The sequence below is a fragment of the Benincasa hispida genome, chromosome 5 (assembly GCF_027475165.1).
Source record: "Benincasa hispida cultivar pf3 chromosome 5, pf3_genome.v1.1, whole genome shotgun sequence".
Classification (NCBI taxonomy): domain Eukaryota; kingdom Viridiplantae; phylum Streptophyta; class Magnoliopsida; order Cucurbitales; family Cucurbitaceae; genus Benincasa; species Benincasa hispida.
The window spans coordinates 49,835,833-49,907,921 of NC_143482.1; the positions used below are offsets into that span (position 1 = coordinate 49,835,833).

The 72,089-nt window shown below is 32.3% G+C and overlaps 3 protein-coding genes across 5 annotated transcripts; 2 read left to right on the plus strand and 1 right to left on the minus strand.

Moving 5' to 3' along the window:
* Positions 1–16,389: 16,389 nt before the first annotated feature.
* On the plus strand, positions 16,390–18,727 carry LOC120078215 (protein RADIALIS-like 1). The gene is made up of 2 exons (XM_039032441.2): positions 16,390–16,873; positions 18,588–18,727. Exon 1 carries the CDS (start codon positions 16,630–16,632, stop codon positions 16,870–16,872), a length of 243 nt encoding a protein of 80 aa, XP_038888369.1. The 5' UTR covers positions 16,390–16,629; the 3' UTR covers position 16,873; positions 18,588–18,727.
* An 18,346-nt stretch (positions 18,728–37,073) lies between these two features.
* Positions 37,074–38,911, plus strand: LOC120078441 (3-ketoacyl-CoA synthase 4-like). The gene is made up of 2 exons (XM_090314034.1): positions 37,074–37,933; positions 38,163–38,911. Exons 1-2 carry the CDS (start codon positions 37,094–37,096, stop codon positions 38,685–38,687), a joined length of 1,365 nt encoding a protein of 454 aa, XP_090170160.1. The 5' UTR covers positions 37,074–37,093; the 3' UTR covers positions 38,688–38,911.
* Positions 38,912–48,428: 9,517 nt separating this feature from the next.
* LOC120078760 (protein RADIALIS-like 3) lies at positions 48,429–59,907 on the minus strand. Of its 3 annotated transcripts, none has more exons than XM_039033068.2 (2): positions 59,554–59,904; positions 48,429–48,657 (listed from the first exon to the last, which is right to left on the minus strand). In XM_039033068.2, the coding sequence occupies exons 1-2, from the start codon at positions 59,814–59,816 to the stop codon at positions 48,654–48,656; spliced, it is 267 nt and encodes an 88-aa protein (XP_038888996.1). In that variant the 5' UTR covers positions 59,817–59,904; the 3' UTR covers positions 48,429–48,653. The 3 variants fall into 3 exon arrangements, with proteins under 3 accessions (XP_038888996.1, XP_038888997.1, XP_038888995.1); XM_039033069.2 differs by lacking the exon at positions 48,429–48,657 and adding an exon at positions 53,037–53,636 and having other exon boundaries at positions 59,554–59,907; XM_039033067.2 differs by lacking the exon at positions 48,429–48,657 and adding an exon at positions 57,757–57,969 and having other exon boundaries at positions 59,554–59,899.
* Between the last annotated feature and the right edge of the window lie 12,182 nt (positions 59,908–72,089).

Genomic DNA, 72,089 nt, shown 5'->3' on the forward strand with positions numbered 1-72,089 from the left:
TAGTTGTTCTAAAAAATTCTCCCTTGTTCAAAACTTGGAGTTTACAAGGAACTAGTTTCCTTGTCTTGCTTTCTCAGCTTTTTTCTCCGTAAGGTATTGTGGGCAGTTTCTCTTGTAATGCCCTTCTTTGCTGTAGTGGAAGCATTTTCCTTTATCTGCATCATTTACCTTGCCCTTTCTGCCAGTAGGTTTCTTTTTTCCTTTCCGTTTGTTCTTCTTTACTGAAATACTCTTATTCTTTGAAGAAAAAGCAATATCATGCTTTTTAGAGGATGATCCTCTTTTCTCAGCAGTAGTAACATTTACTTCTGGTTCCAATCCTTTAGTTCTAATCATGGTTTTCTAAGCCCAAAGCTCATTGAGAAGCGTAGTCAAGTTATACTCTATTTTATTCATTAGTGTGTTCATATAGAACTGCAATAAACTGTTTGGAAGAGATTCAGGAATAAAACCAACTTGGCTCTTCTCATCAACGACAACACCGTTTACTTCTGCCACGTTGAAATGGACCATCATGTCCAGGACATGTTATCTAATAGAGGCCCCTTCTTTCATACGGCGGTTGTAAACATATTTGATTGCATCATGCCTCAAGGAGAATGACGGTTGTCCAAATATCCCACACAGAGATTCCATAATCTCTTTAGCAGTACTCATACTCTCATGTTTCTTAGCCAATACATTAGATATGCTGGCAAGAATATGGATGTGGGCATTCTCGTTAGCCCTGATCCATCTATCGTATGCATCCCGAACATTTCGATTTGCATTTGAGCTAGGTACGGGAGGACACTCCTCTGCTAAAATGAATCGTAGGTCATCTATCACCAGTATTGTATTTAGATTTGATTTCCACGTAGCATAGTTATCCTTGGTAAGTTTATCAAAAGCCAATAGTTGTACGAAAGAACTCGTCTTTCTGAAAATATAAACAAATTTTATTAGTGAATTGCTTTTAAACACAATCAAGTTCTAGCAAAGTATAAAGTACCCAAAATTTCATTATTTTTTGCAACGATAATATAGTGAGTTAGAATAAGTGCTACCGAGGAGTAGTTAAATACTCCACTAAAGCAAGACATTATTAACTAAATACTATCTCCAGAATAACTCATATTCCGATAGTCATTTAACTACCATTTTTTGTCAGAACTTTAGTAATTCCGTAAGGTAACCCTCTATTTTCAAACCTTAGAGGTCGGCCTCAACAATGCTATTGAATTAAAAAGTGAAAGTTAGAAAATGACCTAAGAAATCCTATCCATTTTTGGAGTTTGAGTTGTTCCAAATCCTATGTTACAACCCTCTCAGGGGATAGTCGTGGTTAAATGACTAGGCGAGGCCGACTTAAAGACGACAAGCAGGTGCAACATAGGAATCTCACGGTCCAACAAACGAAAAAGACCACAGGACACATTGATATATATCTTTCACCCACTTACTATGAACTACTTCTCCATTCACCTTTATCTTGAATTATACAAATACTTTTCGAATGGAGCAGTCGAGGTTCATAATCGACATGAAGCGTTGTATGGACCTCATTGTGTGAATTTTTTAGGGATGTGAGAGTTGAAATCAATATATGATATATTTGATTTTACATTGAACAACTTCCTTTCATTCACCTAATATTGATTCATGCTAACACTTTCCGAATGGAGCAGTCAAGGTTCGTAATCGATAGTAAGCTAAGCATGAATCTTGATGTGAACTCTTAGGATGTGAGATTTAAAATCAAATCATCTCTTTTTATTTTACTGTGAACAACTTCCCCCATTCACCTGATCTTGATTCATGCCAACACTTTCAGAATGGAGCAGTCGAGGTTTATAATCAACACGAAGTGAAGCATGAATCTCGATGTGAACTCTTAGGGATGCGAGGGCTAAAAATAACATATCATATACGTTATTAATCTCTCATTGAAGTGTTCTTAAATTCTCACTGAAGTGTTTTAATAACATATGATATATGCTATTAAACTCCCACTAGAGTGTCCTAATATTTGTTTGGGTATATCTTTACTCAGGTTTCTTCCGGCTAATTAAACAACCTGAGTCTAGGTTTTTATCCAAGTATAAATTTTATATTAGGATTTAACCTACGATGTCTAGGTGATAAACAAGTTTTAACACCTCACACCGCTCACGTATTGCTCATAAAATTGGTTAACAACGCTCAGTTTTTCAGCAATAATCCCTAAGTAGGAGGTGTTCCGTAGACCGTCAACTTAAGAACCCCTAACCTTTGACAGGATTATATATTGGTTTTGTATGTAACCATATTTTACAAGATGTCGACCTATTTTAACTATTAAAACAAGTGATTAACCTACGTGAGCATGCAACTTATCTTTATTGTGGATTTTAAATGTCTAACAAAATTTTATAACAACTTACAAAAATTTTTTACATGCTAAGCATCCATAACATACATCAAAGGCATTCAACATTTCATATAACATTTATATTAAAATATTTGACCCCTATGTAGGCATATTATATATTATAACACTTTATTACATACTTTCAATGCATGTAACATGCTTCCTATGGTGGGATTTTAAATCTACATGGTATATTTCTAGTACATACAAGATTTATTTTATTATAACATACATCACATGCATAAATAATTAAACACGAACTGATATGGTTTTAGTTTTTGCATTTTCAAGCAAGCAAAGGCCTAATCGTTACAAAAATCAACAAAAATCGTCTCCAAAACACTTTTAGATTGCTCGAACCGTCTTGAATCGGACCCGAACCTCTCGAACCGGACCTCCAACGCTCAAAGCTGTGATGAACCGGGAAAAAATCATCGAGTACCATCAAGGATCGAGTGTGCCATTGATCATCGAGTATGCCCTTAAGCACCATCGTACATAGAGTATTTCACCAAACACCAACGAATATGCCATCGAGTACCATCGAGTATTTCACAAAATACCATCCAGTATGACATCGTGCATCGAATATTTCACAAAATACCATCGAGTATGGAATCGTGCATCGAGTTTTTCACAAAAAACCATCGAGTATAGGGCATTGAGCATTGAGTATTGGGCAGTGGCTGAAAATCCATGCTGCTCGACCTTCTTCACTTCTTTCTTCAGTTAATTCTTAATTGCGACTATAATAATTCCAATCGAATTAAAAATACTTAAACACACATTAAGACCCATCAAACAAGAGCCAATTACAAGAGTTACAACATAATTGAAGAGAAAACAATGCCAGAACTTAGAAAACTCATATCAGTTCATCCTTTTCATACAACTTATTAAAAAACACCCATAAAACCAAAGTTAAAACAAATTGAATGCTTAAATGATGCTTTGATACAAATTGGTCGATTAAGGAAGCATGAAGCGGAACCAAAACAGGATCATTAAGCATTCTAATTCATTATTTTTGGCTTTAAACTCAGCATGCTCATAAACTAAAAACAGAGTTTCAACAGTAACCTTTGAAGTACCTTTGAATCACGAATTCCAGCTGCGATCTTCTTAATTTCTGTTCATGAACCATCACAAGACCTTCCCTATTATCCTCTAGGTGTCTTAGATTGAGTTGTGGGACTCAAAATAAGCTTGGATTAAATGAATAAGGAGAGGAGTCCAATGATTTTCAGCAAAATTTTGAAGAACAACTTCTTCAAGTTTTTTTCTCAGCAATTCAGCAAATCATCATCAAATTCTACTCCCATTTTGTTTATTTGTAGCATGACTATCATGCAAATGAATTCCCTACATGAATCACAGATCATGCTTGTGAATTTGAGCTTAAAAGCTTGGTGGTTTAGTGACTAAGGTGCTTGCACCTAAAATGGGAAAACCCCACTTTTTTCATTTCCAATTTTCTTCTTTTTCTTTTTAATATCAAATTAATTTTCAAATTCAAACTTATTTTTAGTTTTGAAATGAAAAAGAAACACTGAAATTTTATTTATTTTACAAAAATTATTTCAAAATTAATTTCTCAAATAAAATGAATTGTATTTCCAATCCTAACAGGAAAGGGAGGGAAACAAATACTTGATTATATCCCAATTGGTTGGACCGTAGGTGTGATGATTTACTTTACGGGCGAGGTCTTTGGTTCAAGTCCAGAAATTTAATATTTAGATCATATTTAAATATTAGTTAATTCTCCAATTCCTTTTAATTCTAAAATTAAATGTGTAATTATAACACATATAATTACTAATTTCCTTAATTCTAATTTGAACGTTTCAAACCAACTTATCGCACTACTTTAAGGCTAATCTGTTTGTGATCTAGTAAGGGGACCTCGTGGACCTACAGATCATGGGCTTCAACGATCCAAGATTAATTGGCTAAACTCTTTACACCAAATTAACCCCCATTCGTTAACTATTGAGCCATTTCATTAAAGTTCATAGTTGCACTCTCCTTACTGTAGATATATTGTGTCCACTCGATATAACCATGATTAGTATATTAACCCTTCATAGGTTATTCGTAATAACAGTTGGGTCAAAAAGTTGTTTTACCCCCGAGATTTCCTCTTATTTCTTGAGTCCTACTGATCCTCTAATGAACAAGTGGTTTGTGATGTGATCATCAAACTGAGTCCATCTTGGGTCAATGAGAGGGTGGGGGGCCCCTTGTTCAAAATCTAGAGTCAACACTTAAAGGAATAACCTCTCTACTACCTCTGAAAGCGAATAGAAGTGAATTCTATCTTGCACCCTATGTCTACAGCTACCTACCCGATGTTACCCCTAAAATGGGAGGCTTATTGATCTGGTGCTGCTGAGTCAACCCTCACCTATGCAAATCTAAGGATAATCTCGAATAAACAGAAGTTCATAGTTAGCTCAGGATTAAGGTCACATTACCGAGGTCATCGTTGTGAAATAGTCAGTCTTAAACAGTAACCAACGTTATAAAGTAAGAATGACTTATTTTGTGGTCCGATCTTTACAAACTCATTGCATAAGATGCCCCTACTTCTCATTTCACTACATGTCCAAATTGGGATCACTTCGTCTGTAGCACTTTACAACTTCTTACAATAACTACAGAGTGAGCCGCATCCGATAGTGTTACTAGAATAAGGCACCCAACCTTATTCATATACTATAGATCATTTAAACTATTTATTCGAACCCGATCCACTCTTATATCTCCACATAAAGTTCAAGTACTCATGTAATAGCCATGGATCTTTTAGTTTATTGGATTTATTTCTAGAAATGAAATAAGCAATTCATATATTTAATATAACTTTATTGAATCAAACTTCAAAAACAACTTTATTGATTTACAGAATGAGTTTATTGTTTACAAACCATGAGTTTAGTACATAAAACCCAACAAGTTATGTGTTTACATTTACAAGAGAGCCATCTCATGGAAATCTAAACTAAAAAAAAAAGCGTAGCATTGTCCACAATTGAGGCAGAGTATATTGTAGCATTGGAAGCAATCAAGGAGATGTTATGGTTTCAAGGTTCCTTTAACATTTAGGTTTGAAGCAAGAGGAGTATGTAATATTTTGTGATAGTCAAAGTGCTATGTATTTGAGCAAGAATTCAATGTATCATGGTCGTACCAGACACATTGGCATTAGGTATCATTGGCTACAAGATATAATTAAAGAGAAGAGATTGAATCTGAAGAAAGTCCACTTCATCAAGAACTGTGCAGATATGTTAACTAAGGTATTTCTCGGAAGCAAGATTGAGCTTTGTAATAAGCTTGCTAGGATAAGGTTCAAGTGATCATGGATGTGATTGTGTCTTTCCCGCATTGAACTGGAGGGGCAAATTGTTGTGGGTGTCCAACCCACTTGTTACATAAGCAATACTTTATTTTCAATTTATGTTTTGTGAGCCCAATTTGGGCGAACTTTTTGGGTTGGCTCATCTTAAAAGCCTAAGGTTTTCATTTTATATGATATAGGTATGACCAACGGAGAAAGAGAGTGAAAAAGAAGATGAAAATCGGAGAGAAAGACAACAGTTCGATTTTTCAATGACAACTTCTACAAAGTTTTCGATTGCTGAAGTTTGAACCGTTGGGTCATATTGAAATTTTGTCAGCCTATTCAAGACACATAGAATTTTGTTTTGAACGGTGGGATTGTTGTTTGAACTGTAGTTTGTCTATAATCATTATCGAATAGATTTTGTAAAATGGGGTGATTTTCATTTATTTTTCCTCTCAAATGTTGATCTTTTATTTATGATAGTATTGGTGGGTAGTGAATCTTTGTATGAATGATTTGGATTCTTATTCCCTCATTTTTTTTACAATAAGAAAAGTTGACAAGGATAGACTCTTCACAAGTCCTGTGTTTTTTACTATTCATGTCAAAGGGGCTTTCCACGTATAATTCATGTGTGTTATTTGCTTTTAGTGGTTTATTGTTGTCTATTGTTCGTTGATTGCTTGGTAATTATTTGGTGATTAATTTATAGTGTTCTGGAGTGCAATTGTTGGTTTGATTATCTTAGAAGAGATCCTAGTGGGTTGTTGATATATTGTTTGGGTCTTATAACATCTTTTATAATGATTTGAGTACATCACTTCTTTGAATCTTTCTAATTTAGTACAACTATTCTGCTAATATTTTGTCATAATCCTACAATATTATGCGTGAGAGTGTTGTTAAGTAACTAAGCAATTATGCTAGATATGTAATGAGCAAAAAGAATGTTCATGGTCCATTAAAACAAATAGTAAACAAAGTTTCCCAAATTTGACTTTCCTAGCTAATGTTTTTTATTTTCTTCAATTTGACATGGTAACCAAATCAATTACTTATGGTATTAAGTTGTTTAGTAGCTAACATATTATTGAAGTTGTTTAAGTGTTGTTGAATATTAGATATTATATATTGTTCTATTTCAAATTTAACTAGTTTGAAAATAAAATCTATCTGTTATTTAAGATAGTATATCATTGGGCATTTAGTTTTGAGATAGAACTCTATGTTATCTAATATGGTATCACAGCCTATAAAATCCATAAATGAGTATTTGATCCAAAAATAGAAATTGGGATCCATCCAAGAATGGTGAAACAAAAAATGCACCATCTTGAAGGGAAATATTGAGGACCCCACAGTGAAAAAATCAAAGTACTTCACAATGTCTATAATATACATGGACTACTCCTCTCATTACTAATTATTTTTATGATGAGAACTCCATGTTATCTAATACCAATTTTTCAAAGAAAATAAAGAAACTCGAAAATAAATATGGGATTCCATCTCAAAACCAATTGTTAGTAAGGGGAGTATAATGACCCAAATATCTTATAACAGCTGTGTGGTCTCCTCATCTTTTTCAGGTAGAAAACTTAACATGTCTCCTTAAGATGATGTCACTTTAATTTAGGTTCATCATTCTTGAGTCTGTATCCCGATTTTTGGATTATTGAACCCACTTGACCACTTGGATTTTTTTTTTCCTTTTTGAGTACAAAAAATACAGTAAGTGGGAATCGAATCTCCGACATCAGTGAAGATAGTAAATATGAATTAGTGTTATGCTATGATAACTTTAACAATATAGACTCTAATATCATATTAGATAAACATACTTTCACGAGACAATGTATGGCATATGTCCATAGACTTGGGGGCTGCCCTAGAGCAAGTTGAAACTTAAAGTCATGGCAGGACAATCCTAGCTTTTATGATGCTTTGTCTACTATATATTCCAAGAGATTTTTTTAGTGTATCCTATTGCTCTCAAGTTTTGTCATTTTCATTTCTAGGAAGAGAGAATATAATGAGAATCTCAATCATATATATGACGTAAAAAGTTCCCATTATAAATTGTAAATAACACCTTAATTTGCTAATATTCTTGTTATAATTACTTCAACTAATCTGACTTCTTAATTTATTTTTAACTATGATAGAGATATATATTGGAACATCTCATACATTCACATTAAAACTCTCATAAATATATCAAAGATAAATTAGCCTTTCTTCCTATTATATGTGTGTGCGCTTTATTTTTTCATGATATAATTTTTTAATAAATCTGGTCATATTTTTAATTTCTAGTTTTTCTAAACATGAAAAAAAAATCTTTTCCCAAAAGATTTAATTATTACACCCATCAAAATTTGATCCATGAAAAGTTGAATGATTTCTAATAAACATCTAGGGTCAAAATCATAAATACTAAATCAACAATATCTATCAAATCTTAAATCATCAATTAATCAAAAAATCTAAATAAATTTAATTATATATCAACCAACACTTTCCCTCACTTGTGGCTTGAAATATGAAAAAAAGTCAAAAAATAGAAATAATATTAATTGGGGAGGAAACACATGATATCATGAACCGATCTGCTCTAATACACTTTAAATCACTTATTGACCTAAAAGTTTAAGCTAATTAGTGAAAATAAATCTAATTATATCATCTAACAAAATAAAATTGATCTTTCTACCTCTTGTATGATCTTGTTTAAAAAATTGTATATGTCTAGATATTTACAAAAATTAGTGGTCTAACGTTTTTATAGGGCAACAGATTAAGGGTATATTTGGAATATATTTTCGATTGTTTAATTTAAAAATAAATCATTTTAGAAATAATCCGAATATTGGTAACACTCAAAATATTTTTTTTTGATAATGAGTGTTTAAAAAAAAATTGAGTTTATTGAAAATCATTTTTTTTTTTCTTAAATCAATCCAAATCAGTCCTAAGAAGTGGGATTTTTTTTTTTTTTCTATTTATTAGTGAACTTACAAAAACTATTAAAAGAAATTATAATAGACAAAAAAAATAGTAAGACTACAAAAATCCAAGTGGGCAATATTCTGGATTCCTTTTGCATCTTCTCCCCCAAAAATGCAAAAGAGATTCTCTTTATATATCAAAATCATTGCATTTTGTTTCCCATACCCTAAAAGTTAGATCTTGCCGTATAATTATTTATCATTAAAACAAAATAATAAAAAAAATGTGTAGCATGCAAGTTAATATTCGTTGAGGACCTTATATCAAGAAACTTCAAAATCTTTATAAGATACCTTCTTCTTTTTACTATCAATTAATTTTGAGATGAAATTTATCTTATCTTATATAAGAGCCCTGAAATCTAAATAAATATTTGATTAGCAACATCGACTAAAAAATAATTAATCCAAAAAGGAATCATCTTAAACAAATAAAGATATTTTTACAAGATTTTTCTTGTACACCATATATTTGTCTTAGATTTTCAATTATTTTATTAAAAGTTTGAACCAATTTAACATTTTCACCGTGATTTCAAAATTTTTGAAATATTTAATTCTTCCATTATTAACATCATTTTTGAATTTACTTTATTTTTATTATTTATTAATTTCGATTGATATTTATATAATGCATGATATTTTCATATTTATGTTTCCTTTGTTTCAAAAGATTTTAATCTATTTATTTTTTCACTAGGTGAAAATAGATTACCTATCTATTGAAATAGAGAGTATATGTCGAATTTACCGGTAGTTAATATGCTGGAAAATGTAGATCGACATCTCATATATCATGGTTTATTTTTTGATGTGTTAACAATGCTAAAATTAGATGCAAATATACATCACATATATTGTTCGGTAATATGTTATATTGTACAAATTGTCTAATTCATGCACATATCAAATATACCCTGATTTTTATTTTAGAAAATTTAAATATATATCAAATATAATTTGTTGTATATAGCAATAATACTTTGTTTTATTATTCGAAGCTTTTTAATGATTATTGCTTTCATTTATAAGTGGAACAACTTTCAAGTTTTTAGAAAAACTTTCCTTAGTTGTGTAGGTTTTTAAAATAACATTGTTTTGGATAGTTTTTGCAATCGCAAGAAGAAACTTCCCTTACATACATCTTTCGACATTAATAATATATATATAATTTGGATGGTACGGACTCTAAGGAGGGTTGAGAAAAGTAAAATTATGTTAGATTTTTGTGTAAAATAATAGTTTATTAAGTTATTCATAAAATATTAGGAATGTTTATACAATTGTGTAATTGATCCTATTTGTTTAATACATCTGTGTAGAAAACCAACAAATAAGGCACCGTTTGATATTTATTTCGTTTTTTCTTTGTTGGTTTTGAAAATTAAGTCTATTTCCCTTCAATTTCTTACAACGATTCACATGTTTCTTATGTATAATGATTGAATTTTTAGTCAAATTTCAAATTCAAAAAATAAGTCTTTTAAAGCTATTTTTTTAGTTTTCAGAATTTGGTTTGATCTTTTAAGTAATTAGTAAAAAGTAGATAACAAATGAAAAATTTGGAGATAAAAGTAGTATTTATAAACTTAATTTTTCAAAAAAAAACTAAAAATCAAATTGTTACCCAATAAACTTAAATAATCACTATAACGAGCACTTGACAAAATAGTATAGTGAAATTGAAAGAGCAGAGTGAAAAAAGTACCATTAACCAGACTTAATTATTATTACTTTTTTGTAATTAAAAAACATGATAACAAATTATAAAACCCTAAATGATAAAATAAAAAGGTGTTTTTAAAAGAAGAGCAGGTTGTTTGAATCTTCCATCCACTTGTTAAACTAAAGTAAATAATAACTTGTTGAAATTTAAAATAGATAAAATCATGTCTTAATGGTATGATTATGTTTAAATATTAATTTTCTAAAATGTATTTGATAATATATTTATAAGCAATAAAAATAATACTACTCATATTATAATTAATTTATATGGAAACATTTATTTTATAAATTTTGTATAATTACTATTATACATACTTTATCTAACAATATTAAAATGAGTTCCTAAAATAAATTTGAATTCTAAACTTTAGATACATTCAAAACGTAAAAAGGTCGTTTCAAAATTTATCCATTATTTAGACAATCAAAACGAAAAACGGCTTATAAAAATAAATAATCATCATAAAGTTCAACCGAAATTGCATACCAAATAAATCGTTAAAACATATATTTAATTATAAAAAAATGACAATTTGAATATGTTATTTTGTAAGTATATCATCCATACTTAATATTTTGTAAATATCGTAAAAACTTCAAATATAGATTTTTAATTATGTTTTTATTTTATATTTGTTCTAAACAATTGATTAATAGAGAGAGAAAGATAGAGGGAGAAAAATGACGATTAACAACTGGCGACAAGATGTGCGGTGGTCAACGGAGATAAGCGACAGGGAGGTAGAGGGGTGGACAGTGATAGATGGTGTGGAGTAGTGTTGCTTGATGACAAAGATGTTGGGGGATCTGTTGCATGCGAAAAAGAAGAAGTTCAAGTTTTTTTTTAATTTAATTTAATTTAATTTTTCTAGAATGTAAGTGTAACATTATAAAGTATGCATCATTTTCAAGTTTATCAATAATATATCAATTACGCACATCAGTAATATATCAGTCAAGTGTATCAACATTATAAAATAATTCATCATTATAAAGTTTATCAACTGCATATCAGTCAAGTATATCATTATCAAGTATATCAATCAAGTATATCAAATTTATCAGTAGTATAAACAAATGAATGATTGACTAATTTATCAACAATCTATGAGTCAAATGCATCATTATCGAGTATATCAGTCAATTGTATCAAATGTATTTCGATAGTATATCAAGTGTATCAAATATTTTATTAGTTTATTGATTGTATATCATTAATATAATTACCTAAAATGAAGTATATCAATAGTAGAAAGATATTTTGGATTTTTAGCTTTTTAATGTTTGAGATATTTCGGACTTTTAGCTTTTTAATGTTTGGGTTCGACTGTAAGGATGCTGAATTTGCAAAAAAAAAAAAAAAAAAAAAAAAAAAAAAAAAAAAAATTGTTGTGACATGTGCGCAAAATTTTTTTTTTTTTTTTTTTTTTTTTTTTGCCATCCATGCAATTGTCCACTTATTTATTCTCAAATATTATGTATAAACTAAAACTAAATGGATGTCAATTTTTTAATTAGGAAAAACTACCTCAAGTAGGGCCCAAGTAATTTTTTTTTATTTCTAAAGAAAACAATTATTTTCTAATAGGGAAATAGTGAATGAAATTGAATTAAAAATGATACATGCATAAGCAATTTTATCTTTGTAAAAAAAAAATATTTATATATGTTAGTTAATAAATTATTTGGATTATACTATTGCCCACAGTTCTTTTTTATATTTGAATGAAATCAAACCCATAATATTTGGGTTAGGTTGAGTTATTGAACCTTTTGGATAATCCAATTCTTGTTACACCATCAAACGAGTTTTGAACTTAAATCACAAATGGAAGGAAAAAAAAACAATTAATATAATTAATGAAAGGAAAAGGGGAAATAAAAAGAAAGGAAAAGAACTTTGGTGCAAAATTTAAAGATGTGTACGGACAATGGAATTTATTCTTGGTTTGTGTCTTTTTGGTCCACACCAGCCACCATAGAAGAGGCCCCAAAAAGAAAACCTTCCTCTTCACACTTGGGGAATTTTATTGTAAAATTAGCCTCTTCCATTTTATAAGTTTTGGCTAGAGAGGATATTTTTTTTCCTTTCTTTTAAATGGATACAACTATTGAAAAAACATGAATATCTTCTCTAACACTAATTCACAACGAAAAGACGGTATATTTATGTAGTAAAAATTGTGAGGTACATCGATCTTTTTAATTTGTATCCTCGATATGGTGTCTCTTTGAATTCATCATTCTTAAGTCGAATCTTCTTTCTTTTCTTTTGAACTGGATATTCATTTGAATTTCCTCGAATCTGATACTATATTAAATAACCATGAGATTTCATCTAAAACTATTTACTAGATTTAAATACCTTATTTTTAAGACTGTTTATTTAACTTTTTTTCATTCTACCAGTGTTAAGACGGTGCAAACAAATGAGGTCAAATACTTTCGGTAGATTGTCAAATAATAATAATAATAATAATAATAATAAAATAAAAAATAAAACTTTAAGCAGCCTAAGTTAGTGAATGATATCTAATATAAACATAGAAATGGATCAAAATTCTCTATTGTCTTGATAAAGTTCAAATTAAACTAACTCCAAATTTATTGTTATGTTTTGAATTTAACCATGAAGAAACTTATCAATGATTTTAAATATGGTAAATACAGCAAAAGCTTCAAATCTTATTTCAAATTTTTTTATTATTTTATTTTTATCCTAAGTATCAACGAATTTATGGTAAATTAACAAATTGGTATACTTTATATAAAGTACATTATTTATGCAACAAATATACTATGATCATTTTAATTGTACTATGGAAGAAGTTGTTTCTGTTTGTTGTTTTGTTTTGACATGGAGTTGTTTTTATTTGTTGTTTCGTCTTGATATGGACTGGTTTTCATTCGATTTTGTTGGTCTAACTAAGGTTTAGATGTTATATTGTTTATGTATTAAAGAAATTATCTAATTCTTATGGTATATCTTAATTGCATTACTTATGTCATCTAATATGTCAAATATAAAGTAGGAATTTTTTAAATATAAAAAAATATTTAAAAATAATTACAGCAAAAAGTTCCAAAAGTGCTTCTTTTGGAACTTTTTGCTATAAAGTATAAATATTTTTAAGATTTTTACAAGAATTTTCCTATAAATTATGTCAACTAAGTTTTTCTAGTTTTAAAAATTTGATATGATCTTATTGACATGTAAGTACACTTAATTTGGTACAAGAATTGTATAATGAATGTATTCTTTCATATTTCGTATATCAGTTGATTGATAAACGAAATTTAAGGAGAAAGAAAAACATATATACGATATTGTTGATATACCAAATTATGAGTATATCATTCAAAATGATATATTTAAAATATAACATTTGGTATTTCGATTTTATAATTTACCAGTTCAAAATGCACTATAAATCATTAGTGTATCAATAGTATATTATCATTTGTTCAAAATACGATACTAAGTATTACATTGGTGTATATTGGTGGTTTATCAGCCTTTATTGGGTAATTGCAATGGGTAACAATTTATGGCTAATAATTAGAGTTGTTTTCAAATATAGCAAAATAAGTTAATTTATTATAAATATAGTAAAATATCACTATCAATCAGTGGTAGGTAGTGATAGACAATGATAGACATCTATAAGTGTCTATCACTGTCTAAATGATAGACAATGACATTTTGTTATATTTGAAAATATTTACAACAATTTTTTTATTTAAAAAATTTACGCTAATAATTAAGCACATAAAAATATTTTTCAAGAATTGCAAATGTAGAAAAATCTATGAATGATAGACTTTATTATTGAAGACTTCTATTAATGATATGGTCTATCACTGATAGACTCTGAGAGATGGATCAAAATTTGGTTATATATGTAATTTTTTTATTATGCAATATCTACAAATACTATGGACCTAATTTTATATTTGCTACAGTCATTACTCAAAATTCATTTAAAATTTAATAGAAGTATATTAGTAGTAAATCAACGCTCATTACAAATCCATTTTATGTCTAAAACCATTGCATCAACCGTAGACAATTTACATTCATTTTAAATTAAAATTTAAGTATAATATTGGTGTATTAGTAGTATGTCAATGTCAATTATTTTAAATTCATTTCAAATATAACATTATTGTATAATGATATTATATCATTACTTCTTAAAAATACATTTGTTCTAGTATATCAATAGTAGACAATTGCTTGTTTAGTTTTAGATGTATCATTATTGGTAAATCAATAAGTTATCAACATACATTCAGAATGGCTACCAATAGGACGAATTGAACCATTGTAAGCTAATGATGATGCACTAGAAAATTAGTACTCTAATTTTAATTAATAAGGATTCAAAATCAAGATCATGAACAATAACAAGTGCACGAACACTTACTAATTGACAAATTTGTTTAAATGATTGGTAAATTCGATATTTCAATTGCATAATTGACCATTCTACTAAATATAAAGTATATGAATTGATTGATATACCAAATAATATATCAATTAACCGATACACCAAACGTAAAATATATTAGATATAGTACTGACAAAAGGGTAAAAGTGGAAGAATAAAAAATGGGTATCGGAGCTAATGATTTTTTTTTTTTTTGCTATACTTGTAAATTTTAGAAAATAATTGCTAAATTTACAATTTTTATAATTTCTTTTTGGTATTCTTGCAACTACCGCAAATTTATTATGAATATAAATTTTGTTATAAAGTTTTACATTTTAAAAAATATATTACTAAGGGAAACTACAACCAAACGTGTTCCAAGTTGTATAAAGCCGTTGTCAAATATAACTTTATTTTCTTGTATTCGATATTTCCAAAAAATGCATTATTCAATCAATCATAAGATGGGCCCATAATAGTATATAGTGATGGTTGTTTGGAATTCAAACTATTCCATATCCTTGATTTATTTATTACTTTTTTAGGTAAAATAATATTTACATTTATACTCGAGTTACATTTATGTACTTTTTCTGTTGAGAATTTTAAGTTGAAAAACTATAGTTACCTCACACTTTTTCATAATACATATAAATTTACTCTAGTTCAATTGATTTTGAGATTAAATTCTATGTCTATCAATCGATGATAATATCAGATCCATAAAATTCAAATAAATATGTTATCTAATAAAAAAAAATCCAGGAATAGTGAATCCAAAAAAACACCATATATATATATATAGATAGATTTACTCCTCTATAGTTTTGCACCTAGATGTACAAAAGAGAAGTTGCAAAGTTAGAGCACATCAAACTTGTATTTTGTGGTTATTAGAAGGCGTGTGCAATTATTTTGATAATGTAATGTAGTCACGTTGACGATCTTATTGAATACTTTATTTTTAATTTGGAGTTGTTTAATTATCGAAATCTTATCGTATTTCTAATCAAGTCAACTTTATTTACTCTAATAAAAAAACCATCATTATTTTGGAAGTATAAAGCTTGTGAAAACCAAAACTTATTAGAAGTGAAAAAATTACATGGATTTGGGATGACATTTTTTATTTTGATAATTTTCAAAAGTACTTCCAAACCCTTTAGAAAATACTAGTGCTTCTAGAATAGTACTATTGGAGGGGGAAAATAACTCCTTGGAAGATACTGATTCTCCATTTCCAATTGTTTTTGCATCTTTTGTCCTTACTACATCTTATGGTTTCTAAAGAGACAAATCATTGAAATGCTCTTTGAAAGGAAGAAAAATATCTCATTGCCCAATTGAAATTACCCCCACCTATGAACCCAACAAATAAATATTCGAGCCATAATTTTATCGACAATTTTACACCATTGAATATGAGAAAAAAAAAAAAAAAAAACTATAAAAATAGTCGTATCCAATGATTATCACGAAATAACAAACTGATTGTTGTAGCCTGATCGAATATTTCTTTTTTTCCAATCAACCCTTTGGTTTCCTACTTATAAAGAGAACCCTCTGCCCATTCTTTGGGACACACATTATCATTTCTTTCCTTTAGCAAACTTTTGAATCCTTCTTTCAAACCTTTTTTTCTTTTCACTTCTTCAAAGCAATTGAAGCTTCCCTTTATTATTTTTCTCTATTTTTGAAACTTTAGTATTTTTTTTTTTACCAATGGCTTCAATGTCTTCACATGGATCTGGTTCATGGACTGCAAAGCAAAACAAGGCCTTTGAGAAGGCATTGGCAGTTTATGATCAAGACACACCTGACCGATGGCTCAATGTTGCAAAAGCTGTTGGTGGAAAAACTGCTGAGGAGGTTAAAATGCATTATGCACTTCTTGTTGAGGATGTTAAGTTTATTGAGTCTGGCCAAGTTCCTTTCCCTTATCGAAGCTCAAGAGGCGGAAACTAAGGTAATATAAATTTTTGGATTGATTGGTGATTTAATATGGGATTGGAGTAGGAAGTTCGGTGTGTTCGAATTCCTTTAAATGCCATTTCTTTCTCGCTTATTATTGATTTCTACTTGTTGTGGGTTATCCTCAAATTACGAAGTACCCAAATGAAGGGAGTATTAAAATATTTGATATAACTAAATTTATCGTAACTCATAAATATATGTTTTAGAGTAAATTAGTGGTTCAACAAACAATATGATCAACAATGACAAAAATATCTGCAAAACAAAAAAAAAATTGTGGCAATATATGAATGAACGTCAATGACAAAAAGATTGCAGTAGTTCATATATCTTTTAAAGATTGTGATGTCTTTTCTTTTTTTACAATGATCTTCAACCGGATGTCTGTTTAGAATCATCACATTGTTGGGTTGGATCTCAATTTTTTTAAAATCGAATACCCTTTTGGACTTCTCGACCTTTTATATCGTATAGATAACACATGTGATGTTAGCTCAAAATCAATTGGCCAGATGAGACTTCTTTAGATTCACTATTTTTAGGTTAAATCTTAATTTTGAACTGAATACTCATTTCGACGTTCAAAAACTCAGGTTTATCTAGTGATATATAATTTGGAAAGAAAAGAACTATTCTACACATCCTTCAATATAAGTTATTATTGACTTTTTATATGGAGGTGCATTTTTAATGGATTAAAAAAACTAGTGGAATTTTTACAATTGTATTAAATGCAATATAAATAGACCAATAAAAAAATATACCTTAAAGAAAAATTAGTAGAATACATGTGTAGAGAAATGTTTATTTTATAAATAATATTTGTCTACTCGCTCTAACTCATGCATCTATGTTTCCTCCATGAAAATCAAGTCTTCATATATTATATATTTATAGTAGAAGTTTCTATAACACATCATGTAATCTTTAAAACACACACATATCCCTCTTTTGATAAATGGCTTTTTTTTTATTTTACCTAGAGAGGACACATAATTAAAAAAAAAAAAAAAAAACATTGAATTCAATTATTATTCTTATAGTAATACAACGTAGTATCACAACAGAAGGTCATCTAATATATTCAACGAAATAATCGATTGAAAACCTATATTTTTGTCCCTAGTTAGTCGTGTTTTTAACTGATCTAGTTGAATTCAAATGGGATATTCTAATTATTTTTCATGAAGAAAAAAGAAACCCTAACCTAACCCATTGGATTTTGAATGATCTCTAACTAGCTTGCAAAAAAATTATGTCTTTATACAATTTGTATGTATATGAGCAGAGGAATGTCAATATCAATGAATAGCTACATGTTTAATGGCTACATGTTTCGATAAAAAACAATATAACTCATGATCTTGTAAGCTTTTTGAAAGGTCCTCTTTTCTTCTTGTTCTTTGAAACTAAAGCTGCACCAATCCCTCACCATTGGCTCTTCACACCCAAACAAAAACAGCAATTATATATATTAGGGATAATAATAAGAGTTGTTATCAAATATAGGAAAATGAGTCAATTAATTTTAAAATATAGTAAAATGTCACTATCTATCATCAGTATCTATCACATTTTGCTATATTTGAAAGACATTACAGCAGTTTTGCCATTTAAAACAATTATCTTAATAATAATATATTATTTCTATAAAATAACATTTTTGTACGTATATGTTTGATTTTTTTTTTTTTGTTTGTTCTTAGGATGAAGAACATGAAGCTCCACCATTGAGATTGATGGTGAAGTAATGGAAGAATAAAAGAAAGGAAAGAAGAATGAACCTTTTGCTCTAAAATATTGTGTTTTTTTTTCAATGATATCTAATGTTATTAATTTATGTTAAGCTTTAAGTTATTGGTTAATTCCCTGTATTATTGTACATCAACCTTTGATTTTGGGAGGATCAAAAAATTCAAAAAGAATTATATTCCTTCCTTTTTCTTGAGGTTAATGAATCTATAAGTCTTTTATATTGAAATATAATTGCAATATATGGTTAAATTTTTACCTTCTCATTTGTCTCAATCATATAACTTTTTTTTTTCTCCCTGTTATTTTAGATTTTAGTTCCACTAATTTATAGAAATGTACTCGAGAAACAATATATCACTAGGATTACGTAAGATGAAAAATACGTAAAAAAACGTAATGCACGCACATGCACATTCATATACATTTTAATTTAGGGTAATTGAAATTGATAATACTTTTAGGACTAATAATTATATATATAGGTATAGGTTTAAAGAATTTCAAAAATGGCAAAATCTTTAAATTATAGACTTTATTACTGATAGACTCTTATTAACGTTATAGTCTATAACAATAGACTTCAAGAGTTAGATCTAAAATTGTTATATCTATAAATTCTTTTGCATTGTGCTATATTAGCTAATATTTTAGGTCTCATTACTATATTAGCAACTAACTCTTTAATTCAATAACAAATGAGAGTGGAGACATTTAAACTTATGACCTATTGGTTGAAACATGTTGATATAAATAATTTTATTTACCAAAGTGAGCTTAGCTCAATGGTAATTGTCATGTACTTTTTAGAGGTGTTCAAATGACTCGACAACCTAAACAACTCCAACCACCCAACCCAAACTGTAAGGTTTTAATTTTTTTTTTTTTTTTTTTTTTTTGTCAGATTGGATCTGGTCTAGAGTTGAATAAATTTTTTCAGGATGATTCAATTAAACTTAAATTACACACACAAATATATATCTCTTCTAAGATTGATGAATTTGTGAATTTTTAATGTTTTTCTTTTAGAAATGTTTGTCTTTATTTTTAAATTTGAAATAAATATTATAGATATTTGATATCATGAGATTTTGGTTATTAGTCATATGTTATAGATAAAATCGAGTATTTTAAATCAATAAAAAAAAATATTGCAATAACCCAACTCAACCCAACTCGAATTTTAAGGGTTGAATTAAGTTGAAGACCCTATTTGAATCTTTTAGATTGTCAATTTGATCAACCAAAAATTTTGGGTTGATCCAAATTAAAAGAACTCCACAACCCAACCTATGTATACCCTTGAAATATAACAGGTCAAGGCCTTCATCCTAGAAATTGTTGTACTAAAAAAAAAAGTAAAAACTAGTGATTTAACGATGGTATTAGATGAGGAACTCCAATATTTCAAACCCATGTAATGTCATCTCTTTCCTAATTAATATTGAATTTTCACATGTTAGACAGTCTAAAAAACTTCAATCCCACACGATAGAGGAAGTTTTATTAAAAACTTATAATGGATTGCAAAATTAGTTGTCCTATTTTGAAATACATTCACACAAATAAATAATTTATATATAGGGTAAATTTTTCTAAAAAAATTCAAGCCACCATCTCTAGTGACTAACTCTAGTGGGAAACTTCGGCAATCACTGCCGACGGCCAACTCCAACCACATACGACCACAATCGTCCGTGGCCATCTCCAACAACCTCCACAATAGCCACCTATACCTACTTTGACAACCATCATTTTAAATTATTCGTTTATAGTGTTTTATAATCTTTCTTTATAGTAATTTGGCATTAATAAAAAAACTTTTATCATATAACAAACCAAACAAATTTGTATATAAAAACACTTTTGAGAAATAGTTGCCAAACACATTGTTGGGATTTGTGCCCTAAAGACTTGTAGTTAATTATTTATTTAATATTGTTTAATTTAATTATTGAATATGCAATATGAAATTATCTATTACAATAAAAATTGAAGGTTATTAGATGTAATCTTCGGTATGCGGTTGACATATAAGTGGATCATGTTCAAGTAGTAATCTAAAGAGTCTATAGTATATGAGGTTGGGTGTTTTATCCTAGAGACACTATGGATACAACTCATTTTATAATTATTACAAATGATTTGATTCAAATTGTTTATATGGAGACATGTGAGTGAAGGTATCCTATACAGAGACTTTATGTAAGACTGGACTGTGGAATATTTAATCTCTCTTTGTAAATCTATTAATTGAAGAGATTAATATTTCATAAGATAACCATATGTGACTTGCTCTTAATCCTGAGTGGGTTATGAACTCCTACTTGTAAGACCTCGTTTTATTTGCATGCATGGGTGAGAGTGACTCGAGTCGCTGACTCAATATTTATACTATTTTGGGGACTTAACCAAATAGAGAGTTGAGAATGTAATTTCACAAGATAAAATTTATTCCTTCCCATATAAGGAAAGTAGGCGATAGTTCTCGTAAGTGCTGATTTCAAAACTTGAATAATGAGGCCCCAACCTCTCATTTGTCCAAAAGGGACTTGATTTATACTTGAACCTGTTAGGGTGTTTGTTATTGGAGTATGATTGGCTTATTTATTACAGGAAAAACTTGAAAAACATTTTTATCTAACATGTTATGCGTCGTGCTAATTCTTCATTGAGATTGGTTCCTTAGATGTTGATGTCCCCGAACAATTTTACACTTAAGTGTGTTTTCTTATTTAAATTGTCTTAATTTTCTACTTAATTGTGTGTCCCTATTTAAATTTATATAAATAAGTTGAGTAGGTTGATGAGAAAGTTAGTGTGAAATGGTGAAGAAGAAATGGGGATTTGGAAAGAAAAATATGGACATTGAGTTTGGAAAATTTGGAAAAAATTAGCTAAGTATGGAAAATTTATGTGAAATGCGTATTGTGCATAAAGCACTGGAAGACAAGTGACTAGTGGCACAATCGTGTAGAAATTGCACGGAGACAAACAATGTTCGCAGTAGCTAAGAGCGAGATCGTTGAGAGCGAGATCATTGAGATTGAGACCAGTGAGATCATTGAGAGCAAGATTTTAAGCAAGAAAGATTGGAGAGAGCGAGATTGGAGAGAAAGTTGGAGAGAAAATAGGAGAGAGCGAGATTGGAGAAAGCAAGACCAGCGAGAAAGAGGGAGAGAACGAGAGTATAGAGAGCGAGATTTTGTGCTAGAAAGTTGGAGAGAGCGAGATTTTGAGCGAGAAAGTGGGAGAGAGCGAGAGTGGAGAGAACGAGACCAACGAGAAAGTAGGAGAAAGCGAGAGCAGCCTGTGCGTCAGCCACGCCTAGTCCGGTGCTGCATTCGAACGTCACGCCCACGCCTCGCCTATACATTAAACGGCCGAGCAAGCTTCTAGACGATGTATTTGGACACGTTGGGGTGGATTATGCATTTAAAACTTGAATACAAACAAAGATTGAAGACATAAGGGCAAACGTCAATTAAAATTTAGGTGTCGGATTAAGAGAAATTCTTAAACCCTAAGAAATTGTGTTGGATGCGTTCTGGAAGAACATATTGAACCAAGGTGAAGTCAGCTTACGTTGATAAAAGGAGGATTAAACATTTGGCCATGCAGCCAAGTAGGTGTTGTCAATCCCACGAGCAATTTGAACGCCTATAAATAGGGATTTGGGATTTGATTTTCAAATCACACAACAATCATAAATTTCGTAGAGAAAGTAGAGGGCAGTGAGGGTTTAGAAGAATGTGTCAAATTTGGACAAGGAGATCTTCCAATCTACTATTGCATTTGGAGTGATTCCAAAGCCATTTGAAAGCTCTGAAAGTCTAGTTTTCAGAGTAGGGTTGCCGGAGGAAAAGGCTCAAAGGAACAAGGCTAGAGATTGAGAAGAAGACAGAAGGGTCAGACTATCAGATCAGTCTGGGCCAGTCTTGAAGATTTTGAGATTCTGGCCAAACCACGAGGAATTCTGAGCTGAATGTTTAGGATAAGATTCCTAAGAATTTTAGAATAATATTGTAGAAGGAAGTATTTCCAAATAAAGTTTGGAATTATGAGTAATCTAAGTTGTAAGTTGAATCTGGATTCTAGGAGTGAAAAAGGGACCCGAGGAGCTACTAGAGTGAAAAGTTCTTAAGAATTCGAGGTGAGTGGCTAAAATGTTTTCGAACTAAAACGTTTTTAAACTATTTTGATTACAAACGTTTTACAGAAAGCATGTTTGCGAAAATCTCATGCCTACTAGTTTTATAAAGTGGTTTCCATATGTTGAAAAACTATTTACATATGTATGTGTATTGATTTTATCTAGCATGCATTACCATCTTTAAAGCCATGTTGTATATGTGTTATACTGTACATGCTTTAAAGAGAAGTTGTTTATAAATAGTTTTGGTAAAATGTGATGCCGAAGTACAAGGAGAAGGCATCCACCCAACTAGATACTGAAGTACAAGGAGAAGGTATCTATTTGTACTGAAGTACGTTTGAGAAGGTACCAAGTCAATGGGATACTGAAGTACATTGAAGAACGTATCCTAGTAGCTCAATACTGAAGTACAAGGAGAAGGTATCTGAGCAGTAGTATCTAATGTGGCCACAGGTGAATAAAGTCAGAGATTGAGCAAAAGGGTTCTCTCTGGACTAGCAGTTGGTGTTAGGATTATTTTACCAGTTATAAAGTAGTTTGATTTGAGAAAAGATTTTAATTTTTTATGTTTAAAACAACTTTACATGTTTTATGCTTGGAAAACGTTTATGCTGCAGTACGAGTACTATAAAAGTTTATGTTTCAGTTAAAAACTCATGACTGAAATCATGCATGAGAATTTACTATGTTTTCTCGATCACTCACTGGGCGTAAGCTCATCCCGTTTTCAAATGTTTTTGTTTTTCCCCTCCACAGGTAGCGGTCAAATCCTCTGAAGATAGCTCAGTATTTGCTCTGCCACTAAAGGACGAAAAGACTTGTAATAATTTGCTAGGTGGTTACTGTTAATATTGTACACATGTTACTATTGTTCATATAGAGACTAGGGTTTGTGGGTTTTGGGACTTGTAAATCTAATGTTGTAAACACTCTAAACATATTAAGTTTCTAAGTTAATGAATTGTGGGCTTACAGCCGTTCCGTTGCATATAATTTGTATCAGAGTTATTCCGCAGGAGTTTTTAGGCAGTAAGTGTCAACCTAAGGGTTGATAACTGCTGCAGTCACGCCCTTCTCTAGGCTAAGAGGGTGGTCTGGGGCGGGGTGTGACAGTGATGCATATTGATTGGTATATTTTCTTGTTCTTTGAAACATGTCATACAACACGTAATGACATTACCTATGACTTTGTTATGTGACAGACAAAAAAGTCTGCAAAATATTCTTTTCCTTATCCGTCAGCAAAATTTTCCAAAATCTATGGTATGCTGTATTTTTCTTTGCAGAGTTGATTTATTCTTTTCTTGAATATATTCTCGATCCTATCCAAATATATATGATGATTTTATTCAATTTTAGGGTTGGTTATTTTGAAAAATATTCAAGCCATGACCTTGGGTTCGTGCCGAAAAAGATAAGTGTGTCAATCTATGAGATTGTGAAATTTTTGCCTTGAGTGTCTCTTGATCTTATTGATTCATTCAGAATGAGTTCTGTTTTTGTGGTGGGTGAATTTTGATTCAAAATCTTTGTTGATCTTAAAGTTGTGTCGTTGTTCATTGTTGAAGCATGCTTTGTGAGAAGATTGGTTGGTTTTAGGGGGGACTAATACATCATCTCTTGAGAAGAGATTCTCAAACTTAGGGGAACCTAAGTTCTTAACATGAATTGATATTCAAAAGAAGATGGAAAGATACTAGTAGCGAAAGAATCTCATACTTAGGGGAGCCTAAGTTACCATTCACTAATATCCTTATAGATAGGGGGAGCCTAAGTTTCACTAAGAATGAGTCTCACACTTTGAGGGAACCTACGCGATCATTCTCTAAGTTGGGCTATTCGAGTGTCATTGTAATTGCTGTTTATTTACAGATAAGTGTGTCATTGTAATTGTTTGACTTTACATTAGTGAATATATCATTCCACAGGCATACTACATCCAAACGCAGGTGGTATTATATCGAACTGGGTTACCAAACTTTGTGTTTTTTTTCCTTTACATTTTAGTTTTATGCATTTGTTAATGATGTCTCTGGAAATGCTCTAACATCCCGTGTGACAAGTTTGGTCGTGTGTTAGATAACCTAATTTTTTAGAACTCGTAAACAAATTATTCATTAGAGGATCATTGGTACTTTAGGAGATATCTCGAAATTACTTCGTTTTTCTTCCTCTATAAGGTCCGATCTCTAAGACCTAATTACGATAAAAACTAATTAATTATAATTATCCATTTTAATATCTCGCAAAAAATGATTTATATAATTAGGTTAATCCTAATGATAATTATAAATTATTCATTTTAATATCTCATATTAAAATTATTTAGATAAATTCTAGGTCAAAATTCCAAATTTGCAAATTCAAAAAACGTGGCTAATCTCGAAAGAATAAGTTTAATGGCCAAAATTCAATTCTTCGAAAAATATTTTTCAAAATGACCTAAAGGCAAGGCCTTAATAGCCCCCCAAAAAAATCCTAATCCCACATCATTGTTTATAATAAAATGATAAAAAATACCCCTAATTAAAATATCATAAAAAGGACAAAATTTGAAAATTCTAAAATTACATAAAAATTATAAAATAAAATATAAATAATAAATTGATACCTTGGATGGTTCATATCATCCTTTCTACTTTTTGAAGGATCCGTCCTTAAATCCAAATCAAAACCTTGCAAATTAATTTTAAAATCACGAGAAGAAAATTATGTCAATTTCCTAGTACTTCTTTTGGATGGTTTCTCTTGTAAAGCAACCTTGTAATCATGAGATGTTAAAGATTGACATTATCTTGGATTCCATCTATTTTGGAAAGAATATTGGTCCTTTCAATCTTCATTCAATTTGTGACCATCAAAGGAACTTGGGCCAATCTTTGATCTTTGCTTTAAAGACAGTGCATTAACATCCTGCAAAACTCAAAAGACAAACTAGGTAGACTTGGTTGAAATTAACTTGCTAGAAAACAATCTCTTTGGCTTAAAAAGGTTTTGAATGTCAAAGGTTGACATTATCTTGGATTCTCTTAATTTTATTCATATACCGAGTACTCACATGTTTTTCTCTCTCATTTATGTTTGTACGGTTCTCTTTTTTATATATTTCTATTACTTTTGTCTCGGTCTCATGCCTTTTGCTTTCCAACTCATGCACATGAAATTTTACTTCTCTTGGAAGGAATGATACAAGAGTAGGGTCATATGATACTTTGAGATCTAACTGACACAATGTGATCACAAAGTGTTCTAGTTTCAAATTCACTGCCCATCTAGTTTCTCTACCCCATTTCTAATATCACATGCTTCTCTAGAAAGATTATAGTCATATAAGTCCTTACAATATAATAACTTATTGGACAAAATATCATGATCATGCATAGGTAAAACATTATCAAGTGTCTCTTTACTACTTCCCACATGAACAAGCTGCTCAAATATGGTAGGCAAACTGTTCTTTTTCAACTGATGTGTTGGCATTGGTATTAGATTTAGATTTAGTGTACCTTGAAGATATCCTTAGGAGTTGCCTTTCTATCTTGATGTGCGACGTACACCATTTCTTCCAAATTCTCACAAGGTTGAATTTCTTCTCGATTCGGCAAGCATATCGACAATCTCCTCATTAAGTTCTTTATAGAATTGGTTCATGATAACTTCTTCATTCTCATATATGGTCATCTCCTCAAACAAATATTACATATTTTCATAGTACCTTTCCACACTTTTGGTCCTTTGTTTCAAAGTTTCCAATTTGTGGAAAGACTTAGAAACAAAATGTTTTCTTATAAGAAGCTTGATTTTTTCCATGAAAGCATTGCTTAATTGTTACTCCTCCTTTTGATAACATATTATTCCACCAAGCTAGGACATAATTTTCAAATGTAGAATCAATAAGTTTTACCCAATCTCTTTCACTATAGTGGTGTTGTTCAAATATGACATCAATTTCCATCTCCAGAAGAAGATACTTTTTCAAATTGGAATTCTTTCCAAAAAACAATGGAAGCATGTTTCGATTTACATAACAACTATTTCTTTGAAGCTCTTCTATGTGTATATATGACTTACCAAATTTTGTTGCTTATAAGTTATGAAAATTCATCTGCTTCGTTGACATGCCTGGTCGAAGGGGGGAAAAAAAATCCCCCACCTCTGAGTTCACATTCTCCACCCTAGCACCCGTGCAATTCATTTTACCTTTTTTTCTTCTTTTTTCAATTTTATATCTCACTCACTGATTTTTATTTCTTTTTCAATTTTGGTTCTCAAACCGAAAATATCTTTGATTTTTTTTCTTCTGTCAATGCCGACCATCATATTTCGTCGTGTTTTTTTTTTTTTTTGGCAATTCAGTCACGCCTCAAGTCCATTTTTTCCCTTGTTTTTTTCTCCACATCAACCTCAATCAAACCAAAACTTTAAGCAAGAAATCAAAGCTTATAATTTAATGTAATTCTTTTCAGAATAACAACACAAAACAATAAACCAAATTTGAAGATGAAATTTTTAAACTCAATCAAATAAAATAATACTTACAGGAAATATCTGATCTGGGGCACCTAGGATTTAATACCAAATTATACCAAAACTCTTAATGAATTGGAATTAAGAACCATTTTGTATGTGAGAAGGACCCTAATTCTCAATCATTAAAACCTCTATATCAACATGATTCCAACCCTAAGGATTGAATTAGACATGGATTGCCCTAATAATCAACTCCACACTTGATTTTTCTTAGTATGCAACTCAACACATGAATTGCAAATTTAAGAAGCTCTCATGGCTAATCATGAAAGAAGAAGTTCAATGACCAAAATTCAATTCAGTGTAAAATCTTTTTAAAAAAACCCTAAGTAAAGGCGAGGCTTTAAGAGCCTCCCAAGCAAAATCCTAATGTCACATCATTGTTTATAATAAAATTAAAAAATATCCCTACTTAAAATATCATAAAAAGATAAATTTGGAAAATACTAAAACTACATCAAAACTATTAAATAAAATAAAAAAATAATTTAATGCATTGGATAGTTTATATCACAATCATAAACTAAGCCTCTCTTCGGTCAATGAGAGAATGGAGCCCTATTTTTCAAGTCTTGGAGTCAACACTTAAAGGAAATACTCATTTACTTCCCCTATATGGGAAGGAGTAAATTCTATTTTACGAAATTACGTCCTTAGCTCCCTAGTTGGTCAAGTTCCCAAAATGGTAAGCATACTGAGTTGAAAACTCAACCACTCTCACCACAAGTTAAAAGACAAACCCTCATAGTATCCTATTCATAACTCACTTAGATTAAGATTGAGTCACATACGATCATCCCTGAGAAATATTAATCTTTTCCATTAATAGATTTAATAAAAGAGATTAAATATTTTATGGTCCCTTCTTATAAAAACTTTTTATATAGGATGACTGTTGGGATTTAATACCCTAAACTCGTGGTTTGTACATTGTAAACAAATCATTTATTTCATAAAATAAAGTGTTATTTTATTGGAAATTTAGACTTGCATAACTCAATCCAATAAACTAAGATCCAATGTTATTTAATGTAACTTGAACAATATTTGATTGACATACATTTGGATCATGTTCAAGTAAGAACCTAAAAGGTCTATAGTATATGGATAAGATTGGGTGTTTTATTCTGATAAAACTATGGATATAACCCATTTGTAAACATTACAAACTATTTGATTCAAAATCGTTCATGTAGAGATATGCGAGTGAGGGTATCTTATACAATGAGTTTATATAAGACTAGACTATGAAATATTTAATCTCTCTTTATAATACCCTTGACTGAAGAGATTAATATTTCAAACAATGACCATATGTAACTTGATCTCAATCTTGATATAATGAATGAAATGGATTTGAGGCGATTATTATTCTTGCTTGAGGTTGATGCCTACCATTAGGTCTCCACATCACATGTCTACAACTTAATCTCTCTTTGCTTAAGTTTTGGTTCTTTACCATTTTTTTCCATATCTCATGTCTCCACATCAATAATTTAGATCCAACCATTTGTAAAAGTTACATTGTGGTCCATGTCTATAGTGTCACCAAGATAAGACACCAAAACTTATCCATATAATATAGATCATTTAGGTTATTACTTCTATGTCAACCACATATTGTCCAAGATTATATCTAATAACCTTGAATTTTTATTGTAATGAATAATTTAATATTACATATTATTTAGATTAAATAATTATTAAATAACTAGTTAACCGCAAGGATTTAGGGAAAAAAAATCCTAAAACAGTATCAATTGAATAATGTTAAACTAATAATTGTAATTTAATTTGAAAAAAAAACGATTTAAGGCGTTGTTACCCATGAGATTTAGGAAAACAGTCTCTTTCCACATGATTGCAAAATTAAAAAAATTGACCTCTAAATTGAGCGAGGATAAAAAATATATCTGAACTAATTTTCTAACTAAGCTATGAAAAATTACATAATCATATCTTCCAAGTTTGAGTACCTTATCCGGGTGACACTATAATGTCACCAGAATCATACCTTTTGCTAAATACTAAGTTAAGCATCGGAGGTTCTGTGGCAGGCACCACACCAGTGTTTTCTTTTGTTATCTTGTAGGTCGTCTTCCTTCCCTGAATTTATAAATTCATTGTCGAAGGCATGTGAAGGTCAGTTGAGTCTTTCTGTCCATATTCTGCCATCAATATTTTGCGTTATCTGTGGGGAAAAAGCTTACGACCTCAGCAAACTTAAAAGAAATATTTATGGTTACAATGAGATGAAAAAATAAGGTGGAGAAGAATCAAGTCAAGAATAATACCTCAAGAGAATATCAGAATCATTAACAAGAAATCCATTCACCCTAAGCCCACCTTGGCGTTAGTTTCCTATGAAATAGGCAGAGGCAAAGTTTATAGCTTTAGAGGTAAAAGTAGAAACCTTGGATCGAAATCTGGCTCGAGTCGTGGAACACTTGGAGCACAAAAATCCTACCCTTGTATTACGAGCAAAGGTTGACCTCACTCCTCAAGGAAAGAGGCGGAGCTGACATTTAAGAGTTTGCATGAAGAAGAAAGGGTGGATCAAGATTTGGTTCAAGTTGAGAAATTTCCACAAAAAGCAAGATCTACCAAAAAAGATTTGAGAAGTTCAGCCAAAGACTCCCACATTTTCATTAAAAAGGATTGTCCATAGGGAGAAGATATGGGAAAATTTAAACACCCATAGTCGAAAACCATGTAAGAGGCAACGTCAAGATAGGGAGAAATCGAGGTGACAAAAATGAAGAGTAGAGGTTGAAAGTCCGAGGCTGGGGCAAACTTAGGAAAGACAAAGTCGAGGTTATCCTAAGCCAGGCTATGGCTTGACCGAAGACCAAGTGAAGACTCTGACCAAAGATACATTAGAAATTGATTTATGGAGGTTGATTGAGGAAAAGCAATGATTACAAAAAGAGCTCAAGACCGATCCCCTTTCTTTTTTTTATTCGGAATTAACTAACATAACTCTCGTAGAAAGAAGGGATTAAATAGATCAAAAGTGATTATCAGAGACCTTTAAAAACTTGAGGTAGAGCGTAATGTGAGGTTTACGCCCGATGGCACGGCTCGACCTCAGGCACCGAGTTTAAGACTGACCTTATGGTGAAAAGGTCCCTTTACCTACAATGACATGGTTTGAAGCTCTTTATAATATATATATATATATATATATATATATATATAACCAGTGTGTCATTAAGGAGAAACTGAAGTAAGAGGCAAAGAGGGGTTCTTGGTGCTCGAGTAGGGCGGCAGAATCGCAAGATTCTGAGGTTGAGGTTGACCTTTTGGTTCTATGACATTTTGCCCTTGGAAAATTTAATCTTACCCTGATAGAGTATTTTCTTAAACATAATAATAACAATAATGTAATAATAAAAAAAAGTGACATTGGAATATTAAAGTGAAGAAAGAAACAAAAACTCAAATTTGCCAATAAAAGTTGGCCCAATGACACTTATAGAAGACAATGAAGAGTAGAAGGTGAGGCTCACAACCAAAGTAGTATGGCCGAGGCCGAGACCGACCTCATGGTGTCGAAGTCCTCTTGTCCTACGATAACTTAAAGGGTTTGAAAAGATTAAAGCAGAATGCAAGGAGAGGCCCACCACCCTGAGTAGTATGGCTCAGCCTCGGGATTCCAAGGCCGAGGTCGATCTTGATATACTTTAATGAGAGAAACAAATATTTAAATATGATTCAAATATTAATAATCTAAATATGATACATATATAAACTATATGTTAAAATTAATGTGAATGTGATTCATATTAAATCTATACAGTTTTATGGAAGAAATAAATATTTGACTATGATTCAAATATTAATTATATGAATGTGATTCTTATAAAAACTATATGTTAAAATTAATATGAATATGATTCATATTAATACTATAGGTTATATGAGAGAATAATAAACTATAGGTTATATAATATGTGATATAATAAACTATAGGTTATATATTTTATGAGATATAATATATAGTTTAATTATATTAATTGGTTAATATAATTAAATTAGTTTGAATTTTTCAATTAAAAATGTTGATAACTCCTTAGGAGTTATTATTATTGGTGGAGGGAGTTATTATAACTTACTCATATTATTCTCTCACTTAATTGATTTTTTAGAAGATAAGGAGAAATATAGCGTGATATGGTTTTGAAACACAGAAGGGTTCTATGTTTTTCCCTCTCATATTCTTCTTTCAACTTCTACCATAATTCCCTCAAGAACTCTCTCTTCCTCCCTTACAAAAAGGAAGCCCACAAACTCTCATTTGATTCTTTCCTCGAGGATAACAAGAAAAACTCTTTGTGATGGTGCTCCATGTTGCTGTGTTGCTCAATTTGGGAGAAGCAAAGGAGTTATCACAGTTCGTGATCTATTGCTGTGGAGAGGAAATGTAAAGAAATTGTTTCCTTAAGAGTATGTATTTATCTTATCTTTTTTCCTCTCTAAATTCCAGTAGAAGCATGCTTAAGATCTGTATGTTTATCGTTGTTTCCGTTTGCTCTGTTAATTTAAGTTTATGTAAAACATATTTCAAACATAAATGATCATTCGCTTCCATTGTATTGGTATTCTAAATCTCCTCATTAAGAACCTTGGAACCCTTGAGCCCAAGAAAGCCAAAAACCAAATCACAAGGGACTTGATATGGTCATTCCTAAGATAACCTAAGGATTAAAAACCTTGGAGCCTTTAAACCAAGGAACGCCAAAAATTCAAGCCTTAAGGAATTTGAAATGGTCATTACAAGGATAATCTAGGGATTAAGAACCTTGAAGCCTACTTAGAAAGAAATGTAAAAAAATTGGGCTGACGAGCTCAACAGGTTTTTTCATCTAAGTCACAAAAAGAAAGTTGATATTTGGAATTAAAACCGGATAGCTCAAAACTCCAAGGTGCACATCGTGTTGGGCTAAGGCTATCAGGTAAACCATACTCCCAAGCAAGGACTAGTGGAAAAAAAATCAATAATTTGGTTTTTAAAAGTCCCAACAAAGGAGTGGAGGCTATTATTATGGGTCATTTTTAGACAAAGAATCTCAAGCTCGGAAAGGCATGAGGGTTGTAGGAAACAGACCAATGAGCTGAGGGAAGAAGAAAATGAGATGCGTTGGACCAAAAGACTTAGTGCCCACCCCAAGGCCAAGGCAAGTTGGGCTAGATGGCCTAACCAGCCCTCCTCGGCCGGAGCCAAGGCAAGTTGGATCGTTTGGCCCAACTTTCCCATCTCGACCTCCTACCCCCAACCGAGAAAGAGGTCCAAGTCCTCTTAACCACCCCACATCATCTTTTCCTAAATCCCTTTACTTTTCCTAATCTCCTTTACATTTCCTAATCCTTTTTATGTTTGGGATCCAAATCCACAACACTATAAGTAGGGAGCAATAGGCAAATTGAAAGGTAAATTCTTTTCCCCCATTTCTAGCTTGTTTTGACCTATTGCTAAATATAACTTGAACATCAGAGGTTTTGTGGCATGCACTACACCGATGTTTTCTTTTCTTGTCTTGTAGGGAATTTTCCTTCCTCGAAGTTATAAATTCACTATTGAAGGTATGCGAAGGTTAGGTGAGTCTTTCTACCCAAATTTGCGATCAACAATCACAATTAGAATTCATGATATTTATTTTCTATCATTGTATCACCTATCAAGATATGAGTATTAATGACACTTTTGAAAATGTCACAATTTGAATTTTAAAAATAATTAATAAACTCATATATTGGTGACATTGAAAAACAGTCATAAAAGAATACAAAGTTTGAAAATTGCATTTTCCCATAAAAAGCATGTCTTCTATTTCTTTCTACATTTATGATACTTTTTTTCTCCCCACCCCTAATTACTTGGTGATGAAACCCACTTTTATGGTAGTGATGCTAGCTCCTTCATCAATTGACATGAGATAACCTATATCTAATTAATTCCCATAAACTGAAGTTAATTTCCCTTGCTTTAATAATTGATAATGCATTCAATGTATTATCTATCATCATTAGTAAAAAAATTATTAGGCTTTGCAGATTTTTTTAAAAGTTGGTCCGTGCACTTAATACCACATGTATATTAAAAATTAAGATTATCCAACACAAAATCAAGTTTTTTCTCAGGATGTTGCAACAATTCAAAGAATATAAGAGATAAATACAAAAAAGTAATACGAAGAGAACACAAAATTTTGTGACCCAATTCGATGTAATATGACCTATGTCTGGGGACAGTATGCTCAAGAAAGATAAATCTACTATGTTAGCGATTTCAATATTGTACCTAACTTGCTTTAACTTCTTAAATTTAAAGAAACTAATATAATGTAATAAAATAAAAATTACAATAACACACGAATAGTTTAACTTCTTGAACGATTAAATACACTTCCCTTAAGTTTGAGACTTCCTCTTAATGAAACTTAGGCTCCCGCTAAGTGTAAGAGTTCCTCTGAATGAAAGTTAGGCTCTCTGTAAGTGCGTTAGTACTAGCGAATGATCACTTATATTCTCCCTAAGTGCGAGACTCCTTCTCAATGAACCTTAGCTTCCCCTAAATGTGAGACTCCCTCTCACTAAGATCTTTCTATTTCCACCTTCAAATGAAGATCACTACACTTGATGAACTTAGGCTCCACCTAAGTTTGAGAATCCCTTCTCAAGGTTCAGACAACAATTTGAAATGATCTAGAGAAACACCTAAATCAAAAGCAACACAACCTTCACAATCACAAGATTGACATACTTTTTTTTTTACAACCAAAAGAACGACTCTAATATTCTTTTAAATGACCAACTCTAATAAGAGGACCATCTTCTCTTAAATATGCACATCGGATAGGAGGAAATAAACCTAAAACAAATTTTGCACAGTCCAGGAAAGGTAATAAAATTGGAAAAATAAACATCCAGGATTTTTCAAATAAGGAAAAAATATTCTATAGAGTCAACAATTTGAGGGATAACAAATTATTGGAACGAGAAATGCAGAGACATCTTGAAAGACAAACCAAGACACAAATGGACAAATGTATCACAGGAAACACCAAACACAACATCCTTAAACAAATATAGTAAACACAAAATCAACTATCTAACATATATATATATATGACATGATGTTACTCGACAATCTAAATATAACTTAACTATTTAATGCATATATATATTAATAGATTAAGAAGTCAAAAGTTTGAATATCTTACTCTCACATATTATTGAAACATAAAATAATAAAAATAAAAATAAAAAAATTTAATATTACTTCGAATAATAGTCTCATATCTTTTAGATGAGAGATAAGTATGTAAGTAAGAAATTGTTCCAAAGAAAGCAAAATGATGTTATTTAGATTTATTCACATTATATTTAACCATAGGTAAAAATATATACCATTTGTCTCTATTTTAGAACTTGTTTAATTTTAATCTCTTTACTTTTAAATTTTAAATTTTAGCATTCCTAATTTCAATAAATTTCAAATTTAGTTCATATTGTTAATTTATGCTAGTTTATTGTTAGATTATTTCTTTTTAAATAATTTTAATTTATGAGACTTTTGCACTAAAGTTTTTTGGAAAGATATTCACATATTGTTAAGTTTTAATGAAGATTGTTAGTATTAGTTAGTAAATTTCTAAAAAATAAATTTAAAAGACTAAATTCAAAATTTTTATTAAAAAGATGGGAATTAAAATGAGATATTTGAAAGTGCGCGGTATAAAATTGAAAACAGTCGTCAATGTATTCGACGAAAATAGTAATATTTACAAGTTACATAATTTCAAAGCATAATTAAACTATGATAATAATTTGGCCAATAAAAAGGCCTACTTCTCCCCCTCTTAGATTTCTTCTTGAGTAATTTTACTAATTGTCAATTCATCTTTTCGATCTAATTAGTAACCAACCAATTAATAATTTAATAGATTATTGAAAATTAAAAGATATTTATACAAGTAGGAGAGTACGATATACTAGAGGCGGTACGATTAGAATACTCTTGGTTCATTACCTCTCTAAGTTTTCAATTGAATTACTGAGCACCACATCAGTGCAAGATTCTTCTATTATAATTTCTTTATTCGTACCAAATTTTAGTATAAATTCATATATCATTTTTAATATTCTTTATACGTTATTCATAACTTTACGAGTGAGCATATGTTCGTTGTCGTTTAGTCATGATCATATTCACATACTGTGTTTTTTTTTTTTTTTAATATAATACTTTGTTTTATTGACTGTCATTTTATTTAATAGGAAAAATAATATCTTATTGGCCTTTTAGACCTTGAGCCTAATTTTTATTTGGTCCTTAAATTTTAAAATGTTACATTTTTAGCTCTAAATTTTGAGTTGATTTTTTTTTTCATATATTTTTAATCTTCGTTTTGAGTTTAATTTTCATTTGGTTTCTAAGTTGTAGTATTTCAACTTTTTCCCAAGTTTTTACTAATGGACACATTGATGTTTAGCCTTAACTTTCAATTCATTAATCTAAAATAACTATGATGCTGAATTTTAAAAATTTTAAAGTAATGGAAAATTAGTGAAAAGTAATTAATTATAATAATTCAATTTTTAAAAATTAATTTAACACGGAGAAATCTTGAAATTTATGAATTGAATGTAAACAAAATTCGACGCTTATGGGTAAAACTTGTAACATACTGAAAGTTAAATATCAAATGAAAAAAAAAAAAAAAGTAAAGGTAAATGTATAACATTTTAAATTCAAAACTACATTACCAGCCTAGTAAATGTTTGGAAAATATGAATTTAAAATTTTAGTGATTAAATGTTTTGGAAAGATGAATTTAAAATTTTAGTAATTAATTGTTTTGGAAAGATGAATTTAAAATTTTAAATATTCCCAAAAGTAAGATGGTTCTATCCAAACCTATGGTTATTCAGGAGGAGAAAAAAACTTTAATTAATTAAGTTGGTCGCAATGTATCAATTATCCAAACCACAACCTAAGAAACCCTAGTTTGCTATATTCCATAAATTTTAAGTAAAATAAAGGGGTTTTGAACCTAAAAAAAAAAAAAGTAGTTTGGGTCCATTAGTACTAATTAAGTTATGCTCACTTAATTAGCTTGAAAATCTATCTTCATAATCTATAATAATGGTAAAAATTTGTAGTTTTATTAATACTTTCCAAATGTTTCGTTTGGTAATCATTTTGTTTTTAAATTTTAGTATTTAGAAATTAAGCCGATATTCTGTCAATTTATTACCATGGTTTACATCTTTCTAAGAATTGAATTTGTAGCCAAATTTTGAAAAAAAAAAATAAAAATAATTGTTTTATTTTTAATGTTTGGTTTGATTTTTGAAAACATTGGTAAAAAGTAGATAAAATAACAAGAAACTTGACTGTGGAATGAGTATTTATAGACATAATTTTCAAGATGATTATCAAATAGGGTCATATTAGTAACTCGTCGATTCTAGTACCTTATAAATTAAAAGAAAAAAAACAAGACAAAAATCCATTGTAAAAGTTTATAGAAAAATAAACTCCAACTGACTTATGAAAATTATTTCTTTATTTCTTCATACTCCCCTCCCCTACCCATTCTCTATCTATAATAATGTTCATTTGCTCTATTATTTCACCAGAATCTGTATGGTTCAATCTCAAATACCCCCTCTTTGAAATTTCTTTCAAAAAGGTGAACATAAAGCATGTCAAATTGGGTTATCACTAATTGAAAACCTAATTTCTTAAGCTTTGTTTTGGTCCCTCTAATGGCTATTCTTATTCTTGAAGCATCCCATTTGAACTCAATTGACATTGGCCAGTTATGGCTCCTTCTCCTCCTCAGTCTCCTTATACTATTTTTCATTTTGGGATTCCCCATCTTTACCATGACCGACCGTAGGCCGGTCTACCTCGTCGACTTCTCCTGCTATCGGCTGCCATCAATGCATTGCATAAAGTTCACACTCGATAACTTCACGGAGTTCATGAAGCACACCGGCGTCTTCAACGACTCGGCGCTTGAGTTTCAGTGTAAGATAGTTAAGCGGTTAGGCATTGGTGACAAGACGATTGCACCTAAAGCTCTCGTTATGAGCGATCCACCCCAATTGTCGATGACTGCGGCGAGAGAAGAAGCGGATGATGTAATATTTGATGTGTTAGACAAATTATTTGCTAATAATAAAATCGATGTCAAACCCGACGATATCGATATCCTTGTCGTCAATTGTGGAACTTTCAGCCCGTCACCTTCACTTTCTTCCATGATTGTGAACAAATACAAGATGAAAAGCAACATAAAGAGCTTTAATTTAAGTGGAATGGGGTGTAGTTCTGGAGTGATAGCTATTGATCTTGCAAACAGCATGCTCCAAGTTCATAAAAACAGCTATGCCATTGTTGTTACCACAGAGAACATCACCAATAACTGGTACCCTGGGAACAAGAAGCAAATGTTGGTTCCCAACTGCTTGTTTCGTGTAGGTGGTGCGGCAGTCCTCCTCTCAAATCGGAATTCCGATCGGCGGCGGTCAAAGTACAAACTGGTTCATTTGGTGAGGACTCACACAGGGCCCAATGACACAGCATTCAGATGCATATGCAAGGCAAGAAATAAAATATCTAACATAAATATAGGATAAAATCTTGAATATATCTATAAATTATAGGGTTTGATATCAAAACTAGGGATCAATGCATATAAATTTTAATAAAATTTAAAAAGGGTATATTAGAAAATTATAACCAATAAAGGTATACTTCTAATAATAAATTTTAGGTTAAATTATAAGTTTGGTTATTAACTTATATTGACATTTTAACTACTGATATAAGGAGGAAGACGATGTGGGGATCACTGGCATTTCATTATCAAAAGATGTTGTGGTCATGGCAGGCGACGCTTTGATGAGAAACATCAGAACTCTTGGGCCTCTTGTTCTTCCATTACATGAGTTAATCCGATTCGTCGCCATGTTCATTGCTAAGAAGCTCTTCAACCCTAGGATGAAGAGTTACATTCCTAATTTCAAGTTGGCATTTGACCATTTCTGCATCCATACCGGAGGGAGGGCGGTGATCGACGAGCTCGAGGAGAAGCTTCAGCTTTCGGCAACAGACGTGGAGGCTTCAAGGATGACACTGCATAGGTTTGGAAACACTTCTTCAAGTTCAATATGGTATGAAATGGAATACTTAGAGAGTAAAGGTAGGGTTTTAAAGGGAGACAATGTGTGGCAAATTGCATTTGGAAGTGGATTCAAATGTAATAGCGCAGTGTGGGTGGCTCTCAAGAATGTCGAGCCATCTCAAAACAGTCCTTGGGAAGATCGTACTAGTATGTACCCTACATCAGATTGATCTCTAGGGTTTTGTTTTTTGTTCTTTTTTTTCAAAACCCTTTTTACTAGGAGCTTGAATAAATGGGATATATGAATAAGTTAATTTGTATTGACGAAAGTGAACTTAGCTCGACGTTGATTAGCATGGTCTTTCCTTAAGATGTAAGAGGTTTGATCTCTTATCCGTGCAGTTCTTGTACTAAAAAATATTTTATACTAATAATTTAAATATTTTATGTTTTAGTTTTTAAATTATAGAAAAAGAATGTATGGCTTTAATTTTCGTTGTTCAATTTTTCAAAAGGAAAAATTATCATGAAACTAGTTAGATATTAGGTTGACTATAAATTATTATTAATTAATTTATGACCATGTGTTATGTTAAATCTTTTGTCTAATTATTACTTTTAAAATTATATAATTTCTATGAGAACCGTAATATTATATAATTTATAATACATTAGATAACACATATTTCTATTTTTCAAAAAAATGAATTGGGTTTATAACATGGAATTTTATATTTCTAATGGTTTTTTTCTTTATTTAATATAATTTAAATTTTAAACTTCAAAATCTGAATACACTAAAAAAAATATTTAAGAATTTCCATTAGTTGAGTCACATCATCTAAAACAATTTTTAGAAATAAAATTCAGATAGTTTGCCAAAAACATATTTTGTTAAACTTAGATAATGTGAAAACATAAAAGCGGATTTTGGATTTCCTACCAAACATACCCTACTTACTTTTCTTTTTATTTTTACTTTTATTTTTTTTTATTTTTTACTTTCTTTCTAATGGGTTTACTAACTCCGTACTCAACTACATGATTTTTTTATTTTTAACAAGATCTTAAAGGTAGAGGGATGAACATGACGAGGGTGCTATGATTATGTCAAGTTAATTGAGATATTTTGATGTATCTACTAATCCTACTATCGCGCGTTCGTATTTGAAAAAAGGTAGGGAGATTAGTAGGATCTACCAAGATATCTCAATTAAGTTGACACATCACTAGCATGCACCCTCATCACACCCCTGACACTAAAAGTAATTGTATTACCTCAAAAGAAATGTATAACGAATAGTTGGAGGGAAGCTCAGCAATGGTAATATACAATGAAGTATATGTTGGGATCGATGCCCTAAAGTCTTATGTCCTGTAGTTTGTAAACAGTTTGTACGAATGTTTGTGTTGTTAATATATGATATTTACTTCACATCTTGTATTTTTGCTCAGTTGCTTGTTTTATTTGCTTTACCACATACCAAAAAACATCAAATCTCTGGTTATCTGTATGTGACTCAAGCAAATATGTGATGACATACAAGTAGATCATGTCTTGAATGATAACCAAAATGGTCTATAGTATATAGATATAGGAGGGAAACCTTATCCTAGTAATGTAGGATGCGACCCGTTTTATGGAATGGTCACAAGTGTTGTGACTTTTCACAGATGGTCTGATCCTGATCATTCGTGTTGGTGACATGTGAGCGGGGGCATCCTATACAAAGAGTTTGTATAAGACCTGACCATGAAGTGTTAACGTCTCGTTATATAACATCGTTCATGACAGAGACTTCACTTCACTAGGATGACCATAGGTAACATGACCTCAATCCTGAGTGAGTTAAGAACTCCTGCCATTGAGGGCGGTCCTTTGATTTATATGGGTGCGAGTGGCAAGGTCACCGATTCAAACTTACCATTTTGGGGATTCGTCTGATTTGGGAGCTGGGAACTCAGCAACACAAGATGAAATTCACTCCTTCCCTGAGGCAGGGGTAAGTAGATAGATAGCTCCCTTAAGGGTTGATTCTAAGGTTTGAACGATGTGGCGCCATACACCTTCTCTTTGCCCGAGAGATGTTTACACATAGTTGAACTATGTTATATTGTTCATTAGAGGAAACAGTAGTACTTAAGGAGTGTGATGTAACTACAGGGATAAAACGGTAATTTGGTCCAAATATACTTACGAGTATCTATGAGAGTCATCGTACTCATGATTGGTTATATCCAATGGACACAAAAATATATATGTGGTAAAAAGAGTTCAGTTGTTGGTCTTTAGTGGAATGCTTGACAGTTAACGAATGGTGGATCCCGTGGCTAAAGAGTTTAGTCAGCTATTCACGAACCGTTGGAGCTTCGAGCCACAGGTCCATTAGGTCCCCTGGGTAGCTTGGATAAAGTCGAGAACCAGTGTTTGGGTTAATTTGAAATGTTCAAATTGACAAGAGGAAGTTCGATTATATATGATATAATTGTAAACGATAGTCGCTCTGCACCTAAACGATCGTCCACCTCGCGCCTAAATGATCGCACACTAGTTCCTACACGATCGGATAGCTTCCCTAAACGATTGTATTGTGTGTCGAATTTGCTAAAAGATTGTATACCTTTTCCTAAATGATCGTTCAGTAAAACCTACACGATCGTGTAGTTTCTCCTAAACGATAAGCATCTTGCTATACGATAGCATCTTTTTCCCTCGCACTTGCTTATCGCCTACACGATCTGTTCTTCCTCCTTCCTCTACCAAATTCACCAAAGACCATGCTTTGGGTTCTCACTCCGAGATACCTGGGGCTCTTTTCTGGTGGTGTCGTCCCTGCGGCATTCATGTTCATGCGGTTGTTCGGCCATTAGTTGATCGGGTAGAGGTTTCCACGGCATTGAGTTTCGAAGTTTAAAGAACGTCTTCAACTGGTATGGTAACTCTCTCCCTCGTTTATTATTGTTCAAAGCATGCCTTTAATTGACTGTTTGGTTGCATAACTGTGCGTGTGAATGTATATTGTGTATTTCGGTCACGGTGAGACCAGAGCGATCCAAACGAGCTCATGGAACTCTTCAGTAAGAGATCCTTCAATTAGTATCAGAGCCTGGTTCTGATACTCTAATTTCATATGTTCCAACGAAATGACATTTGCGTTCTTGGTGGGTACATTTCTACACTGTTTAATGGTTAAATTTTCGTGGATGTGCGGGATTAATGGATGTTTTCATGGATGATTAGCCTCGGTTTGATTTAAATCTTTTACATTTTCGGTTGTTTATAATGGTCCCTGAGTTTTTGGGCATTAATAATCGTTATCGAGTCTGTATTCAAAGTTTGTTTAAAGTTTTGAGTCATTCAAAGAAGAAGATCGGTGCAAGGGTTGCGGTTCTTCGAGGAAGGAGGCGATCTTCTATTGATCGCATCGTGTAGAAGTTGTGGTACGTGATCGCTGTTGATCGCATCGTAAAGACGATGGAGTACGCTATCGTTGTTGAACGCATTGGTTAAACGATGGGGTATGATCAAAAGTTGATCGTATCGTATTGACAATCGGGTACGCGATCGTAAAGTATTAGGTCGTGTAGACGATAAGATGCTCACGTATAGTTTAAAGCGCGCGCACTATACGATCGTTTAGGTTAGCAAGTTTCATCGCTTAGTAACTGACTAAACGATCACTTAGTAGCGCAAGGTAAATTGTTTACCTGTCGTCGCGCTAAGAGATCGCATAGACAATCAAGCTTCACAGCCTTGTTGTCGTCTACGTTATCGTTTAATTATGCTTTTATTGTCTAGTGTGCGCTGGACGATCGCCTACCTACAGTGTTTACTACACGATGGAGTTCTTCTGGTGGTTGAAGACCCGGTTCGTCTGTGAACCGGTTTGCTCGATGAAAAATGTAATAGATAGGATTATTTCATTCCGATTTTTTATAAAGGCTCATCCCGGTCCATTAATTCTTTATTTATTACATGCGATGTATGTTTTTTATATATCATATGGTATGCACATATAGTAAATCCCACCTTAGGTTATGTAATGGTCATGCATCATCACTTTATTGTAATTGTTATAATTTAGAGACGCATGATTTAAATTATGTAAGAGCATGCTCATGCATCATATAATATAAGAGTTAAATTTATGCATGCATAAAAAGCATTGACATGCATCATCTTTATATTATAATTGTTATAGTATGAGGGTGAATGATAGCATGTTTGCTTGGTTGTTACGCGTTACATAAAAGTTATATATAGTAACAACCGAAAATTGCATGAAGCATGACACATAGCTTACTTTATAAATGTTATAAATGCCTCGTTATGCGCAATGGTTTTAGTTGTTTCTTTTTAAAAGTTAAAGAGAAATTAGAACTAAAAGAAATAAGAAAGACATGCATGCTTACTTAGGTTTAATTCATGGTTTTAAAGTGTTTAATACTTAGATCACATAGACCTAAGATCACGGTTCTAATACGATTAGTAACCCTAAGGATTTAATCTTTTAATCAGTTTAATAGGATTAAATTGGCTAAGGTTAAAGTGTAGCAAATCTATCTATAAGGGACCTTTTGTCTAAGGCGGGTTCTATCTAGGCTGGGGTATTTAAGTTGACAGAAACGTAACACCCCTACTTGGTAACTTACCTAGAAAGGTGAATTAGATAGATTTGATGCATGCATGCAAGTTAAGAACAGTCCATTAAAGTGTTTAAATGTGACTACTTGAACTTGTTCATAATTCATAGATAAACGTTGTTTATGAGCAGAGTTTAAAAAGACGACTTAGATTAAAATCAGTAGTCGGATTGTCTAGGTTAATAAACCCTAGGTAGAACATTCAGTGGGAGGTACTTGGGGCATAAGATGCTTCACTTAAACCTTTCACATTTCTCCTAAATAGTCCACACCGTGAAATCTACCCTCGACTTCGCGACACCTTTGGCGTGTCCCCCTAACGGTTGGTGTTTGGGTAGGTCAATATCAAGGTGGATGGAGAGAGTGTTCATAGTAAGTGGGAGCGGGAAGTGCGACAGCATATCCCTTGGTCTCCTTCGTTAGGTTGAATAAAATTACTGCGCATCGCCTCGAGGTACCCTAGGAGTGTCCCCCTAAAGGATGACAGTTTTGCGCGTTTCTTTATTTGATCTCCTGTAAGAGGATAAGGTAACTTAGTCTCTTGTCCTAATCTGCTTCTTCCCTATAATTGGCTCATTAGGGCGGGACTCTGGCACCGAAAGCGATGGGTCACACTTACATGGAATTGTTAAAGGTTAATAGTTCTGGACCAAAAAATGGTGGCTATTAGGTTTAGTTCCAAGAGTTGGTGTCTAATAGTTGAGAATGTCTTATCCCAGCGAAGGGGCAAGTGATCACCCCACCGGTGACGTTTGTCCTGCCTCACTGGGGCATCATTGCAAAATAGAAGTCTATATCTTAGGGTACTTGAAACTGTTTTGCAAAACTGATCGGTTTAAAAGTGGTTTAGCAAATTCTAATAAAATTTTGTTCGTATTTTCAACAACATTTTCAAAATGGCAATAACCACGTTGGCATTACTAAGCGCCAGAAAACTCACTGGCGATAATTTCGCAACTTGGAAACACTTGATCACGACGATCCTAATCATCGAGAATCTAATGTTCACTTTCATGGAGGCTTGTCCTCTTATTCTAGCTCCCAATGTCGCTCGAAATGTTTGAGAGGTATACGAGCGATGGACAAGGGCGAATGAGAAGGTCTGAGCCTATATCTTGGTAAGTCTTTCTGAAATCTTGACCAAGAAACATGAGCCTATGGTCTCAGCGCGTGAGATCATGGAATCCCTGCGGGGGATGTTTAGACAATCGTCTGAACATCTTATGCATGAGGCTCTTAAATACATATTTAACTCCAAAATGGAAGAAGGCACCTTTGTTTGTAAACATGTGCTTAACATGATGGCCCACTTTAATGTGGCGGAGTTGAATGGGTCTACCATCATTCAGAGCAGCCAGGTTAGCATAATCCTGCATTCTTTGCTAGAGAGCTTCCTGCACTTTTTTAGCAATGTGATTCTTAACAAAGTGAAATCTAACCATACAACTCTCCTTAATGAGTTGCAGACCTACCAGTCTTTACTGAAAAGTAAGGAGAGGCAGAAGGGTGAGGCAAATGTTGCTTCATCCTCCAAGACATTCCATAGAGGTTTGAACTCAGGAACGAAGTCTACACCTTCTACTTCTAACTTTGCAAAGAGGAAAAGGAAAAAGGGTGGTAAATGAAAAGGGATGGTATCTGCTAACCCACCGCCTGTCGCCCCAAGAAGGCATCCACAGGTTACTAAGGGAAAATGTTTCTACTACAACCAAGATGGAAACTGGAAGAGCAACTGTCCTCAGTATCTAAAAGAGAAGAAAGTAGCCAAGGCTAAGGCCAAAACCGATAAAGGTAAATGTGATTTACTTGTTCTTGAAACTTGTTTAATAAAGAATGATGATTCTGTCTGGATAATTGATTCAGGCGCCACTAACCATGTTTGTTCTTCTTTTCAGTAGATTAGATCTTGGCGACAGCTGAAGGATGGTGAGATGATGATGCGAGTAGGCACTGGGTACGTCGTCTCAACTGTGGCAGTGGGAGAACTCTAGTTAGCTTTACATAATAGGTTTCTTATTTTAAATGATGTATATATTGTTCCCGAACTAAAAAGGAACCTCATTTCTATAAAGTGTTTATTGCAATATAAATATACTATCTCGTTTAATGTGGATAAACCGTTTATTCATAAAGATGGTTTTTTATTTCCACAACAAATATGGAATCAAATTTATATGTACTAAGGCCGTTAGCCTGTAATTCCGTCCATAGTACTGAATTATCCAGAACTGTCGTAACTCAATCAAAACGTTGACGAATTTCTCCAAAAGAAAATTCCCAACTTTGGCATCTTCGTTTAGGGCACATCAATCTCAATAAGATTGAGAGATTGATGAAGAATGGACTTCTAGGTTTGTTAGAAGAAAATGTTTTACCAGTGTACGAATCTTGCCTTGAGGGTAAGATGACTAAATGACCTTTTACTAGAAAAGGTTATAGAGTCAAACAGTCTCTTGAGTTAGTACATTCTGACTTTTGTGGTCCTATGAATGTACGAGTCCGAGGTGGCTATGAGTATTTTATCAGTTTTACTGATGATTACCCCAGGTACGGGTATGTTTATCTTATGCAACAGAAGTCTGAATCCCTTGAAAAGTTCAAAGAGTTCAAGGCTGAAGTTGAAAACACATTGGATAGACGGAGTAAAACACTTTAATCGTATCGAGGTGGAGAGTTTTTGGACTCGACATTCTAAGACTATTTGATAGAACATGGAATCATTTTCCAACTCCCAGCGTCGGGTATACCTCGCAAAATGTTGTAGCAAAGAGGAGAAATAGAACCTTGTTAGACATGGTTCACTGGATGATGAGTTACGCTTCCTTACCGAACTCATTTTAGGGTTTTGCAGTGGAGACTGCGGTATACATACTCAACTATGTTCCCTTCAAGATTGTTACAAGGACACCTCTGCAGTTGTGGAACGGGCGTAAAGCTAGTTTACGTCACTTCTGCATTTGGGGTTGCCCTGCACATGTGTTTGAGGCTAATCCCAAAAAGTTGGAACCACGGTCGAGGTTATGCCTCTTTGTAGGCTACCCCAAAGGTACACGAGGGGGTTATTTTTATGATCCGATGGAAAATAGGGTGTTTGTTTCAACAAATGCTACTTTCCTGGAGGAGGATCATATAAAGGAGCACAGTCCACGAAACAAAATTGTGTTGCGTGAACTTTCCAATGAAACTACTAAAACTTCAACAAGAGTTGTTGAAGAGCCTGCTACATCATCAAGAGTTGTTGATAGAAGTTCATCCAGTAGGTCATTTCCACCTCAAGAGTTGAGAGAACTTCGATGTAGTAGGAGGGTTACGAACCCGCCCGTTTGTTATCTGGGTTTCACGAAAATCCTTGCTATGGTAGCAGATGGCAATGCTGAGGATCCATTGTCTTATAAGAAGGAAATGGAGGATATTGACCGGGATGAATGGGTAAAGGCCATGGATCTCGAGATGGAGTCGATATACTTCAACTCAATATGGGATCTTGTAGATCAGCCTGATGTGGTAAGACCTATAGGTTGTAAATAGATCTATAAACATAAACGGGGTGCTGATGGGAAGGTACAGACCTTCAAAGCTCAACTTGTGGCAAAGGGTTATACCTAGGTAGAGAGGGTCGACTATGAGAAGACTTTCTCGCCTGTTGCCATGTTAAAGTCAATCTGCATCCTCCTGTCCATTGCAGCTTATTATAATTATGAGATCTGGAAAATGGATGTCAATACGACCTTTCTGAATGGCAATCTTAAGGAGACCATTTATATGGTGCAACCTGAGGGATTCATAGCCCAAGGTCAAGAGCAAAAGGTTTTCTAACTGAATCGGTACATTTATGGATTGAAACAGGCGTCTGGATCTTGGAACATACGGTTTGATACTGCATCAAGTCGTATGGCTTTGACCAAAACGTTGATGAACCTTGTGTCTACAAGAAGATCATCAATACTTCAGTAGTCTTCTTAGTGTTGTACGTAGACGATATCCTACTCATTGGAAATGATGTAGGTCTACTGACTGCAGTTAGGAACTTGTTAGCAACCTAATTCCAAATGAAAGATTTGGGAGAGGCTCTGTTTGTTCTAGGTATACATATCTTTCGGGATCGTAAGAACAAAGTGCTAAAACTATCTAGGGCATCGTACATTGACAAGATGTTGCTCAAGCACTCGATGCACGACTCCAAGAAGGGCCTACTGTCATTCAGGCATGGAGTCACTTTGTCTAAGGACATGTGTCCTAAGACGCCTCAAGAGGTTAAGAAGATGAGACGGATCAGTCTAACCCAGGTCATTTTAATGTTGTTGACCCGTTTACGAAAGCTCTCATGGCTACAGTGTTTGAGAGTCACCTACAGAGCATGGGTCTACAGGATCACCCGCGACTGGACTAGGGTAAGTGGGAGATTTTCTTGTACTAGGCTTTTATGCCCTAGTTTATTGTTTTGTACTAATTTATTGTACACCCCACTTCGCTTTAGAACAAGTAGGAGATTGTTGGGGTTGATCTAAAGTCTTGTGGTCTATAGTTTGTAAACAAATTATACGAACACATGTGTTGTTAATATATGATATTTGCTTCACATCTTGTATTTTTGCTCAATTGCTTGTTTTATTTGCTTTACCTCAAACCAATAAACATAAGATCCCTGGTTATCTGTATGTGACTCAAGCATGTATGTGGTGACATACAAGTGGATAATGTCTTGAGTGATAACCAAAATAGTCTGTAGTATATAGATATAGGAGGGAAATCTTATCCTGGTAACGCTACGAATGCGGCCCGCTTTGAAGAATTGTCACAAGTGTTGTGACTTGTCACAAATGGTCTGATCCTGATCATTCGTGTTGGGGACATGCGAGCGAGGGCGTCCTATATAAAGAGTTTGTATAAGACTTGACCACAAAGTGTTTAGTCTCGTTATATAACACCGTTCATGACAGAGACTTCACTTCACTAGGATGACCATAGGTATCATGATCTCAATCCTAAGTGAGTTGAGAATTCCTGCCATTGAGGGTGGTCCTTTGATTTGTATGGGTATGAGTGCCCAGGTCGTCGATTCAAACCTACCATTTAAGGGATTCATCTGATTTGAGAGCTGGGAACTCAGTAACACAAGATGGAATTTGCTCCTTTCCCGAGGCAGAGGTAAGTAGATAGATAGCTCCCTTAAGGGCTGACTCCATGTCACACCCCCTCCCAGATTACCCTTTTAATCTAGAAGAGGATATGACCGTGGTAGTTACTAGCCTTACCGCCAGCACCCATCACTAAAACCTTTTAATCAAAATACCAACCTGTTTAAAACATTAATAGTATATGCATACAACAAACCTCCCTTAAGGTTCTACAAAGATTACATAAACATATGCATACAGCCATGTCATAACATCTACGGGAAAATATTCACAGATGGCCCAAACATTCTTAACAAAACCCTAGTCCCTCTCAAAACATGTGTACACAAACAAGCCATCAACCTAAGTTCTTCTTAATAAGTCGGGCCTTTCAGTGGCAAGCAGTAGCAGGATCAATCTTGAGGAATCTGACCACTACCTGAAAAAGGAAAACATAAGAAATCTTTGAGCTAGTAACCCAGTGATTGACTATAGAATCATATTACATCATGCATTACATCATTATAAACATGTAAATATACTGATGAGTATCTCAAGCAACTTTCTCTAAATATAGCTTTAAACCATTCTTAAGCATCATTAACATCATTATTCCTTAGTTGAGAATGAGCCTAAAACGCTCTAGCTCCCAACGTCTATTACCGACCAAGAGACCCATACTTCGGTCTCCCTTTGGTGGTGCATGGCCTAGGAGACTCATACATCGGTCTCTCATTCAGAATTACCTACGTGCACGTGGAGTTTTCTAAGTATTGTCAATACCTTAGGTACCGACCAAGAGACCCATACTTCAGCCTCTCATAGAGTTTTCTAAGTACCGTTCATACCTTAGGTACTATTACCCAGATACCTTCTCCATGTACTTCAGTATCGGGTTATTTCGTAGCATCAATCTATGTTTCATTGCATGTCGTTTACACAAGAACTCATTCTATCATAGCCTTCCTCTAGGAAGTATATTCAATCCTTAGAAACTGAACTTTTGTAATAATTTCACAACATACCTTGGCCTATGTTAAACATATACAAGCCGGGAGAGATGTGTTAAGCTATTCATTAACCATTTGTTGCTTGAGGGAGTATAAATTCATCATTAGCATCACTGCAACTTACTTGGCCTTATATGCATAAGTATTGAAAGCATTAATTTCATTTAGTTACTCACAGCTCGTCGGGGCTCTTAACAGTTTATACGCCTCTCCTAGCTCTTCTTGGCCTGAAAGGACATAATTCTTGGTTAAACTACTTAAAATTCTTAGCAGAATACCTCAAATAGTTCTTTACCAATGGAACTTTCATTAACAAAGACAACATTACTAGTGAGATCCTCCTCATGAGCGAGATCCTTCTCATGAGCAAGATCCTCATAAGCGAGATCAAGCTTTTCCTGGCCAACTTTCATCCTAGAGATACTCACCATACCAGTGAGATTCAGCCTAATTTCTAGCAAGATTTTCTTCTAGAGCGAGATCCTCAGCATAAAATTAGCGAGATTTCCTTCATTAGCGAGATCCTCATTCTTCTTATCTCGCTATAGCTCTCCACGGTGAGTTGTGTGCTTGTTCTTCCCAAGCTGCTGTCTGCTTATGCACAGATTCTCTATTACAACTTCAAAAATCCGTAACTCAAAATCCAGACCTCTTTTGAAGGAACTTCCTTCTACAAACTTGTTTAGAATTGAGTAACTTTCTTACCTTAAAATTTCAGCCAAATATTCCTTATAGTTTGGCCTGGAACTTTCAATCTTCACCTTAGGCTCTGATTAATCCGAGATTCTACCTCTTCTGCAAATTCTCCACTTTCGTTCTTCTCCTCTTGTAATCTTTCTCTAGTAATACAACCTCGGAAACTATATTCTCCTAGCTTTCAAATGGCACCACTTTCACTAATTTTTCTCTTGTCAATTGTCGAACCCATGCTTTTGATGTTTTACTTCCTTTTAATCTTCCTGCCGCCTCCCGAGTTCAAAGATTATTTTGCCACGTTACCCCACAGTTAGTGCTTCCAGCCACACCTATAAATAAGCTTACTCATTAAATAAATATTTTTCCTTTCTCCATAATTCCTATAAATACACATAGATTTCCATTGGTTAAATATTTAATATAACATTCCTTTGGTTAACAAGCTTATCTAGGAAACTTAGAGTTCGGGGTTTTCATTCCAAGGCTTGAACGATGTGGCGCCACACACCTTCTCTTGGCCCTAGAGATGTTCACACATAGTTGGACTATGTTGTATTGTTCATTAGAGGAATCAGTAGTACTTAATGAGTGAGATGTAATTACAGGGGCAAAATGGTAATTTGGTCCATCTATACTTGTAAAGGGTCATCGTACTCATGATTGGTTATATCCGATGGACACAGAAATATATCTGTGATAAGAAGAGTTCAGCTATTGGTCTTTAGTAGAATGTCTGATAGTTAATGGATGGTGGATCTCGTGGCTAAAGAGTTTAGTCAGTTATTCACAGACCGTTGGAGTTTAAGCCATAAGTTCATTAGGTCTCCTAGGTAGCTTTGATAAAGTCAAGAACCAGTGTTTGGGTTAATTTGAAATGTTAAATTAACAAGAGAAAGTTCAATTATATATGATATAATTAGACTAGTTAATTATATATAATACAATTGGACTGGTTAATTATATATGATATAATTGGCTGAATGTATGAGATACATTATTTTTTGAGAAGATTAGATATAAATATGATTTATATCAAGTAGAGGAGAAAAGGCTATAGTAGATATGTGATATCAAACTATAAGATAAAAGTATAATATGATTATATTTATTTTTAATTAATTGGTTAATTATATGAAAATTAAGCCAATTTTTCACGTTCGAACGTGCATTAGTGAGGCAGCATCGGTTATTATAACCAATGAATTAAAATGAAAATGGTTTTCATTTTGATAAACGATCGTATATCTTTTCCTAAACGATAAGCATCTTGTTATACAATAACGTCATTTTCCTTCTCACTTGCTTATTGCCTACACGATCTGTTCGTCCTCCTTCCTTTACCAAATTCACCAAAGACCATGCTTTTGGTTCTCACTCCGAGAATATCTAGGGCTCTTTTCTGGTGGTGTCGTCCCCACGGCATTCGTGTTCATGCGGTTGTTCGGGCATTGGTTGATCAGGTAGAGGTTTCCGCTGCGTTGAGTTCAGAAGTTTGAAGAACGTCTTCAACTGATATGGAAACTCTCTCCCTCGTTTATTTTTGTTCAAAGCATGCCTTTCATTGACAGTTTGATTTCATAATTGTGCGTGTGAATGTATATTGTGTATTTCCATCACGGTGAGATTAAAGCGATCCGAACGTGATCATGGAACTCTTCGATAAGAAATCCTTCATTATAGACTATAGAAATGCCTTCCAATTAAGTAAAACAGTAGATGAATCATAATTTACACCATAAACGAGCTAAATAGATTATATCTTCTCAAATATGAGTCAAAGGTTTGTCCTCATTTTGAAAGCTCAACTACATGATTATTAGATAATCAATGCAATGATGAAGTTTAAACTGTCAAGTTACTTACTTGCCAAAATAATTTGACTTTTAATGTAATATTTTAATTGTCGTAATTCAACCATTAAACTGGATAGAAATCAATTAATTTTTTTTTAATCTGTCTTTAGATTATTCCAAGTTTGTATTTATAACAAAATTTGACGTCCGCTAAATTTTCATGTTTTATTATATTTACATTTTCTTTGAAAAAAAAATTATATTCATTCAATTATCCTTTTTGGAGTGTCAAATATTTTGAGTTAATATCTAAAAACCTAACATAGCAATTAGTCATTGTTATAAAGATGTACTGAAAAAGATATTTAACGTAACAACTATTGTTGTCATTCTAGTAATTTTGGGACATATGATATAAAAAAAAGTTAAAAATAAATAAATAGAAAAGAAGACACGAAAGAAAAAGAAAAAGAAAACTTTATTTAGTCTTACCATACATGTGGAGTTGGAGAGTCAAACTTTGAACATTTTAATTAAAATTATCTTGCTTTTAATAAGTTGAGCTATATGCTTATATTGAGATGAAAAAGTTGTATCTCCTATTAAATACCTCTTGTGATGATAAATTGTGTACGTCCGTACATGTGTGTTCTAAAAATTAAATAAAATAAAAACGTTAGCGATGTATAAATTCATTTTTGGGAAACTTTGTTTTGAAAATTTATATAATATTCTTCAAGTTGGATAAAATTTCAAACAAATAACTTAAAATTTAAATTTGTAGCAAATGAATGGATCAAATAAAAAGAGCCTTAATAACATATACTATTTCTAGCTATTGCCCTGACTTTCTCATTCTCATTGAAACTAAATTATTCTCGGTTAACAAATATCTAACCAAGTCTATTTAGGGTTCCATTAGCATCAATTGGATTTGCCTAAATGCCATTTGTAGATCAGGGAGGATTCTTTTATTTTGGAATGACTTAAAACATCAGATTTCTGAATACATTCAAGGCACTTACTCCATCTTTTCTAGATTTATTCTGAGTGATGGTTTCTCTTGGTGTTTGACGGCTATTTATGGCCCAACTGAAAGAAAAGATAGAAAAAAAATATTTGGTGAGCTCTTCTCTTTGGAATACTTATGTTTTTTTATCTTGGATTCTTGTGGTGATTACGATGTCATCAAAGATCAAAATGAAACCTCCTCCCCAAATCCAGCCAAACATAGTATGAAAAAATTCGATGCTTTCATTGATAACTTTAGGCTCCTTGACGACCCCCCCCGACAAATGGTTCATATACTTGTCAAACCTTAGGACTAGGCATGTCCTATCAAGAATTGATCTTTCCTTGTATTAACAGAATTGGGAAGATAAATTCCTTCCATATTATACCAAGTTGCTTGCTAGAACTATATTTTACCACTTTCCAATTGCCCTTGAGACTTCAAATCTTACTTTGGACCCTTGTCCTTTTAGGTAAAACAATTATGAGCTAGATAACTTGAGCTTCAAGAATAATATCAACTTTTGGTGGAACAACACGCACCAAATTGGATTCCTAGGATACTCTTTCATTAGGAGATTGAAAAAACTTGCTTATACTGTCAAAAATTACAGCAGAATACAAAAGATTACTAATAAGGCCAAGAAACAAAGATGGATCAAAGAAATAGAAGTTATTGACAGACTTAAAGCTAATCAGAACTTGTCTGATATTGATTATTAAAGAAGATTTTCTCTCAAAGCAGATTTCAACAATGCTATTAACAAAGACAACCTCTATTGGGCTCAAAGATTTAAAAAACAATAGTTTTTAGAGAGAGATGAAAATACTGCCTTTTTCCCCAAGGTTTGCTTGGCCAGGCAAAGAAGAAATTTTATTGTAGAAATCACCAATAAAGATGGAGTTAGCTGCAAAAATAACAACAGTATTGAAAAAGCTTTAATCCATCATTTTAAGGATATCTATGTTGGGAAATATCATATGCATGGTATATTAAAACTCTTGACTGGAATGTGATTTCTCATGAACAAAACCAGAGGCTCATTGCCCACTTCAAAGAACTTAAGGTACACTCTGTGCTCAGTTCTATTACTACTAATAAAGCTCCTAGTCCTGATGAATTTACTATTGAGTTCTACAAAAGTACTGCAACATTTTCAAAGACGATATCATGGGAGTGTTCCCCAACTTTTTCAGGAATTGTGTAGTAAAGAAAAATCTTAATGAAACTTATATTGTTTTAATTGCAAAGAAAGATGAAGCTTTTCTAACCTCTGATTACATGCCTATAAATCTTACCACTTCCTTGTATAAAATCTCGCCAAAGTGTTTGCGAAGAGACTAAAACTCACCTTGCCTACGATTGTGTCTTAAAACCAAATCGCTTTTTTCAAGAATCGCAAAATCACTAATGACACTTTTGTGGCCAAAGTCATCAATTTCTGGAAGTACAAGAAAACCAAAGATTTTATGTTCAAGCTTCACATTGAAAATGATTGTGACAAGATCAACTAGAGGTTCATTAACTTTATGCTCTTGAAAAAAGGCTTTAATCCTAACTGGAGAAAGTGGATCAATAATTTCAATTCAACTATCAGTTATTCTGTGTTGATTAATAGAATACCTAGAGGTCACATTATCGCTAACAAAGGTATCAGACAAAGAGACTTCCTCTCCTCATTTATTTTAATTTTTGTTCTTTTCATGGACTGTCTTCTCTGATCAACTGCTCATGACATCCTTCTTTTCGTTGAGGATAATGATTTTGTTGGATTGTATATCCTAAAACTCACAGTTTGTAAGACTAAACATATTCTATTTGCACTAAAAGAATTATTGAGGTTTATTCAATAAAACTGTTATTGAATATGTATAAATTGCACTTGTAAAAACTAAATCCAATAGACTAAGGTCCATGACTATTACACGAGTACTTGAACTTTATGGGAAGTCATAAGAGTGGATCAAGTTCGAGAAGATAGCCAAAACGATCTATAGTATACGGATAAGGTCAGGTACCTTATTTTAGGGACACTATTGGAAGCAGCCCACTTTGTATTTAGTACAAACGATGTTATCCTAAATCATTCATGTGGAGACATATGAGTGGCGGCATCCTATTCCAAGAGTTTGTGTAAGACCGGATCGAGAAATAAGTCACTCTTACTTTATAACGCTGTTTACTGTTTAAGACTGATTATTTCAAAGCGATGACCTAGGTAACTTGACCTTAATCCCTAGCTAACTATGAACTCCTGTTTATTCGGGATTATCCTTAAATTTGCATCGGTGAGGGTTGGCTCAACAACATCGGCTCAACAAGCCTCCAATTTCAAAGATAAGACAGGGTAGATAGTTGGGGACATAGGGTGCAAGATGGAATTCACTCCTACTCGGTTTTAGGGATAGTAGAGAGGTTATTCCCTTATGTACTGACTCTAGGTCTTGAACAAGGGGTCCCACCCTCTCATTGGCTCGAGAGGGACTCGATTTGGTGATTGAATCACAAACCAATTATTCATTAGAGGACCAGTGGGACTTAAGAAATAATATGCAATCTCGGGCTAAAACAACTTTTGACCTAGTCAAGATTACGAACAACTTGTGAAAGATCGACTTACTCATTATAGTTATATCGAAGTGGACAGAAATATATCTACAATGAGAGGAGTACATCTATTGGGCTTTAGTGGAGTAACCTGGTAATTAATGATTTTTGTTAATTATGTTAAAGAGTTTAACAAATTAATCTCGGATCGTTGGAGCCTATGATCTATTAGTCTATTAGGTCCCCCTACTTGCTCACAAACGGACTAAACCTTATAATAGCGTACAGAAAGAGTTTGAAATAAACCTTATAATAGTGTAATGAGAGAATTTGAAATATTCAAAATTGAATTAAGGGAATTAGTAATTATATACAATATAACTATACATTTAATTATCAAGTTAAACAAATTAGAGAATTAGAAAATATTTAAATTTGATTTAAATGACATGAATAAGGATTTATGATTGTGTAATTGGTATTTTAATAATTTAATAATTTAATATTGGATATTAAATTATTTTAATTAATTAAATTGACTAACCATTTCGTGGTCTGATCTTATACAAGCTCTTTATATAGGATACTACCACGCACATATCTCCACATGAATGATCAATATCATATCATTTGTGGCACTTTACAACACTTGTAACATCTAAAAAGCGGGGTTGTATCCGTAGTGTTACTAGGATAAGGTACCCAACCTTATCTATCTACTATAAACCATTTAGGCCATTATTTAAACAAGATCTACATGTATGTCTCTACATCTTTGTTTAAATTACATAGAATAACCTAGGATCTTAGTTTATTGGATTGAGTATCATGCTCTGATGGATAGATGGACAATCAGATGTGGGACAGGGACAGCCGGATGGACGTTGGATGGAGGCTGTCTACGTTGCATAGTTTAGCTTTAGAGAGGATGAGATTGGATGGGATTGGGGCTACCAAATAACAAAAAGAATAAATAATAAATAAAAAGGAAATGATAGATTAGGGTTTTTAGGTTTGGGCTTGAGAGTTTTGCTTGAAGTTATGGCCTATGGGTAGTTTAGAGGAGTTGAGCTACAATACTAATTATATTATATATTATAAATATATAATTAAAAAAATATAAAATTATTTAATCGGGGCGAAGATATCGTCCCAGACGGAGATCCAAATTCATACCCCAATTCCCCATCCCACGGTCAAATTGAGGGATCCCTGACCTGCATGCAGGGACCCCACGGATTTTCTTGCCAACCCTACTAAAAATCAAATAGTCTTACTTTTGTCAAGGAAAATTATTTTAAATGACAAAATTGCAAAAAATACTTTTAAGTATAACAAAATAATCACTGTCTACCACCAATATACAATGATATTTTATTATATTTGTAAATAAGTTAGATTCATTTTACCATATTTGAAAACAACTGTTTATTAAAGATACGTTCTAGTTGAGATGTTTTAATTTTTGTCTACTATAGACTCAAATTTTCCAAAACCAAGCTCATTTACATATAAGTATTCATTTGACCCACAGCTAATGGCCAAAACCCTTTGTTTTTGTTTGTTTCTTTTCTTCTTTTTTTTTTTTTTTTCTGAAAAGATATATCTTTGTTTAGCTTTACATAAGAACAAAAGGAGATGGAATAAAGCACACACCAAGAATAGAAGTGTACTAGATGCCCTCAAACTTAAGCTATCTCAAGGTCCAACAATAACTTTTGAGTCATTTTCCTTTTTCTATTTCTCTTTTTTTAAAGAAAAACAAAAACTTCAAGGTTGTTTAGTGTTTGATTAATTGGGTTTTATACTATAAATCTAGGTTAATTTCAAATATAAAAAAATTGAATCAAAATATTTACAAAGTATGATAAAATTTCAAAATCAATCAATGATAGACGCAGATATTTCTATTAACATCTATTAGTGATATTAATTGGCACTGAAAAAAGTCTATCAGTGTCTATCAATATTTATCATTGATAGATTTTGAATTTTTGCTATATTTTAAAAATATCTTTACTAGTTTTGACAATCCTCCCCAAAGATAATTTTACATTGCCTCTTAAGAGATTTGAAGATGGGCATATTGATTTAAGAAACAATAGTTGATTTTTATTTTTTATATGGTTCATATATAATAAACCATCTACCCCACTGATTTTTTTTTTCTAACAAGAATCTAAATTTACATTCTTACAAGTTCTATTACTTAGACTTTGTTTGTTTTAATTTCTCTTTAATGTTTTCCAATGATGCCTTTAAATTCTTAATTAAAATTAAGCAAAAAAAAAAAAAAAAAAACATTATTGTAAAATATAGTACTTATTAATTATTCACAAATTTGGGGAAAGTACGTTAAAAAGTTCATCATATCGAAAACTTAATTATTTCTAAAGTCAAAGTGAGCATAGTTCAACTTAATATACGTCAGTGAATTCAAGAGAATTATAGTTCGAATAAAAAAAAAAAGTACAAGTTCATTTTCAAAAATAATAAAATTATAATCAAACATATTGTTGATTGTACACTTTTTATTGAGAGAAAGTTGATTTTAAAGATAAAATTTTACAGTAAAATATTTATGTATCCACCTAGGCCAAGTGAGCTAGCCATTTGTGTTTGATGAGAGATTGAAAGATGGTAGTGGCAATCATAGGCAATTTCTTCATTGAAGCTTTAGATACTTAAGCAGCCTAGCCAAAAAAGCAAAATGCAAAGTGAAGAACACATCAAATCAAAATAATTCATCCCCAATTTTAGTTTATTCAAGAAAATTTCAAGGTTGAAAAAAAAATTATTCATTTTTCTATTATGATATTTGACTAGGCAAAGTCAAATGTAATTTCATTAAAATGAACCCTACAACTAAAGGAGTGAGGAGAAAAAAAACTTAAAAAGAGTGATAGTTAAAACACCAATCAAAGTTGGAAATCATGTGTTGGAACAAAAGGTCTTGTGTTTTAAATCATTATTAATGTCATTTTCTATCTGTCGGCTTTCTATCTAATATTTTATTAATATAATTAAATTTATGGGTTATTTTCAAATATAGAAAATTATTAAAAAATATTTTTAAATATAGAAAAATTTCATTGTCTATCATGAATAGACAGTTACATTTTGTTATATCAAAAATATTTTCAATAGTTTTGTCATGTAAAATAATTACCCTAAATTTATCTTAATTGATCACTAACTTTTGGGTTTAGTTGTGATTTAAAAACATCCAAGATAGTTATTACTCTTTATTTGTTAAGTTTTTTTTTTTTTTTCCTTTTGTAATTTTAGAATTGAAAGTAGATTTGAACCTTTCTTGAGAAGTTGGTGATATTATTTTTAGGCATATTGATTTATTCCATCAAGTTGTATACACATTTGTTTTTATTGTTAATTTGGTTGGATGGCTCTAACATTTTCCTATCATAAATTAAATGTTTTTGGTCGGTTTTTTCCCCATAAGTTTAAGCATTTGTTGGATTATATATTTTGTAATTTTTGTTGGTTTTTAAGTAGGATTATTGTTGCTCTTTTAATTTTTTTTTTTTTATTATTAGTTTTAGACTTATTCAAGTTAAATTGTATAATTTTGTTGGATAAAAGTTATAGAAAAAAGAGAGACATTATGTTAATTTTACACTTGAATTCTTGAATAAATTTTACCTAAACTTTAATTATCTAATTAAATCTTAGACTTAAATAGTTACTACCTACTCAAAACTAACTAGCTAATTAGATTGTAGCCACCAAACTAGCCAATAAATTACTATACACTCAACTAACAAAATATTCAAAGTCTCACAAATATTCACCAACCACATAAAAATTCTAAAACTAATCACAAAACTAAGCACATAATAATCACCTAAACCTGGTATAAAAAAAAAATCTCCAAAAATAGAAAATATACATATATATGTATATATAAACATATCATCAGCTACAATAATTTGAAATATTCTTAATTCCTTTTCTAAAAACTATGGTTAAGATAGATTTTAAAACTAAATATTATGCCAACCAACATTATTATAGAGTAATTAAGTAATTTATTTTTGACAAAAGATAAGTTCAAATCTCTTATTTTAACAAGTTGGACTAAAAAAATATTTTATTATAATAGATCGACGTAGAAAATTATTGAAAGAGACTCCCACGATGTTGAAATAATTTAAAGAGAATTCATAAAAAGATATTTCGTAGTAAATCACGTATAAATTTTGAATAAAAAAAGATTAGTTCAAATTATTTCCTATATATCTTTCATCATCTTCACTAACCTCAGCTCTTCATCTCTATTGCCTCCGCCTCTATAATTGGGAATAGGAACACGACCGGACTCGATTCGCCGGAGATCTTCCAAGAGTACCTCATAGTGTCGTTTAACTTCGTCAGTTGACTTCCCGCCGACTGCCATGGCGATATTATGCCATCTCTCCGGCGTCTCTTTGTCGTACAACGCCAATGCCTTCTCAAAGAGCTTGTTTTGCTTTGCCGTCCATGTCGTCTCCGGTCGCTGCTGCTTCAAAGAGCTCGAAGCCATTGGCAAGAGGAAGAAGAACAATTTTTGGAGAGGGGATTTTGGGTTTTTTTTTTTTGGTTTGAGATGCAATGGAGAAATTAGAGAGATTTATATATGTAATATTATTGGAAGCAAGTTGGAAGAAATGTGTGTGTCGGCGAAAGGAGAAAGTGAGAGGGAGATGAGTGTGATTGGTTTCCCTTTCAGCCACAAGTGTGGAGGAGAGTATGAAGATATAAAGTGAAGAATCTATGTTAAAGGTGAAAAGGGTGTTTGATTTTTCTTCTTAAACTTTCTTTTTCTTTTTATATATAGGTTTGGTTCACTAAGGTCCTAAATAATAATTATTTGAGTTTTTTTTAAAGAAAAAGAGTATATAACATGCATCTCATGTCGCATCTATCTCTATTCATCTCGTTTAGCTATATAAGAAGAAAGTATATATAAGAAAAAGAGTGTAGCACGTACCGAATGCATCCAAGTATTTTACTTTGAAAAAATTGTACTTTTTTTTTCTCACGAGTTATTTCCAGTGATTTTGCATCTCATGTCGCATCTATCTCTATTCATCTCGTTTAGCTATATAAGAAGAAAGTATATATAAGAAAAAGAGTGTAGCACGTACCGAATGCATCCAAGTATTTTACTTTGAAAAAATTGTACTTTTTTTTTCTCACGAGTTATTTCCAGTGATTTTATTTTTTTTTAAGAAACATTTGAAATTATATGTGTATATATATTTAAAAATTGTATTTTTTTTTTTAATTTTTGAAACTCGGATTGGAATTTGATATCAATCTTATGAGTGAAAGTGATGTTTATATATGTTTAATTTTTACAATCCAAAGACTAAAAATAAAGGCACCGTTTGGTAATCATTTTGTTTTTTGTTTTTGTTTTCAAAAATTAAGACTATGGACATTACTTTCACTTCCAAATTTCTTCTTTTATTCTCTACTTTTCATCAATGGTTTAAAAAACCAACGCAAATTTTGAGAATTAAAAAAAGTAGCCGTCAAAAGGTTGTTTTTGGAATTTAGAATTTGGCTAAGAATTCGACCATTGTACTTAAGAAAGATGCAAATCATTGTAAGAAATGTTGATGAAATAGACAATTTTTTTAAAAAAAAATGAAAAACCAAATAGTTACCAAACGAGGCCGAAATTGTTCTCAAAGGGAGGCCTTAAGGGTTTCGTTCACAAAAAATACACATTGAAACTCTTTTGATAATTTTTTTTTAAAAATACACAATACACACCGAAAGTGTTTCAAAAGCTATTTTGAACGATTGTTAAACACTTCAAGTTTTTCTAAAATGATATATTTTCAAAATTAAACACCCGAAAAATTTAAGCAAACACACCCTAGTATTTTCTTCAACAAATTTATGTGGTTCCTTGAAGTTTGTGTCAATACATAGATTATTCTACCCTTAAATAGTGTTTACGTTTCTTAAACTTACTATTTCGTATTTAAATGAAAATATGCATTAAACATTTCAAAGTTTTGTTTGTCATTGATTTATTCAAAATTTATAAAAAAAATTGATGGTCGTCCTAATAAACCTAAAACTAAATATTTAAAATTTTATTGAATACAAAATAAAATTTTTATATATAATATATCACTAATTTTAAAATAATAACCCATGTGTCAATGATTTATTAAATAAATACTTTTAAAGTTAAGATATTAGATGTAAAATTAAGGGCCTATATGACTTTTTTTTTTTTTCCTAATTTCAAAGACTTATTATACAAACATAAAAATTTAGAGACTAAAATTGTAATTTAATTAAATTATATTTAGTCATTGTAACAAGAAATGTCATATTTAAATTTCCTACATCAACCTTTGTTACTGTAGATCTCATGACTCATTAACAATAATTTTAGGGATCTTTTTAAATATGAAAAAATATTTAAAAATATTTAAACTTTATGGCAAAAAAACTTTTGAAACTTTTTGCTATAAAATGTAAATATTTTTGGGATTTTTCTATTTATAAGAATTTCTCATAATTTTATGATTTATTAATTTCTTATATTGTAATGTCTATGACTAAACAATTTCTAGACTAAACAAATTGACTTCTTGCCTCAAACATCTCTCGGACTTTTTGTTCGTCAACTTCGTAAGTTGGTCTAAATAATTTAGTTTCAATAGTAAACACTATTAAAGTTTAAATATTTATCGAGTAACTCTATTTTTTCTTCTTTTTCTAATTTTTACATTTATCGATAAATTTATCTTTTCCTCCGTCTCTAATTTTTCACATTTATCGAATAATTCCATTTTTTCTTTAATTTTTGTGTTTATCGAATAACTCAATCTTATAACTCTATCATAAATTTACTCATCATAACATATTAACTTGAGAATTATTAATTTCAGTCAATGGGTCAAATGCAGAAAAATTATTATTTGAAGAATTATTATTATTATTTACTTATCTTTTGTCATTGCAAGAAAAATTATTATTATTATGAATTGAAGTGGATAATGTTTGCCCGATTAAATGCCTGGAATGGAATCTATCAGCTAAGAATTGGCTGAGTTTCATTTATGAATGTGTCAGAAAACTTGGTGGACTTCATTTTTTGTGGCACGAATTTCCAAATGGATTCTCTCGATGATGTAATCCACTTAATCCATGATGTTCATTCCTTTTTTAAGTTTTATTTTGGGAGGTTTTTCTTTTTCCCATTTGATTTTTCTTAAAGAAAAAAGAAAATTGTTATTACGGTGTTTGAAGTTTAGTAAAACTTTCCAAAGCATCTCGAGTAGTGAATTGTTAATGTTAAAATTTAGACAATAAAAATATATTGAACTTTTACGTAACATCAATAGTAAATTTGTTAAAGAAAAAAGAAGAACATGCTTGTAAAACAAAAAACTTGTATATCGATATGTTTCTTATGACACATATTTTGATACTTCCGAAGAGTGAAAATAAAAAACAAAAAACAAAGAATAAATATTAATTGCTAAATATATATGGTTTTTATTTTAAAAAACAGAAAAACAAAATATCAAAAACTGAAATTGTTATTAAATAGGCTTATTAAGGTTATTTTACAAAATGTTAACTCCCTCCCAAAAAAGAAAAAATAATAAAAGAAATTTTAACAATAAAATAAAAGTCAAATTTTAATTTAAAAAATTCAAAACTATTGAAATGAAATTGAAAGTCAGACAAATTCTGTAGGACTAAAACATGCAATTCAATGCTTTTAGGAAATGTATGCCTTGATCTCAAAATATGAAATAGATTTCCTTTTTTTAGTTCATATAAAAAGAACACACACACAAATAACAAAACATAGAGAATTAAGTATCATATTTAACTTGGATTAGAAAAAAAATATTTTAATATACTTCCAAATTAAAATGTATCAAAAATATAATTTCATAAGGGACAAAACAAAATGAGATCTCTCACATGCCTATCTCTATTTTGATGTATAAACAATGTCTCTATTCTAAAAGGTAGTTCTGAAGTTGTCATCCTCTTCAAATCCTATTTATTTTCTTCAAAAATAAATTCTTTTGAATTATATACAAGTTGCTATTAGTTGAGGAAGAGAGAAGATTTTATTTATTTGGCTAGTATGTTTCATCTGTTTAAGTATGGAATATAATTAAATTTATTAAATCGCCACTAAATTAAAAAATTTATGCAAATAACGTAATTAGATAAATGTAAATTTTATCTTCATGTATCTTATAAACATTGTGATGATCCCCATCTTTAGATTTACCATATTTGAGTGGATTTTTTTTTTTTTTTAATGAAATCTGTTTGAGCTTCATAAATTCTTATATTATTGAGTTGTATGTCTTAAAACTCGTAGTTTATCATGTTAAACATATTCTATTATCAATAAATATGTTATTGACGTTTATTCAATAAAGCTATTGTTGAATATGTAAATTGCACTTGTAAAGTCTAAATCCAATAAACTAAAGATTCATGGCTATTATATGAATACATGAACTTTACGTGAAGACATAAGAGTGGATCAAGTTTAGTAAATAGCCAAAATGGTCTATAATATATAAATAAGGCAGTGTACCCTATTCTGGTAAGACTATCGGATGTGACTCACTCTGTAGTTGTTACAATTTGTTGTAAAGTGCTATAAACGAAGTGATCCTGATTCGTTCATATATTGACATGAGGAGTAGGGGTGTCCTATGCAATGATTTTGCATAAGATTGAACCAAGAATTAAATCACTTTTACTTTATAACATTGTTTATTGTTTAAGACTGACTATTTCAAAGTGATGACCAAGGTAACTTGACCTTAATCCTGAATTAACTATGAACACCTGTTTATTCAGGATTATCCTTAGATTTTCATAGATGAGGGTTGGCTCAATAGCGCTGGGTCAATAGACCTCCCATTTCAAGGGTAACACCGAGTAGATAGCTGGAGACATAAGGTGCAAGACAGAATTCACTCATACTAACTTTTAAGTATAGTAGAGATGTTGTTCCCTTAAGTGCTGACTTCAGGTCTTGAACAAGGGGTTCCACCCTCTCATTGGCCCGAGAGGGACTCGGTTTAGTGATTGGATCACAAACCAATTGTTCAATAGCGGATCGGTGGGACTTAAGGAGCAAGATGTAATCTCGGGGGTAAAACAACTTTTTACCAATCATTATTACGAACAACTTATGAATGGTTGACTTACTTATCATGTTTATATGAAATGGACACATAATATATCTATAGTGAGGGAAGTGCAACTACAGGCTATAGCGGACAGTCCTGTTAGTTAACGAATGTTGATTAACTAGGTTAAAGAGTTTGATCGGTTAGTCTCGAATTGTTGGAGCCCATGATCTGTAGGTCCATCAAGTCTCCTTGCTAGCTCACTATGGACAAAATTGAAGAACTAGGTGAAGTAAGAATTTAAAATATTCAAAATTGGGCATTAGGAAAAATTGTATTTTATATGAGATATAATTTACAATTAAATCATTAATTTATTAATTTTTTTTAAAGTATTTTTAAACATTAGCATGAAAGTGTTTTGTTTAAAAACTTGATTAATATGATTAATCAAAGTTAGGTGTCAAAAATAATTTAATATATGATATTAAATTTATTTTTAAATATTTTCTAAGTTATGATTAATCAAAGTTAGTTGTCATAAAAGATTGATTTATTATTTTTTTAAATTAGTTAGTGAAAAAATCCAATTGTTGAATTTTCCCACTAACTAAGTGGACTTTGAAGTGGCACTTCCAAATCTTGACACCTAAAGATTACATGCTAGTGAATTTTGAGGTGGAAGACATGCAAAATAGGATGTTGCATGTAATTTGTCTTTAAATAGTTTGGTTTCTGAAATTTAGAAAAACTAATGCTTCTTTGACTTTTCACTTGACTTTTCCACCAAAATCACTTTACTCTCCACTTTTCTAGAGTGAAATTCCCTTGTCTTCATTAACAAAATGGTCCCACCACCGTTTTCTTCAACCAAAGAATAGCGAGGATTTACCATTGGCGGTGTCGATCGAGCTCGAGAGAGGAAGATTGCGGTGGATTCTACAAAGGTTGAAATTTCAAACCCTTTATGCATGCTTATTCTTGTTTTTTATATAATTAAAACATTATTGATACTTGCTTCCATTGTGTATGTTGTACTTTATGTTCCATCAATTGGTATCAGAGTATGCTTATAACATTCTATTGCATATTGGTTGGTATTTTTTCATTTATTGATTCCATTGTAGGCTAAAGTGGATATATTACGGTTTTGGCATTAGTTTTCTTTTAATTTCTTGTTGAAATTTGTAATTGCTCACATGTTTTTGAGCATTAATGTGTGGTAAAGGGCCTGTAAATTTGCTAGAGTCATTAGAGTCATTATTAGGCTGTAATTGATCAGTTTTGGCTAAGAGGACGACTTCAATTTGGAGAAGAAATTAGTGCAGACCCGTTTACTAGCTCCCAAAGCCGAAATTGTTGTAAATGTATTGAACAAACTCATTGTTTATTTAATAAAATATATGCTATTTTATTCAAACTCATTATCTATTTAATAAAATATATGATACTTTATTCATATTTTAGTTGCATTAACTACAAATCAATAAACTAACATCCAAGGTTATCTTGTAACTTAAACATGTATGTAGCATATGGATGACGGTTTGTAGTAGATGGATAAGATTGAGTACCTTATCCTAGTGACACTACGAGTATGGCCTGTTTTGTAGGTGTTACAATTGTTGTAAGGTGCTATAAATGATCAGATCTTGATCATTCATGTATAGACATGTCAGCGGGGATATTTTATGCAAAGAAGTTTGTATAAGACCAGACCACGAAATGTTTAGTCTCATTATATAATACTGTTCATAATAGAGACTTACATTTCACTAGGAGGACCATTGGTAACATGACCTGAATCCTGAATGAGTTGTGAACTCCTGCCTATGAGGACGGTCCTTTGATTTGTATGGATGAAAGTGGCCAGACCACCGACTCAACAAACCTACCATTTTGGGGATTCGTCTAATTGGGGAGCTGGGAACACAACTACACAAGAAAAAATTCACTCCTTCCCCGAGGTTGGGGTATGTAGATAAATTACTCCCTTAAGGGCTGATTCTGGGGCTTAAGGGTAAGATGAACAAAAGATCTTTTACTAGAAAAGGTTTTAGGGCCAAAGAACCATTAGAGTTGGTACATTCAGACCTTTGTGGTCCGATGAATGTTAAAGCAAGTTGAGGGTATGGATATTTCATTAGCTTCATCGACGATTATTCTAGGTATGACTACATTTACCTAACTCATCATAAAATCAATATACTTGAAAAGTTCAAGGAATATAAGGCAGAAGTTGAGAACGAATTAGGTAAAAAGATTAAAACACTTCGATCAGATCGAGGTGGTGAGTATATGGACTTAAAATTCCAGGACTATTTGATAGAATATGGAATTTAGTCATAACTCACAGCACTTGGCACACCTCAACAAAATGGTGTTGTAGAAAGGAGAAATAGAACCCTGTTGGACATGGTTCGTTCTATGATGAGTTATGCTCAGTTGCCAAATTCTTTTCTAGGTCACGCAGTAGAAATTGCGGTGGTGTTCTTCTTTATTGGAGAAGTTCAAGATCGTTGATAACGGTGGAAGAGGAAATCTAGAAGAATCCACAAAAGTGAGTTTTGATTTCTTCTCTTCTTCCTCTTTTCTGGCATTTTTATAGTTTTGTTTGAATGCTTATCATACAAATGGTTGTTTTATTTTACTATTTTTGTTTCCATAAAAATTGAATGTCTAAACACAAGGCATTCACACGTTTTCGCGGGAATTCAATTCCTTCAAAGTCAAGCTTCAATTACACATAATAGGCTCAAGAATCAAATTTTTATCATAAATATGTCAAAAACTAATCTTTAATATCACATACCCATGACTCGAAATGATCTAAATGGAGGTTTAGCACTTAAAAATTACCAAAAAAGGACTTGGGTCTTTGCTAAAATGTGTTTGAAGAAATTTAAAATAAATCTTAATCTATAAACAAGAGCTTCCATGGAATAAATGCACAACCTATTGTTTTACCTATTTTGCAACTCATTTATGTAATAAAACTATCTTCTTCCATGGACCTGTTACTTATTTATGTAGTAAAACTATCTTCTTCCATGGACATGTTACTCCTTTATGTAATAAAACTATCTTCTTCCATGGACATGTTATCAAAAAAGCTTTGGGAAACCCATCTAAACAAATATCTCAATGGAGAGGCCATATTTTTTGCTCAAACAAAAAGTATCCTAGTGTTGGATTGAGTCAACCAAATTAGAGGAAACCTTATGTTAGAGCTGATATTGATAATAAAATTTAACAAGTCCTCAATACAATTAAATAAAGTTTCTTAATCTATCTAATCAAAAAACTACCTCAATCTATCTATTTGTAATTGGTCTATAATTCCATCTGTACTCTGATAGAACGAACACATGCACAGCGGAAAAAAAACGGATCTAAAGTTCTCTAATTAGGTTAATTAAAAAGATAAGCATGCAATTGAAACAAATAAAATAGGGAAAAGAATACAACCTTTATAGACTTATAATCTTCCCCAAAGTCTTGTGTTCTGTAGTTTGTAAACAGTATGTACGAACACTTGTGTTTTAATATATGATATTTACTTCACATCTTATATTTTCCTCGGTTAATTGTTTTATCTGCTTTACTACAAACCAATAAACATAAAATCCCTGGTTATCTGGATGTGACTCAAGCATGTATGTGGTGACATACAAGTGGATCATGTCTTGAGTAATAACCAAAATGGTCTGTAATATATGGATAAAAGAGGAAAACCTTATCCTGGTAACGTTACGGACGCAGCCCCTTTGGGGAATGGTCACAAGTGTTGTGACTTAACATAGATGGTCTGATCCTGATCATTCATGTTGGGAACATGCGAGCGAAGGCGTTCTATACAAAGAGTTTGTATAAGACCTGATCACGATGTGTTAATGTCTTGTTATATAACACCATTCATGACAAAGATTTCACTTCACTAGGATGACCATAGGTAACATGACCTCAATCCTGCGTGAGTTGGGAACTCCTGTCATTGAGGGTGGTCCTTTGATTTGTATGGGTGCGAGTGGCCAGGTCGCCGATTTAAACCTACCATTTTGGGGATTCGTCTGATTTGGAAGCTGGGAACTCCGCTACACAAGATAGAATTCACTCCTTTCTCAAAGTAGGGGTAAGTAGATAGATAGCTCCCTTAAGGGCTGATTTCGGGGCTTGAACAATGTGGTGCCACACATCTTCTTTTGGCCCGAGAGGTGTTCACACATAGTTGGACTATGTTGTATTGTTCATTAGAGGAATCAGTGGTACTTAAGGAGTGAGATGTAACTACAGGGGCGAAACGGTAAATTGGCCTAGCTTTACTTACGAGCATCTGTGAAAGGTTATCGTACTCATGATTGGTTATATTCGATGGTCTTTAGTGGAATATCTGACAGTTAACGGATGGTGGATCTCATGGCTAAAGAGTTTAGTAAGCTATTCACGTACCGTTGGAGCTTTGAGCCACAGGTCCATTATGTCCCCTGGTAGCTTGGATAAAGTCGGGAAACAATATTTGGGTTAATTTGAAATGTTCAAATTGACAAGAGGAAGTTCGATTATATATGATATAATTGGACTAGTTAATTATATATGATATAATTGGCTAAATGTATGAGATACATTATTATGGAGGAAATTAGATATAAATATGATTTATATCAAGTAAAGAAGAAAATACTATAGTAGATATGTGATATCAAACTATAGGATATAAATATAATATGATTATATTTATTAATTAATTAATTGATTAATTATATGATAATTAATCCTTTTTCCACGTTCGGACGTGGGTTAGTGGGTAGCATCGGTTATGGTAACCGATGAGTTAAAAATGAAAAATGTTTTCATTTTGGATGGTGTAATCAATATTCATTTTTTCGCCCAAAAGATTTCGTGAAACGATCGCCCGAGAGCCTATACAATAGTTGCTTCTTGATGAGGGAAAATTAGATGTCAATTACTCGACAACTAAAAATCCATGGATGCAATATGCGATGCAAGTTCTTGAAGTATGCGTTGATTGTCATGCGTCGATGGTCATGCATTGGAATGACTATACGTTAACAAATGTAAGCGATAACCATGCGTCCTGTCACAAGTTTTCTTGCACTCACGCCTTGTATAACCTGAACGCAAGTTTCTTAGGTGATCTGAGGTCAAACTCAGGGACTTGTAGCTTGATGAATGCGATAATGTGCATGCGGCGGTTGAATAAAAGAATGGATGGGAGGTTTCTAAGCTAACACTACTCCTATTCCTAGCTAACAGATAACGCAATGAGAATATGAAAGAGAGGTAGATACATGACAACTCATGACATGAAACAAATGAATGGGAAAATAGATCAAATGTAGAGATGATTTCATCACAACCCTTAAGAGTGACCACAAGGGCAACCTTAGACAATGCAAGCCATGCGATCATGCTACACACACTAAAAGCCTAAATCTAGGACGTATGCGGTGTTGAGATGACCGTATACAACCACCATATCTTACTTCCTGGACGCATACAATATCCTATCCGTAGGGTGCATACGCTATGTGATAGCAGACGGAGCTTATTTCTAAGTTCCTCATTCTTGCTTATGCGTTCCAATCCGCTCTCCCGAGTCTTAGATTTGGATTTTAGACTACCCTTCCAAGTATGCCTAAATGATGAATGATGCGCTCATAAGTCAAGGTAACCATATGAACTTGGCTGATGTAAGATTATTCCTATCCCTAGTGAATACTTGCTTTCATTGCTTAATGCGACCAACCATTAACCCTCTCGGGCAGTTAGTTGTTGTTGACTCTACTCATGGACAAGCATGCTACAGCTTCATACTAAGCAAATAAGGTTTTCTCACACACTCACGCAACACACACCTTCCGGTGGGTTGCTACATGCTTCATATCCCTAATCCACATGACTAAGTATGTGATACTCTAGAAATCTCACTAAGTGATGCAATGAAGTTAAAGATACTAAGTAAAAAAGATGGAGATGGAGTCGAAGGAAACACAAAAATGCATTGAACATATAATGTATTAATTCCTTAATCACAAAATATAATACAATACAATATAAGAAAAGAAGAGAAAATGAAATGACCAGCTAGAAGCAAAGACTTGCTTTCGTGCATCAAAGCTGCCAGTGGTGCCATTGATGGGCGGTGAAGCTGACTCTCCCGAGATCTAGCTCCGATTGAAGGCTCTGGTGTCACTTAGAATGGAGGAAGTAGGTGAAGAACTCTCAAGCTTCTTCTCACGCATTTGTCTAGATCGTAGGGATAAACCCTGGATTGCAAAGATCATCCTCAAACAAGTTGGAATTCTGCTCATCGGCTTCTTTATATAGAGCCTGGATCGCCGACACCATTAATGGACTGCTCTTATTCTGACATTCGAGGTGCATTTAGTCCTTTCCGAATCTCTGCTGCTAACGGCTTGGTAGGTTAAATGTCAACATTATATTTTGTTTTTCCCAAGGTAGATGCATTGATGCGTTCATTCCACCAACCTTGCATTGATCCCATCAGTATGCGTTATCGTGTGTCACAATCGTACAGTGATCGCATTCGCTTAATACCGCAACTCTACACGATGACCACAATTTCTTGATGATCGCAACTCCCATGCGATGAATGCATGCGGCTGATTATCGCAACACCCATGCATTGATTGAACGCATTTGCCTTTTCGATGGAGAGTTTCTCCGCATGCGGTCGTCTATGTGATGGTCCAGCTTCCACGTTTGCATCCACTTCATGCGTTAGCGACAAAAATAGAACATTGAATGCATAATAACACATAATAATGGGTTAGTCGAGATTCATCATGCAGAACGACGCAAGCTCATTTTCTCTTGAATTCTTAACACAATTGTCGCATATTTTGCTTAACAGCCCTCGTAATTCTAAATAAAAGGCCTAGGATGACATGTATTTCTACATGTCATCACTTCTCCACCTAAACGATCGTCCACCTCGCGATTTAACTAAACGATCGTACACCTTTTCCTAAACGATCGTTCAATATTTACTACATGTTCGTGTAGCTCTTCTATGCTATAAGCACTTCTACTATACGATAGCATCATTTTCTCTCCCACTTGCTTATCATTTACATGACTCGTTTTTTCTCCATCCTCTACCAAATTCACCAAAGCCCACCCTTTCGGTTTTCACTCCGAGAATACCTGGGGCTCATTAGTGGTGGTGTCATCCCTGTTGTGGCGTTCGTGTTTGCGTTGATCGTGCTGCTGTAGCGACATTCCCGTCGAGTGTTGGTAGATCTTTTGGAGGATTTCCGCAGCGTTGGAGTTCTGAAGTTTGAAGATAGTCTTCAACTGATATAAAACTCTTTCCTTATGATTTTGTTTGTTCTGAGCATGCTGTTAATTAAGTTTTGATTGCATAACTATATGTGTTGAATGTATAATGTTATATTTCGATCACAAGGAGATTGGAGCGATCCGAACGCGCTCATGTTAGATATAAGATTCTTCAATTGGTATCAGATCCAAATACCACTCAAAGTGTTTGGGAGGCATATGAGCGATGGACAAGGGTGAATGAGAAGGCCCGAGCCTACATCTTAGCAAGTCTTTCTGAAGTCTTGGCCAAGAAACATGAGCCTATGGTCTTAGCACGTGAGATCATGGAGTCCCTGCAGGGGATGTTT

Bases quoted from the DNA above. Each gene is read 5' to 3' on its own strand.
- LOC120078215 (XM_039032441.2), top strand. From the start codon at position 16,630: ATGGCTTCAATGTCTTCACATGGATCTGGTTCATGGACTGCAAAGCAA.
- LOC120078441 (XM_090314034.1), top strand. From the start codon at position 37,094: ATGGCTATTCTTATTCTTGAAGCATCCCATTTGAACTCAATTGACATT. The intron at 37,934-38,162 runs GCAAGAAATAAA...TACTGATATAAG, and splicing joins CATTCAGATGCATATGCAAG to GAGGAAGACGATGTGGGGAT.
- LOC120078760 (XM_039033067.2), bottom strand. From the start codon at position 59,816: ATGGCTTCGAGCTCTTTGAAGCAGCAGCGACCGGAGACGACATGGACG. The intron at 57,970-59,553 runs GTTAGTGAAGAT...TTTTTTGGCTAG, and splicing joins AATAGAGATGAAGAGCTGAG to GCTGCTTAAGTATCTAAAGC.